Source organism: Mangifera indica, chromosome 10, assembly GCF_011075055.1.
Source record: "Mangifera indica cultivar Alphonso chromosome 10, CATAS_Mindica_2.1, whole genome shotgun sequence".
NCBI lineage: Eukaryota > Viridiplantae > Streptophyta > Magnoliopsida > Sapindales > Anacardiaceae > Mangifera > Mangifera indica.
This window is the reverse complement of record NC_058146.1, coordinates 17,160,405-17,216,485: the sequence shown is the minus strand read 5'-3', so window position 1 is coordinate 17,216,485 and position 56,081 is coordinate 17,160,405. Positions and strand designations below refer to the sequence as shown.

Sequence of the window (56,081 nt, the reverse complement as noted above, 5' to 3'; positions counted from 1 at the left end):
TTTATTTAAATATTTTAATTTATTATTAAGTGGTAAAAATGCGATTTGGTTTGTTAGATTATTAATATGTTTTAAAAGTTTTAGTATGTAATTTTTAGTCTATTTATAAATAAAAAAATTTTATATTGTGTTTTTTTTTAAATAGTAAGTTGGGGTAATTTTGTAAAAAAATAAAAATGATAAAAATACTTTAAAGAATGAAAACAATAGATAATTTTGAGTTAATTTGGGTCAACTTGAATATTTAAGGGTTAAATTATGGTTAAAAAATTTTAACACAATTTAATTTGGATCAGGTTAAAGTTGAAGATTTTTAGCATAAAATTTGAACTAACATAATGACGTGGCATGGAAAACCAAGTTGGAATTCAATTCGGTTTACATGGAAAACGTGGGACTATTATATATCATGACGTACCTCATCACTTATTTTATTCCAAATTTCCCCTCATCACTCATTTAACACTCTCATTTCCCGTCGTGGACGCTCTGCCTCTAAATTCGTTGATAGAGCGGAGAAGAGAAGATCAGATTGACAAAGCCTAGCATGATAGTTTAATCGAGCATGTCAAAGCCTCTGCCATATTCAATGAAAGTGTTCGTTATGATTACGCAAAGTTTCGTCACTGATCTTTCTTCTAGGTCAATAAGCTGATCTTGATCTTCGCTTCCTAATTATTTTTTAAAATTTTTTATATTTGGTTGATGGAATGAATTTTGTGAATTATGTTATTGGAAGCTTAATTTTGATTGTGTTGTGTGATTGCAATTTGTGAATTTTTTTGGTCATTAAATGTTGTGTTCCATCAATTGAAACAATTTGAGGTAATGCAGTTTATAGATTTATTAGATTTCAAGTTTTTATTTTTTTTTTCTCAACTATCAGATTTTTAGATCAATGAATTATCTGTCTAGCTTTCCTTGAATCACTATCACTCCGAAAGTGGTCTTAGTTGAGACTATTTGAGATTCCGGGTGGGATTTGTTAGATTTCTAGTTGAGCCTTGTTGCTTGCTTTTGCCCAACTAGTAATATTATAAAAACTTATAATAAAGGATATTGAATTAAACCAAAAGGATGCATCATAGAGTCCGCTGCTTCAATCAAGCCTCCTATATATGGTGTGTTTCTTTGGACATTGGGAATCTTTATTCTGATCAAGAATGGAATGGCTCTCATATGTTACCTAAGGAAGCAGACACTAGTATAATTTAGTTATGAATTACAGAGGAAGGCTGTCTTTATTTAGCATAGACATCAAATTCTGCTGATTTCTCTAACTGTCATATATTAGTTGTACACTAATAAAAGAAAAAACGCTGATAGAGTTGTGTTGTCATAAAAACGTTGTCAATATTGAATCAGCAGCCATTTTCCTTTATTTTTTGTTTTTCTCTCTACCTCATAAACATGATACTTAAATAGGCTCTTACCACTTTTGTTATATGCAATATTGAATCAGCATCCATTTTCCTTTATTTTTTGTTTTTCTCTCTACTTCATAAACATGATGCTTAAATAGGCTCTTACCACTTTTGGTATCTGCAATATGCTCCCCTCATTTTTCTTGATAGATAAAGTCTTTCCGTAATCTCACTTGAAGTTTTGTTGCCAAATTTAGGACCTTGACAAACCCTGTGGAGCTCATAAAATGCTTGAGATCCATTAAAGAGAATGTTTTTTCTACATCTAGGTATCCTGTTATAATTACTCTTGAAGACCACCTGACACCATATCTTCAGGCTAAAGTAGCTAAGGTAAAATTCATGTCTTTTGTTTGCAAATTTTGACCTAGTGTTATCTAGAGTATTAATTTTGGTGATGTGAAACAGAATCTCAATTTGATCTTTAACCCAGTTTTGGTGGCATATGTATCATTTTTACATGTTGACTTAATTTGTTAGGCTATCATTTTACAGAGTGATAGTGATTCAAGTGAAGATGATGTCGATGACCAAGGGAGCCTTTCAGAAGCATCTGACTAAAGGAGCCTAATTGTCATTCATGTTTAAAACTAAGCGCCTTTGTTCAAGAAGGTGACTTTTAATTCTAATTTTGAACTTCAGTTAAAGCTAAAACATCTCCATTTTAGATTTTAAACAATTCTTATGTAGAATTTATCATTCTTTTAAAATTTTAGACGCATTTCAAGTCATAATCATTAATTGTAGAACAATCTGCTTGTAGTTCATATTCTAATATCTCAATAACCTGAAACAAATTGAAATTGTTTGTAGTTCAATATTCTGAACTTCCTACTTATGAGAACAAAAAAAAAAGGTTTACCAGATGTACTAAAAAATAATATTTTGTAGCAGTTTAAATTGTGGACAGTCATAAGTTCACAATACTTTAACTGTAATTATATTCTTGTAGTTCATATTCTAATATCTCAATAACCTTGATTGATGCCATCCCACAGACTCTCTTCCAAAGCAATTCAACAGCCTTTCTTTTTCTTATCCAAAACACATTTATTTCTCGCATTCAAAACAATATGGAAATACTGGAGATACCACATATCCAGTATAAGATTAATCTTCCAAAGTTATTTATTATGATATTTTATAAGAAAATTTGTAGTCTAAGAGTTACATATTTATTCATCTATTTGGTGTGATATTATAGCTCCTCTGAATGTCTTTCATGTTTTCAGTTTGTGGCTCTGTATATAATGTTATCATGAATGTTTTCTCTTGGCTTTATACAAAATCTTCTTTTAGTTTTGCTATGTCAGGTTCCTCGTTGCTGCAGCTGGCTTGCAGAGTTTGTTGAGCCTTTCTCTGGTCATTGTACACATTTATGCCCTTCTGATGATGCAATCCTTGCAGAATAATCGAATTGTTACTTTGTTTGCTATTGGTGATGAGGTAAGATAATGTGCTTAACAGTAACATAACTTAGTTGTTGCAGCACATATCAACAACATCCTTTGATTTGATGTCTCTTTGGTTTGGTTAAATGCTGGGAATTCTTTTACATGTACTTTTGGTTGTCTGAACATATGTTTTTTGATATAGATGACTGCAATTAGCCTATTGCATGGGTTTTTTTTTTATCGTGTGACACTGAATAACTGGGAATATTTTAAATTGCTTTGTTTTGCATATGATGCTTTCTAGAGAATTTGTTGAAATTTTATTTTTCTTTTTAAATGAAAGTGCAAGTCAGCAATAATTTAATCAAATTTCTTTTTAATTTAGAAAATGTTGGTCATAATAGCTCTGGTCATTGTTGCTTTATAATCACATGTAGCATCAGATTTTCGTAGAAGTACTGGAAAACTTAAGCTATTCACTGATAGTTCAATTCTGGATGGAGCCAATTCTAAATTGAGTTTTGATGTGAAGGATGTTTTTCTGGTAATTTTTCCCAGCAAAATGCATATAAAGAAGTTGTGAACGTCAAAAATTCTAGGAATATTACATTTTGAATAGAAAACTTTTGGAGTTCAGTTGTGGAAACCATTCATCACTTTTATTCCCAACTATTTTGTAGCAAAGGAGCTTGAAAAGTATTTTATCTAAAAATGTTGCAATAGTGCATATTAATGTTCAGAAGAGTGTCAACGTATGCATAAAGGTTGGAAGGCCTTGCAAATATTCACGATCAGAATTTATTTTCCCCGCAGTTCTTGTCTGTGTCATATTGCTATTCCGTTACATATTCTAAATTTGTGATTGCTTATTTGCAAGTTTATTCATCGAATTAAAAATACTATTGTTTGTCTAAATCAGATTGCTTCCAATTATTTGCAGATAACATCTACTCTTACATTTGCTGCAGCATGCGTGCATCTACGGGTACCACCCTACTTGCATTTTGTGTTTCTATTGTTTATTCTAATAAACCATAAAATGGCTTCTATAGATTGACGTTATGACATAGTGAACTTAGAAGGATTTTGTCAAATACTATCGAGCTTAAGGACTTGTGACATTTTACAAAAATATTTGGTTGTTTGGTAGGATTTTTTTTTCTGATTATTAATTTGGTAGGATTGACATTATGGCTAATTCGATTTATTTTGATTTCCTTTACTTTGTTTGATGATTAGTTTGTAAGAAAAAAAAAGTACAACTTATAATAAATTTATGAGTCGGAGTCATTAACACATGACTTTGAATAAGCATATAATAAATTTATGAGTAATGTTATGTGCACAACATATACAAATATTTTAGAGATTTGTAATCAGAATGTCTTGTGATCAACACAAACAATAGACCCATTGGGAAACAAGAAAAGACTTTTTATAAAAACCTAGGCAAATGTAGACATTTCGACTATTAGATTGAACTAAATTAAAAATCTCGTGTCGTCTTGTTGCATTCATTTTCTCCCATTTATACTATAATTTCATTTTCTCCCCAACTGTGACTGCATGGCTGTGACTCCTCGGAGATACTCCTTCAAACTGTGCGACCTGGGTATGCCATGAAGCTCATTTCTTAATTTCAATGGTGCCGACTTCCGTCTCCTGATTCTTAGTTTCGTGCCCACCTTTTTGTAGGAAATAGGGAGAAGAGGAAGCTTAGTAATCATGTCCATTTTTTTTTCCACACGCAGGAGATGAAGATTGGTGAGAGCATTGAACACTTTCCTGAATCCTTTGTTTCCAACCTTGGGGCTGGCAAAGACGAAGGCTGTGACCATGCATGCTTTGTCCGAACCTGTGCGCTTGTTGTATTGATTAGCGACTATATCAGTTGCGCTCAATGTTGCAAGAGCTGCACCCAGACTGTGACCTGCTACAGTTATACTAATTTCCTCTGTCCTGTACTTGGGCTTGTTCACCAGTTTCTTAATAGCGTTCAACACCTACATAAAAATGGTCATAATAGAAATTCATAGGAAGAAAGTTTACGGATGGCTTAATATGATTGAGTAGACGTAGACTAGTTTTAAGGTTTATTGCATATTTGATATAGAGTCATAACCAACCGTATATTCCTATTTCCGAAGCCCAGACAATAATTTTATCCATGGGGAGGTTTTGTGAGAGAAAATACGTTCACAACAATTCAGGGTAATTTTAGGAAATCTGTTGATTCCAAAAACATGATACGCATACATTCTTGTAACCTTAAACTAATTTAATTGAATATGTTTAAACTAATTCTACCCAACTTGTGAGTCAAACTGAGTCAAACTCTCTCTAGTTCGAGTTTAGTTCAATTTAAAAAATGAGTTGAACTTTTTGACTTGAATTCAGTTTGAATTCAAGTTAAATAAATTTGAATCCAGCTAACCAGAATTTTGAGCCAGAGCTAGTGCAGATCAGGTCCAATCCTATGAATATACTATGGATTGGATTGATTATATTTTGTCCAACCCTATGAATGCACAATGGATTGGATTGATTTTTTAACTCTTTTGTCAATAGAGGTGGATTCCAGGAAATTTGTGGATTCATAAAGCATAACATTCAAGTATTCTTGTAACCTTAAACTATTTTAATTCAATGTTTTTATAACCTATCTGAATATTATGTGTGTTGGTTTGATTTTATTTTGTCAATACATGTTAATTTCAAGAAATATATGGATTCAGAGAACATGACTCTTTATTTTTGTAACCCTAAACTAATCTAATGCAACATTTTTATAATCTATATGAATGTCTTGTGGATTAGATTGATTATATTTTGTCAATATGGTGAATTTCAAGAAATCTATGGATTTAGAAAGCATGACACATATGTATTTCTATAATCTTAATGATTTTGAATTAAAAATAAGGTAATACTTAATCACATGATGACATATATAAGTGTGTACTTATTTATGTATTTAAAGTGATTACTAATAGTATTGCTAATTTTTATAACCTATGCGAATATCATGCGGATTGAAATGATTTTATGTTGTCAAAACAGGTCAATCTCAAGAAATCCATGTAATAAGAAAACACAATATATAAGGTGTTCCTATAACCTTAAGCTGATTAAGTTAAGAATTTTATACCCAATGCGAATATCTTATGGGTTGGATTGATTTACGTTGTTAATGTAAAGTTATCGTTAGTGTGCTAACCTGGTCTCTGGCACTCAATTTACTGGAGGCGGGTTCAGTGTTTGGCGATGTGTAGATTGAGAGAAAGCCTCTGTGCGCTCGTGGATCATGGCTTTTCCCAAAAATCTCAGAAGCTGACGCTTGATTGAATTGAGCATTCTTGCGCCACTCAGCCCGAAAAAGAGTTCCTCTCCAGCAAACCAAAATGTCTCTTCTTCCTAACAATTTCTTTCCTTCATCTGTGGCGACAGCAACATACCCAAACCACGCAGATTGGTCCTCCTCCATCCAGTCGATCAAGGAAGCAACGTCTGAGTTTGCAAAGATATAGTCAGTCACAGTGTATAATTTCCCAAATCTGTCTGTTTCCATGGCAGCTTCAGAAAATAAATCTTCTTTTGCATAAGCTGGACGTGTTTTATCTTCTAAGTTAACCGAGTCATAAATAACTTGAACTCTTTCACCATAGAGTTTTACATAGTTTCCCAGATGGCTGTTCAGAGGTTCCAACAGACCCTCCCAGTTTTTCTCGCCACTGAGCATCTTCCAGTTGGCCATCACTCCTCTTCGTCTTGCTTTATCCTGCTTTCAGATGACACTCCATTTATATAACAAATGGGGCCTGGAAGAGAATTAGGCAACCATTTTGTCTCAGGAAAACGTTAGTGGGGAAATAAGACTTAGGAAATTTACTACTCTTTTCTTTTTCACGCGTATAATTAGAAAAATCAATTTTTTTTATTATTATAAAATTATTTTATAAAAAAATAATAACAGTTGAAAGTATTAAACTATTATTATTATATCACATCTAGACAATTGAAAGATTCAGATTTTTTTTTTTTTTATTCGATGAGGCTAAACTTTTTAAATTTTTTATTTAATGAACCAAATTTTTAAATTTTTATATTGAGGGGACTATAGTTTTACTATTTCATATTGATAGTATCAAATTAATTATCTTATTTTTAAAATAAAACAAACAATATTATTTGTATTTGATCAGTATATTTAATAGGAAAATCTAAGAGTTTTGTCTTCTTCAATGAAAAAATTTGAGAACTCAATTTTTCTTAATAGAGAAAAAATTTCCACAGTTAAAAGTTTACTGTAGACTTGAGCTTAATTTTTTGGATTCAACCTGAGGTTACCTATTATAAAATTCAATATCGAAACTTCCATATAAAAAGAGTCATCGAAATTTTCTAGGAACATTCAAATTGGAAGATGGAGAAGACTTAGGCATGCAAACTAAATGCTACTAAATTGGGTAGAAGGTGTGGGGAAGATTAAGAGAAAACAACACTTAGGCATGCAAAGTCAATGCTACTAGATTCGGTAGAAGACTTGTGCAAATTAAATGTTAGAAAATAAAAAAAATAAAAATTATAATAAAAAAAGATCTAAGGCTTGGTATAAAAAATATGTTCACTTATGAATTTTAGTAGTAAATTGTAGATTTATACCAAACAATATGACTTTGTTGAAATTGTTATAAAAGATGGATTTTTCCACAATGTGAAATAGACTTTCGCTAAAAGATAATGTGAAAACATCAAATAGCCTTGAAAATTTGCTTTGAAAAATGGCCATCTCTTTGGCTGGAGGGTCGGAAAAGAGTGTCTCTAAATACACACTTAATAAAATTTTTATCCAAGCCTCTCAAGTTCTGCTTTCATTCTTCAGCTTTCTGCTTTTTAAGTATAGCATCCTTTACTTATAATTTTTTTTATCATATTTATAACAAAAATATGTGAATTCGAATAAATGACCATCCCAGTGTGACACTTTCTGTATAATTAATACAGTTAAAATTGCTATTTTAAGGGAAGAGACTTTCTGTCACACTTAGACACTAACATATAGCCCAGTTCTTAACCGATGTGTAACTCATGAATTTGAATAAACAACCATCAAAGCTTGTTGCTCTTCTATTGAATCAATACCTGACTATTTTAGGGGGTGAGATTTTCCCTCACAATTAGAGGCTTGCATCTAGTCCCCTTTCCAACTAAAATGGGACAACTCAATACTTGCCATTGTTAAGATTCAAACCAAATTCATTTGGTAAGGAAAATACACCACATATTATTAGGTCTTGGTATTTTTTTGTTGCCTAATTGTTTTAATATTTATTTAATCTATTATTGGTCGAATTAATCAAGAATTAGATTGACCTCTTGATTGCGTCAATGTCTAATAGAGTTGTAATACCAAACAACTGAATACTGTTAAAACTTTGTTAATTTGAATAAGCAACCACTTGGGCTTGACACCTTTTAGTGTAATCAATACAACTAGAATTGTCTAGATTATTTAAAGGGATAAGACTTTTCATCACACTTACACACTAACATATAGCCCTTTTCCCGCTTATATGAGACCTGTGAATTTTAATAAGCAACCATTGGAGCTCATACCTCTTTTATAGAATCAATACCAAACTATTTTAAAGGGTGAGATTTTTCCTCACAGTTAAATATTTTTGCATCTAGTCCTATTTTCCAAGGGATATGGTACAACTCAATACTTGCTATTGTTATAACTCGAACCAAATTCATTAGTAAGAGAAATGCACCATAGATCACAATTCTTTTTTTTGTTGACTATTATTCTAATATTTATTTAATCTATCATTGGTCGAACCAATTAGGACTCAGACTAACTTCTTGATTGGGTAAATGTTTGATCCGAGTCTGAATACATCATTTTTGCATTTAACTTACAAATTACAAACATATATAAAACTCCAAGTTTAAAAATGAAAACATTGTAATGAAAAATCTAAGGCTTGATATAAAAGATGCCTTTAGTTATGACTGATAACTTTAATTCTATTAGATTGTAATATGGAACAAAAGAACAAAATATAAAAACAAGTACATTAGACATGGAGTAATTAACATGTGACTTTGCATAAGCAATATAATAAATTTATATATAGCAAAATAAATATAATTTATGGGAGACCAAATCGAAGAAAATAAATGGACTAAAAGTTCTTCCTTCATTCAATTTCTTCTAGAGGACCTTGGAAAACAAATACATATATTTTAGAGATTTGTAATTAGAGTGTCCTTGTAATCACCACAAACATTAAACAAATCGGAGAAGAAGAAAGAGTTCTTTGAAATTAGGGTGACGTAAATATTTTGATTATTAAATCAAATCATATTTAAAATCTCATGTCTCGTTATATTCATTTTCTCTTATCTACATGTAAGCACACCTTAATAGAAACACTATAATCTTTTTAGATGTTAATTGTTGTTACCTTAGTCTATATATTTATAAAACTTGTAATTGCGAAATATCATATTTTTTTGGTTAAGATGTCTTATTGATCTTTTACAGGAAATAGAAAAAATAGTACGACTTGCATGTGTACAAACATTTATATATCATATGTGATTAAGTGATTTTGAATAAGATACAAAATAACATGTAATAACATGATAATACATCAACATTTGTATCTATGTTTGTACTTCGGTTGGTTAATACATATAATATTATTCATTGTTAGCAAACTACAATAGACTTAATGGATTTTGTTAGCAAACTATGAAGACAGGAAATTTGGAAGAAATTTTGAAATCTATAGAAGGTTAAGAATACTATTCTAAACTTGTGGGATTCAATGAAAAATAGAAATCTCAACAGAGACGAGGGTAATATGTCATCTATCTTCATGAAGGCAAAAATGGATTTTTTTACATTTTTGTTGAGACAATACTGTTAGGAAAATGAAAGAGTCAACTTAAAATGAGTATTAAATTGAATATCATGATGATATATTATTATGTGATTAAATGATTTTAAATTAAGAATAAAATAATATCAAATCATATAATTATATATCATCATTAGTACCTAATTTAGTATTTATTTTAGGTACATATAATATTGCTATTGATTCAAATGTGATGGGAGGCTATCTAGTTTTCGATGCCACAATGGTGTAAGTGAATTTATGGAAACTTCAGCAGAGGTAAGCAGGGTGAATTTGGGTCTAGCCTAGCTAAATCCAAACAAGACTTAATTTGAGTTTAGCTCAAATCTAAAACAATCAACTTGAGATTGAACTCAGATCACTTGATTTGTGAACAATATTACTGAAAAAGAAGAAGAATTGTCATTGAAGAAGATTGAATTCATGAAATAAGAAAAAAAATACAAGGTTTGGTTTCTTGAATTAAAAAAAAAGCAATGGTTCGATACCTTCAGGTGTTGTTATCTCTAACTTAAACATGAAGTGTTACACTTACCTCAAAGGGCAGATCTACTCTGAGTTGCCCAAGCTTAAGCTTGAATCATTGCCATGCTGACAATGTAAAAGGGTTCCAACTGAGCCAACAACAATTTGAGCTTGAGCTTGGCAACTCAGATTGAATTTGCTCTTTGAGGTATGTGCAACACTCCATGTTTAAATTAGAGATAACATCTTAAGGTATTGAACTATTACTTTTTTATTTATTGAAGAAACTGAACTTTGTAATTTTTCCTATTTAAGGAATCAAATTTTCAAATTGTTCATTAAAAAGGACCAAAATTTCACTATTTCCATTAAAGGGACTTAACTTTCACTATTTTCTATTGATAATATCAAACTAGCAATTTTGCTTCTAAAACTAAGGGATGGACACAAACTGAGTGGAGTTTGAACATTTCTTGGCTTGAATTCGACTTGAATAAAAAATAGTTTAATTCAAATTTGTTGAGCCAACATTAAAGGTAGTTTAAGTTTGACTTAAATAAAAATGATTCAATTTAAATTCGGTTCAGGTTTGACTTGAATTTATAGTTCAAATCTATAACTCATATCTATGGTTTGAATTCGTGACTCACTAACAAAATAATATCGTATAACAATTACTTAACATAATTCTAATTGAGTCATGAACCAAGTCTGAACCAAATCGAACCATCTACTAGCTTATGGGCAAACTAAGTCGAACTCTCTCTAACTCAAGTTCAGCTTAATTTCAAAACAATTTAAACTTTTTAACTCAACCTTAGTTCAAATTCGAATTGAGTTAAACTAGCTTTCAAGCTTGAGTCAACTTGATTCGGGTTCAACACTAATTGTGATTATGATATGGTAATAATAAGAGAAACGACGGGGGAAGGAAAGGGAATAGGTGTTGTTGTCATGTACATCTCATGTGTACAACTTGCCATGTTAGAAAGCAAGTGGATCCACATTATCAAGTGAAGAAAATTATTTGCCATCCTTAGATTTTGTTACATTTTCCTTGTAAGGTTAAGAAAAGAACATTTCTGTTCCCTTAGTTTAGAGGTAAATTCAAGCCAAATCGAGCTGAATTGAATCTAAATAAGAACCAAATAGTGCTCAACTTGAATCAATAACAACTAGCTTGTGGTTGAGTTTAACTAACTCAAATCATCATATAAAAAAGAATTTTCAAAGAAGAAGAATTGTCAAAGATTAAAAAGAAGAATCGTTGGAGAATAGAAGAGGAATCGTCTGCAAGACAAGTTCTAATGCGGTGAGAGGTCCAAATTGAACTAAATGTCAATCTAAACTTGAACGACTTAGATTGAATCCACCCATCAGACTTAATGCTTGCCATATAGCATATTAAATGGGTCCCACAATAAACAAACATTTTGATACCTAAAGTTTTCATTAAGTGAAGTACCTTTAGTCTTGTAACATTTCAACCAAGGCAGCAAGTCAACGTAACATAACATATATCTTGTTGAAAAAAGGGCCAACTAACTATTGCCGCCAAGGTTTGTTAAAAGGAAAGATTTCCACCCTTTAAACTTAAAAAAGACAATTTCTCACTCATATGTTAAATTTTGTTATAATAATATTGAAAAGACAAAAAATACCCTTTAGGTAAATAACATTACAACCCCAAAAGTTTATCAACTAATTTTTATACCCCAAATTTACATTAATTTCAATTAAAATAAATAAATTGCTAGTACAAATATAGATAGGGGTGTTAATAACATATAATTGTGTGTTTGAGGTAATTTATAATTTTTTTTTAAATTTTAAGAGTGATAACGGAAATTTCTGTTTTTTAAGAAATCTTATAAAAGTTTAACATTTTTTTTTTTGAAAATTTTAAATTTTAATGTTTAAGCTGTTAATAGAGTCAAAAATTATAATTACAACTCCAAAGAAATTAATAGATCATGTGATGACTATTAGGACTATAAATATATTTTTAAAATATGTGTACTAAATATAATAATTTTTTAAACAAGATAGGAGAAATGTTTATTTATCTCTAGTAAATTTTGAAAAATGACACTTACACCCCTACTCACACTCAATATTATGATATTTAGACAAAATAACATAAATACTCTTTTATAATTAAATTAACATTTAACCTTAATAATCGAACCTTGAGTGGGAAATAGTCATTTTGCCTTGGAAAATAAGAATAACTTTGTCCTTGAAGTTAGTGGGTTCATATATATGATATTAAGTTGGCTAGAATGGATCAAGAAAAGAATAAACATAATTTGCTTTGCAAAAAAGTCTTAGCCAAAATTTTGGTGGAAAGGGATTTACTGATCCTACTTTAGTCAAAGTTAGCATAAGAATCCTAAGTGAGTTTCAGGAAGACTTGTTTGTCAAGTCTCTTAAAGTTTCCATGACCTCAAGTTAGTATGGATTTTATAGTTTTCAGTGGTGGAATAATAAATTAAAAATTCAATTTAATAATCCAAACAATTCACAAAGACTCATTTTTGGATTATTTCCGTAGTAGGATTAATTTACAAACATGGAAACTACACGCATAAGGTGTATTTGATAAACTTGTGTTGGTGGCTCTTTTGTCTTTCTTTGATGGTGAGACATTGAGAAGTCGTGCTTTCAAAACTAAGTGCAGGCATGCTCCTTGGTATCCACACAAAGTAGCAACTCGAAAGGAGGCTTGACTTTACTTGAAACTTGTTAAAGCTTGAGAACAATTTGTAGGATTTTGACAAGAAAATTAAAATTTTTAATTTATGTTCACATCATATGTAACAATAGTAATATAAAATTTACATGTTGTTTCAAGAAATAAAATATAGAAATATGTAAACTACCTTCAAGGTTCATAGTGATATAGCCGTGGGCCTTATATCGGATGATACATTTTATTATATCACTGTATAACCCAAAACTGTCATTAACCGATATACTTCATTTTCTGTTACAAAACGAAGCTCCCACTGATCATGTGGTGTCATCTAGCAATGTCACATGACCCCTACATCACAATGAAGTACAAGCTTCACATAATGTCAAATGAATATTTCTTACTCACACTTACCATGTAGTCCAATCCCTCCATCGTTACATCCCAATTAAACTTGGATTCATAGAATATCAAGATCTAATATTTAATCTTTTCGAATATTAAGTAGTACATCATAACGTGCCACATTGAAACTCTCTTCATGTGGTCTTTTATCTACATTAGCCAGTGTCTTAGATTTTCATATTTCTCAATATTCGTAATGGGAACTCGGGAGTAGTCAAGCTGACAGATCCCTGTATGATCATCACTTGTCCTCTCGCTTAAGCAATATATGATCAAAGCGGCTTCTGAACGAGACATGATCAGTCTCGTGGTATACACCATATAAACCATATATTCCGGAACGAAGCACAACCGTGATATTTCAAGTCAAAAGATCTATACACTAGTATGATTTACGATGTATCATTGACTACATATTAATGCCCATGTGATCATTGTTTAGTGGTTATGTTTGATAAACAATATAATATAATAACCTTTGATCAGTTTTCTAACCATCAAACGGTTTTATTGTTTACCCATATGTATATCCACCATGTCTAATATCATCCACTGATATACTGTAGTGATATAGCACACACCCACTATGTAATACTATTGCCCAAACAGATTGTCTATACAGGGAACGATTTGATGATGTTTATTAAAACTCATCGGGACCTTTCACATGTCATATGTATGTAGCTAATATGGATATAATATAGAACTACAATATAGATATAAAAGTGACGTGAAAACATGTGAAGTATAACAAAACTCTTCTTTTATTAATAATATATATGCAAAATATACAATCCTTGAAACGAACAAAGCGATTAGTTTTTAGGGCATATTCTAACAAGAACTCCCACTTGCACTAAAGCCAATCGCTGTAGTACCTAATGCCCATCTTCTCTAGATGCTGATCCAACAATCTTTGTGTCAATGCTTTAGTTAGTGGGTCTATAAGATTGTCCGCTAAAACAATCTTCTGAATGACAATATCTCCAGCTCCAATGAATTCTCTCAAGATGTGATATTTTCGTTGAATATGCTTTGACCTTTGATGCGCTCTTGGTTCATTTGCTTGTGCAATGACACCAGTATTGTCACAAAATATAATTATTGGTTGACTCATATGAGAAACCATGCCCAACTCTTTGGTAAATTACACATCCAAACGACCTCTTTCGTAACTTCTGAAGTGGTAATATACTTAGCTTCTATAGTAGAGTCTGCAGTAATTGACTATTTGACACTTTTTCAACTGACTACGCCTCCATTACCAACAAAAAAAATACAGATGTAGACTTTCTATCGTTTATGTCTGACTAAAAATCAGAATCTGAGTATCCTTTGAGCATTAATTCTGAACCTCCATAACCCAATATCAACTCTTTGGTCCTCTTTAAATATTTCAGGATAGCTTTTACTGTTGTCCAGTATCTTTCTCCAGGATTTGATTGATATTTGTTTACTACACTAACTGCAAAAGCAATGTCTGGTCATATACATAACATGACATACATGAGACTACCTACTGCTGAAGCATATGACACCTCACACATTCGTTGTCTCTCCTCATCAGTTTTGGACACATATCTTTTAATAAATGTGTTCCATGAGGAAACGATAGAAGAACTTTCTTAGAGTCTTGCATGTGAAAACGTTTCAACACTTTCTCTATGTACAATTTTTGAGATAAATCTATTAATCCTTTCGCTCTATCTCTATGGATGCGAATACTTAAAATATAGGTAACTTCTCCTAGATCTTTCATGGAGAAAGATTTTGCTAGCCATAATTTAACCTCAGTCATAGTGCCAATTTTGTTTCCAATTAATAATATGTCATCTACATATAAGACTAGGAAAACAACAATTTTATCTCTATCTAATTTATAGATACATGACTCATCCGAATTTTAATAAAATCGAATACTCAGATTGTTTCATCAAACGAGATATTCTAGCTTCTTGAAGCTTGTTTCAATCCATATATAGATCGATGTAGTTTGCACACTTTATGCCTCTTGGTAGTGGATACAAAACCAATTGGTTGCTCTATATAGATATTTTCCTTAATTTACCAATTGAGAAAAGCAGTTTTAACATCTATTTCCCCTATCTCATAATTATAGTGTGCTGCGATGGCTAGCAAGAATTTGATAGAATTAAGCATTACGACTTGTAAAAAAGTCTCCTCATAATCTAACCCTTGTTTTTAAGTATAACCTTTAGTTACTAATAGAGCTTTATAAGTTTCAACTTTTCCATCCATGCCAATTTTCCTCTTAAAGATCTATTTACATCCGATTGAAACTATTCCATCAAGTGGATTAACGAATGTCCATACTTGATTAACATTCGTAGATTCAATTTCTGAATTCATTATCTCTAGCCATCTGCTAGAGTCAATATCCAATATTGCCTTTTAGTAAGTTTTTGGATAATATAGTGCATAGTTTCTCCTATTAGAAGCGATTCAAAATCTCTTTTTGTCAGAAATCCATATCTCTCAGGAGGTTGAGACACTCTAGCAGACTTTCTTACTTGAGCCATTATAGTTGGTACAGGTAATTGTATACTGGGAGGATTTACTTGAATAGGCTCGATTACTGGCTCTCCAGACTCTTTTTCGAGCACAATTTTTCTTCTTGCACCACCTTCCTCTAAGAACTCTTTCTCGAGAAAATATGCATTTCTACAAACCATAATCCTTTGATTAGAGTGAAAGTAGAAATAATATCCTAAACTTTCTTTTGGATACCTGATGAATCGACCATTTTCTGCTCGAGACTCCAATTTATCAATTTTAACCACTTTGATAAATGTTGGACATCTCTAGAGTTTCAGGTAGATACACTTGGAAGTCTACCATACCATAATTCGTATGATGTTTTTCAAATGGACTTTGATGGTGCTTTATTCAACACATGTAGTAATGTTTGAAGAGCATATCCCCATAAATAAACTGGCACGTCAGTAAAACTCATCATAGATTGTACCATATCTAATAAAATATGATTTCTCCATTCAAACACACCATTATGTTGTGATGTAAATGACGGAGTTAACTAAGATAATATTCCTTTGTCTTTTAAAAACTCTTGGTATTTTGTACTTAAGTATTCACCTCCACGATATGAATGCAAAACTTTAATACTCTTTCCAGTCTGGTTTTCTACTTCCTTTTAAAACTTTCTAAATTTTTCAAAAGCTTTATATTTGTATTTCATCAAATACAAATACTCGTATCGAGAATAATCATTAATAAAGGTAATGAAGTATGAAAAACCTCATCGGGTCATTTCATTAAAGAGGCCACACACATCAGTGTGTATCGATTCTAATATATTTTTGGCTCGTTCCCCTTTATTCTTAAACGAAAGCTTGATCATTTTTCCTCAAAGACAAGATTCACAAGTATGATAGGGTTCTGAACCCAATGAACCTAAAAGTTTACTTTCTTTTAATTGTCGAATCTGATCCTCTCCAATATGATCGAATCTATGATGCCATAGAATTATTGGATTTATGTATTCTTTAGTTTTTTTAGATGATTTGGAATACATGACGCTATGTAAATCAAGTTCTACCACATACAAACCATTTGTATTGATAGCATTTCCTACTAATCTATTCCCAAAATAAATTAGACATTCATTTCCATTAAATGTAAACTGATAACTATTTTTACACAAAACTGGAATAAAGATGATATTCCTGATGACATTAGCAAAATACAAAGTTTTATACAAAGTTATTACATATCTAGTAGGTAACTGTACACTACATACACCTACAACCTCTACAGAAACTCGTGTCCCATCAGTCAGTCTCAGTGTGATCTCATCACGTCTCAAGGTAGAACTATTTTATAGATACTGTAAACAAGCACAAATATGTGAAGCTGCAGCAGAATCCAATATCTAGGAATCAACGTTTGAATTAACATTTAATTCAAATTCAGTTACATAACACTGATATGTATCTATTTTGCTTTTTCTCAGATCATCAAGGTGTAGAAGATAGTTCTTTTTCCAATACCCATTTTGGTTGCAATAAAAACAATTGCTCTTCCCTTGCTTTTTTTCTTTCTATAGAACAGATGGTCGTGGAGACTGAGAACGTGATGCCCTGATGCCAGAACCCTTTATCCTAGAAGGTCTGGTACTAGTTTTCTTAAAACCTTTTCTTTGTACTTTTAGTCCACCAGATCCCATCTGTGAACCTCTTCTCTAAGGCTTTTGAGTTTGTCTTTTTTTGTCTCTCGTGGCAAAGATAGCTAGCAACTTAGCTGGTGTTTTCCCTTTCTTCTTATTATTGTAAAATTCTTGAATTTCATTGAAAAGCTCAGGGAGAGTGCGCTCAATCCTATTGAGATTATAATTTGTAATAAACGGTTTAAAAGTTGGAGGGAGTGAATAAAGAATCAAATTCACCCGAACATTATGCGACAAATCTGTGCCCATAATTTGTAACTCCCTAGTCTTGTTAATCATTTTAATAACATGATCATCTGGGAAAACACCCTCCTTAAGCCACATGCTGAATAGTGAAGTCATCAAATTATATTCCTTCACTGGAGCATTTTCATTATATAACTGTCTTAAAGTAGTGATAATTTCATACGCACTCTGCACGTTCTCAAACCGAGTTTGAAGTTCAGAGTTAATTGATGTTAGCATATAACTCTGAACTCATAAGTTAGCATCTACCCATTCAGCATAAGCTCTTTGCTCTTTCTCAGGGGTGTCAGGGTCCACTGCTGCTAGTATAGGTGCCTCCAAGACATAAGCTGACTTTTCAAGATTAAGAATGATTGTCAGATTTCTTAGCCAATCTTTAAAATTGGGACCAACAAGCACATAAGAGTCCATCAATTTCAAGAGTATATTGTTTGTTGCTGACATTTTGAGATTCTATATCACAAGAGAGAATACTGCAAGAAATAATAAATTCATTAGTAATACCAATAAACCTAATCTTATTAGCTCCCACTGTTTTATTCAAATCTTATACTTTTCCAGCTGAAGATTTAGAAAGTTCATTGGATCACTTTTTAGTGAGGAATCAAGTTCTTATCAAACTTGACAAACCGCACATAATAGATCTAAGTCCGTCAAGCTTAATAAGTAGGAAACGATTTCTTTTTGCATTCCAAATGCAATCTATGATTCATATGAGCCTCTAGCTTTGAGCACCGCACATAATAGATCTAAGCACTCTAAACTAATCAAATTCAACCCATTGTGCTTTCCAAACATAATACCTCATCACTCTCATACATAATAGAATCTAGGGAATGACAAAAATAGTACTTTAGACATCAATCGACTAATTTTATGTCATATGGCATAGTATCCATCACATAATAGAAATCTAGGATTTCTAGCCTTATGATGTAACCCTAATCGACCCACAATGGAAGACTCGAATTTGATATTGAAAATTTGGAAAGGTTTTATTATTATTAATTAGGTTCAGTTTATATCTTGAATAGTCTAGTATGTATCTTTGGATACGTATTTGTCACCCAAGACATATTAATAAACCATATTCTTACAATTTATGCCATTGAAAACTTTTCTAATATCCTAAATGGTATTGTAAGAATATTTCATGCCTAAAAATTTTAGTTCTCTAAAACATAAAACTATGTATTATATGCCATAAATAAATTACATGATAATATAAAACATAAAACTTAGACATGCTATTGAACACATATAAACTATATTATTCAACAATCAAAAGAAGCCATATTTTCATACAACTTAACATATCACATATCTAAAATATACATTTGGTTGATCTTGCATATAAGAGATCCAATATCTTATAACTTAATCCTAGACTAGCAAACTTGAGTTCTTATTTATGTATCTAAGACAATAAACATATCCAATATGTTAAGTCCATTTCAATCTAGCATACATAATGTTAAGCATTTAGATGCATGATGTTTAGCATGTCATAATGTCTCATATATAGCATACATATGTCACACATTAATACTATCACATATACATATAATAACATGACATTGTGGGCACCATATTAATATTTAAAACATCATGGTCAAACATTCAAACTTAGAAATTAAATTTGTAATTTGGTAAACTTAACAAATGATTTACCATACTTTATGTTCTTTGTTCAAGTTTGAAACCAACCATAAAACCCTAACTCTAGATGTTTCCAAAACAAAAACCAAGTTCACCAAAATCTCATTAAACATGTTTCAATTCATACTTAAACATGAATAGGTTTTAGAATAACAAGTTGTAAATTAAAATCATAACATATGCCTAATGTGAGCCAAATTCACAAGTGTCATGCATTTCACCAAATCATGACATATATGAATCATTCATCACTCAAACATAGTCCGTCAAACCATGTAATGATTATTCAAGCATGAATATGGTTACACATAATGTAATTTATCCAATCCAAGCTATCAAGAATCCAATTATCAATCAAACCAAGTCAAACACTAGTTTAATGAATTAATAACAATTCAATCAACATTGAATGTTATTTCCATCAACCAAACACATGGAAATCGTGCCAACTTGTTCATGCCCTTCACCAAGTCACACAAACTAAGTTTCTTAAAACATATTCCAATGTAAAGTCAAGATTAAAATTTATGTGTAAATCATGATTAAACCATTAATTTCAAAAACACCCAAATTTCTAAAATTAGGTTTTTTATGTCAAAAGTTATTCAACACAATTTCAACAATTTACAGTTTCTTAAATGCTATTAAGACATTCCCAATAACATATGTACACTTGGTTTGAACCAATCACACATAACAAAACTTATATCTTAGGTTTTGATCACTAACACTTCCAAACACCTAAAAATATGGCATGTTCTTATCATTCAAGGATCAAACTCTTGGCTCTGATACCATTTATAGGATTTTAGCAAAAAAATTAAAATTTTTAATTTATGTTCACATCATATGTAATAATGGTAATATAAAATTTACATGTTGTTTCAAAAAATAAAATATAGAAATATGTAAACTACCTTTAAGGTTTATAGTGAAGTAGTCGTGGGCACTATATCGAACGATACATTTCATTATATCATTGTATAACTCAAAACTGTCATTAACCGATATACTTCATTTTTCGCTACAAAACGAAGCTCCTACTAATTATGTGGTGTCATCTAGCAATGTCTCATGACCCTTACATCACAATGAAGTACAAACTTCACATAATGCCAAATGAACATTTCTTACTCACACTTACCATGTAGTCCAATCCCTCCGTCGTTATATCCCGATTAAACTTAGATTCATGGAGTGTCAAAATCCAATATTTAATCTTTTCGAATATCAAGTAATACATCATAACATGCCACATCGAAACTCTCTTCATGTAGTCTTTAATTTACACTGGTCAGTATCTTAGATTTTTATATTTTTCGATATTCATATGGAAACTCAGTAGCAATCGAGCTGACGGATCCCTGTATGATTATCACTTGTCCTCTCGTTCAAGCAACTTATGATCAAAGCGGCTTCTGAGTGAGACATGATTAGTCTCGTGGTATACACCATATGAACCATACGTTTCAAAATGAAGCACAACTGTGATATCTCAAGTCAAAGGATCTATACACTAGTATGATTTACGATGTATCATTGACTACATATTAATGCCCATGTGATCATTATTCAGCGGTCACGTTCGATAAACAATATAATGTAATAACCTTTGATTAGTTCTCTAACCATCAAACGGTTTTATTGTTTACCCATGTGTATATCCACCATGTCTAATATCATCCACTGATATACTATGGTGATATAGCACACACCCACTATGCAATACTATTGCTCAAACATATTACCTATGCAGGGAACAATTTGATGATGTTTATTAAAACTCATCGGGACCTTTCACATGTCATATACATGTAGCTAATATGGATGTAATATAGAACTACAATATAGATATAAAAGTGACGCAGAAAACATGTGAAGTATGACAAAACTCTTCTTTTATTAATAATGTATATGCAAGATATACAACCCTTGAAACCAATAAAGCGATTAGTTTTTAGGGCATATTCTAACACAATCTTGTGGTGAAAGGGACAGAAATTATTAATTTCACTCGACGGTTAAGGTTATGTGTAAAATAAAATACTATATATTTAAAATGAGAGAACACTCATATATACACAAATACATGTGCCTCTTGGGACTTGAATATGTCCTGGGTGGCTTTTCTATGCGTGTCTGTGACCAATGAGTTTCCTAGTGTGCATAGCTTGGGTGGGAATTGTCCACCTGTGCACATAAACATACAACTCACGAGAGTTGTACACTCAGTCAATGCATTTAATGTGCATATCATTCACAATTAATTTCACAGTTAATTTCCATGATTTTTGTGCTCATATCAGGATGGAGTATAATATGTAAATATTTCAATCTCATGATTTTAATAATCAACTGAAATCATGAGTGCATAATACCTAGACAGGATAAAATTATAACTTGCCTTAGTTTGAATTATCTAACTAGGACATTAATTATCCAACTAGATAAACTTAATCCTACCAATTATTGCAAACATCTCTAGTCTTTAGGATTATTATACTAGGATCTCGAAAAAACAATAAAATATATTTTGGGTCCATAGACATTTTCAAGACTCTAAATTCTCTATTTGAAATCTAAATCGAATCCAACTTGGATAATCCTTACACCTTTAGAGTTCATCAAATCTTTTTGTGTGTGAACCATATGCTCTCCACTAAGTCAATAGTGTTTAAACTCGTATCAGATTTTTAACCTAACATTTGAAGGATCGAATAGCCTAAGAGGGGGGTGAATTAGACAATCTAAAACAATCTTTACTAAATTAAAGAATTAAACTAAATTATTCAAATTAATGAATATTGCTTATTTTTAATGCAATTTATAAGAATGAGAAAAATATTTCAAATAATCAACACAATCAATATACATAACACAAAATATAAGTTTAAGAGATGAGAAAATCAAACACATGATATATAATAGTTGAGCGCAACCCGACCTATGTCCACTCTTCTAAGCTATCGCCATTGGAGTATTTCACTAATCCTTGGTTGACAAAATCCCAATCCAGCTTTTCTTGACAACAAAAATAGCTTTCAAGGTGCTATTAACCTTTACAAGTACTAGAACTCAATTTCTGTCACTAAAAATTTTCTAATCTTTGCAAATGTAATCTCTCTTAAAGAGTGTATATGAAAATTTAAGCTTGTTACAACCCAATACAAATGAAATCTAAAAGTATGTAAGCAAGAGTTTTGAATAGAGAAAAAAATTTGCAAGTGTATAGCTTAAAATTGATTTGCTCTCAAATATATGAAAGTTCTTGGTGGCAAAAGTCTCTTTCAAATGAATTTGATTGGGTTTATATAGGAGAAAATGAGAAAAGTTATCGTTATATACAAAAACTGGTCGTTTTAATTTTTTAGAAAACACAAAATTTGATCGATCGGATGTAATTCGATCAATTGGATGTGATATGACATTTCCGTGGTGTCTACATGGCACTAGCCATTAGAAAATTCAAAGAAAAATTCAATCGATCAGATTGAATCAGAGGTTAGCAAAATTGGTAGAGTATTAGAATTTATAGGGAGAAAGTTTGAGTTCAAATCTCTATCACGTATATGAAACCTTGAAATAAATAAACCACAAATACTTTTTTACAAGTTTGTGTGTTTGGTGATGCAATGCCGATTTATTCATTGATTCAAATTAGAGAATATAGATTTTGTGAATTGAAACATTTTTGTTCAAATGAAGAAAATTAAGGATATTGGGCATTTGTTTACTGTTATGATGTTATACAATGTTTTATTTAAAATTTTCAGGTTAATTTGAGTCAATGCAAGTTGGTTTTGTGTTAACTCTAACTTGACCCCTTTTTTTAGGATCAACCCTAACTCGATCTGAAATACTTTTTATGTTAAAAATTATAACTTTAACCTAATTTTTTTCGTATCGTATCGTATCGTATCATATCAGGTTAACGAATTATGTCAAATTTTGTCAGGTATTAATGGGTCTACATTAAACGTTTTATGATGTAATAATTACTAATTAGTGTCTTATTTGTAAAGTGCACAAGTGTATATAAGAGACTGGTGCTATTATATGTTTATATTTTTAACAACCATAACCTAAAAGGTGGCAATAAATCGAGCTGACTCTTGCTCAACCCACAAGGCCTTTGGGCTAGTCCGAGCCTATGGCCTACATAGTAATGGGCCTTATAGGCAAGCTGACCCATGAAAAGTATGAGGTCCACAACCCTGGCCTGAACCTATATATATAAGGTTGAGTCGATCTTTACAATAATGGGCCAAGTCAGGCCCAACAGTAATAGACCAACCTATTAATTTTAATAAAAAATATTTTTTTATAATTATTATTTAATTATTTAATTTTTAAAATTTTCTAATAATTATGAAAACAATAACAAGCTGGCCTAAGGCACTTATGTTTAGGCCTAAGGCTCGGCTGCTACAATAGCCAGTCGAACCATTTTCTCGTGCTTTAGGTTGGGCTGCCTCTACACAAACCTATTGAAAAATTCCTCAAAAACGTATTATCAGAGAAAAAAATGCAATCGTTTATATAGAGTTTGAAACTTGATAGATTTACAGCAGTTGGATTGCGCTTGAATAACTACTAATATATTGATTAAACACCGTCCGATTTACAGATCTCACCATCAATTGTGGAGAGAGAGTTTCTTCATAGAGAAAAAAATATCTCAAAAATGAGTCTAATATATTTTGACCCCAAGCCATGTGAAGAGTAATGAAAAATCAAATGAAACATAAATGTCACCGTTTCCTTCACTTGTCTTCTTTTGCAAAGAATCTTGGAAAGGACTTAGAAGTGGGGCAAAACGATTTGGAAGTGTTAGTAGAAATTCACTAAGAGACTTGTGACAAGTGATATTAAGACAAGCTGAAGTTGGGTTCTGGAAATAGTCATGTCAATGGTTTCTTTTTAAGTATCATTTTTATGTAATTACACGTGTCACCAAGCCCACACTTGACAAATCCAAGTTGTTCCCTAAGTCATCTTTAAAGTCTAGCAACCAAACCCCAACCTTATTCATTTATAATTATTTTTTCAAACATTATTCTTGTTCAATTACTATTTAATTGGCTCAAACTCAAACTAAAATTGTTCCTTTTATATTTGAGTTAAGTTCAGATAAATTGAATCAACCCTACATATATTTTAATCCATATATAGCCTTTTCTTTTCTACTCAATCACACTGGCTTGTCACTTTTTGTTTAGTTCAGTTTAATTATAATAAAATTTGACATTCTTAATACTATTAAATTCACTTATTAGATTTGAAATGATACTTTATATATAAGGATCTATGACTAATTAAGATATTCAGTACTATTATTACTAAAATGTTTCATTAATGGTTGAAAATATCTGGGCAACAGGCTACCTTGATCCTTTGCCATGTCTATTACTATAAAAGCAAATTTGTAGAGTTTGTTAAGGTTAATTTTATAAATCACATCAGTTCATTCAAAATTTTCTTTTTTAAGCTGTTTTACTCGTAAACAGAAATTTGTAATTTCGATTATAAATATCTTTATTGATAATAATGGATTACAAAATACATCGAACTTGTAGATCGGGCTAGAATCAACGTGGGCTGAATCTGAACAAGACTTATACAATCTAGTTGACTCAAATTCAAATATAAAGAATGACTCATAGTTAACTTATTTTATCTAAACTCAAATCGAGCTCTACCAATATTTAACAGCAAGTCCATATACAAAGCAACAACTAAACTGCAAGGGAAAATAGCCCTAATGGATGAATCCAGCCCCATTCATTTTTTACAGTTTACTCTGAAGCTTCTCCAACTGTGATGGCCTGGCTGTGACTCCTTGGAGATACTCCTTCAAACTGTGCGACTTAGGTATTATGTCATGAAGCTGAAGCCCGTCTGTAAAATTCAATAATGCCGACTTGTGACTCTTGATTCTTAACTTCATGCCCACCTTTTTGTAGGAAATAGAAGAAGGAGGAAGATCAGTAACGATGTCGAATCTGTTTTCAATGCGAAGGAGATGAAGATTGCTGAGTGCATTGAACACTTTCCTGAATCCTTCGTTTCCAACCTTGGGGCTGGCGAAGACAAAGGCCGTGACCACGCATGCTTCCTCCGAACCTGTGCGCTTATTGTATTGATTGGTAACTATATCAGTTGCGTTTAATGTTGCAAGAGCTGCACCGAGACTGTGACCTGCTACTGTTATACTGACTTCCTCTTCCCTGTACTCGGGCTTGTTCACCAGATTCTTAACAGCATTCAGCACCTACGTAAATATACCATAATAGAAATACATATCAAGAAAAAAGAAAATGAAGAAATCAGTAAATTATTTTGATTTAATTAAAACTTACATAACTTAATGTGATACCAATATAGTTCATGGGTTATGATTCAGGTAGACAAATGTTTAATTGACCTTAAGGCTTGATTTCCTTTTGAAAACCCAGGTACAATAGTTTTATACATTAAAAGTTGTTATTCAGAAAGTTCCAGCAGAGGAATTTATGTTAGTGTGAATTTTAAAAAATCTATGGTTTTCGAAAGCATGATACATCAGAAATGTTTCATGAGAGAACGACAGGTCATTGTAATTTTATGATGTTTATGAATTCAGAAAGCATGAGACATCCGGAATTCCTGTAATCTTAAACTGCTTAAATTCAGCGTTTCTATAAGGTATATGTATATCCTGCGCACTGAAATGATTTTATTTTATTCATGCAAATTCATTTTACGTTCTTACCTGGTCTCTAGCACTCAATTTACTGGAGGAGGGTTCAGTATTAGGCGATGTGTAGATTGAGAGAAACCCTTTGTGCACTTGTGGATCATGGCTCTTCCCAAAAATCTCAGAAGCTGACACTTGATCGAATCGAGCATTCTTGAACCACTCAGACAGAGAAAGAGTTCCTCTCCAGCAAATCAAAATGTCTCTTCTTCCCATCACTTTCTTTCCTTCATCTGTGGCCACAGCAACATACCCAAACCACGCAGACTGGTCCTCCACCATCCAGTCGATCCAGGAAGCAACGTCTGAGTTTGCAAAAATATAGTCAGTCACAGTGTATAAAATTCCCAAATGTATCTGTTTCAATGGCAGCTTCAGAAAATAAGTCTTCCTTTGCATAAGCTGGACGTGTTTCATCTTCTGAGTTAACCGAGTCATAAATAACTTGAACTCTTTCACCATAGAGTTTTATATAGTTTCTCAGATTGGTGTTCAGAGGTTTCAACAGGCCCTCCCAATTCTTCTCGCCACTAAGCTTCTTCCAGTTCGCCATCACTCTTCTCTTCGTTTTGCTTTATCTTGCTGTGGGAAGACACTCATACTTCTGCATGCCATTTATAGAACAAATGGAGCCTGGAAGAGAATTAGGCAGCCTTTTGGTCTCATGATTATATTATTTAGGAAATAAGCAATCTTTCGCAATTAAGAAAATTTGTAGTTTTTTTTATTTCCCTATCACATTTACTATCCAAATTATGTTTATTTGAGATTCAACTTTCAAATTTTTTGATTAAAGAAACTAAATTTCATATCTTTATATTGAAGAGAGCAATTTTTTCAACATTTTTATTTAAACATATCAAACTAATTATCCTATTTTTAAAAGAAACAATCTTAATTGCCTTTTTTATTTTTCCGTACTTTCAATCAAAATTATTGAAAATTTAATTCTTTAAATATATATATATATATATATATATATATTCTTGTCACTACCTTAATCCAACGTGGAAAATAAGTCATCGAAATTTTCTAGGAATAAAGTCATTGAAGTTGGAATAGGGGCGGCTGATGAAGGTGTGGAGGAAAATATTCCAACTCTTCTCCTTCCATATCACAACCTTAATCCAATATGGAAAATTCCAAATAAAAAAAGCCATCGAAATTTTCTAGGAAAAATCTCATTGCAGTTGGAATAGGGCCGGCTGATGCATTCCTGTGGAAGAGTTTTTTTGTGGTTCCTATTGAATACTGAGCTTTCTTGTAGTTTTGTTCTCATGGCTGTTGCTTTCCCATGTTGAGGTGTATTGTTGCCTGGCTAGGATCTTGCTTAACTTGGCCTTGTGAATTTGAGATTGAGAGTGTTGTTTTGGAACTGTTTAATATTAGAAATTTCTAAATGTGGGCTAATATTAATTATGTTTTGGTTTAATAAAATCAGATAATTGAATAATTTAATGTCAGTTTACAGATAAATTTAAGTGATCAATAAAGACAAGTTTAATATACTTAAAAGTTATGATCTGGGTGGACAGTATAAGTGTGGATCTTGAGATTTATTGGACTTTGATGGAAAGTTAATTAACCTACTATAAATTGGTTAGGTTCTTGCTAAAAAATCTGGTACAATATAGTTGCAATATAATTTACCCATACAAAGCTATCATTCAGAAAGGTTTTTAGAGTAGAAAATCAAGTCACATCGAAAAGTGATTTTGACAGATAATTCTAGTGATTTGCAAAGGCTTTTCAGTTTCAAATTAAATAGAAATCCGGATATTTCTAAAACTTTAATATTTAATTCAATATTTTATAATCTATGCATTGATTCTGTGAGTTATAATTACATGATTTTATGTTTGTTCGTGCATAATAAATCTTACATTTAAAGCTGGGACATGTCATTGAGTTGCAATTTTGTATTTTAGAGTTCCGCGGTCCTCTTGTGGGGGATGAGCTTAGACTGTTTGCCTTTTGACTTGGTTTGTCAAATGCACATGCTTACTTACCCAAAATTTAATTTAAAAAAAAAAAAAAACCTCTTCTCCTTCCATAAATGGCTGAATTAAAACTTGTTCATCAAGTTTGGGAGAAAACAAAACTTAGGCATGTAAATCAATGATATTAAATTAGGAAGAATAGACTTCTACAAATTAAATGTTAGAAATTAAAAAAAAAAAAAGAGAGACTTGCAATCAAGAATCTAAGGTTGGTATATAAAAAAAGGAAAATTAATTAATTTACCCATTTTTCCTGAGTAATAAGAATTTACCCCTAATTTTGGGGTTTAAACTAAAATATCCATACTTTAAAGGATTTAAACGAAAATGTCTTAAATATATAATAAAATATCAAAACTATTATTCTTTTATTCTATATAAACTATATCTCTTCTGTTATCTATTAACATATACAATTTTAATTATTATCCAAAAGAGATTTTTAGAGAGAGAAAAGAAGTTTGTGATATCGAGGCATTTATACGTATTATAACTTCAATGGTTATTATTTTATTAATAATGCAATTATATGTGTTGTTTTCTATAATAAATTTAGAGTTGTGAATAAAAATTAAATTGATAAAAATTATAGGGGTATTTTGTAATTATTATAATAGTAAAGGGTGAAATGATATTTTACAATAAAGGGTGTTAGAGATATTAGATAATATTTAGAGGTAAAATGATATTTTACAATGAAAGATGTTAGAGATATTAAATAATATTTGAGGGTAAAATGATATTTTACAATATAAGGTAAAATAATATTTTTAAAAATTAGTATCAATATGTAATAAAATTATGAAATAAGTGTAATTGTGTAATAGAAATAAAATCATAAATTCAAAATTGTGGAATAGGTATGATTTGGAAAATTTGTCGTTTTCTTTGATTTTGACATGAAGGGTAGTTTTGTTTATACATTAAAAATAAGACATTTTTGTTTAAAATTGAAAAAATTGGGTAATTTTATTTTCCACCCCTAATTTTTGGGTTTAATTAATTTCCCATAAAAAAATGCATTTACTTATAAATTGTAATAGTAATTTGAAGACTTAATATCAACCAATAGGATATTGTTGAGATTTGTGAATTTAAATAAGTAACCATATGAGACTTTTCCTCGCACGTAGACACTAACATATAGCCAATTTCTCAAGAACTTGTGAATTTGAATAAGCAACCATTAGAGTTTGTTGTTCTTCCATGGAATCAATACCCAACTATTTTAAGGGGTGAGATTTTCCCTCACAATTAGAGGCTTGTGGAAAATGCACCACATAACATTAGGTCATAGTTATTTTTTTGTTGCTTATTGTTTTAATATTTATTTAATTTATTATTTGTCGAATCAATCACAATTCAGATCGAGCTCTTGACTGAGTCAATGTTTAATAAATTTGTAACACTAAATAATAGGACACTATTGAAACTTTATTAATTTGAATAAACAACCATCTAAGCTCTAGTTTAATCAATACCAGACTATTTTAAAGGTTGAGATTTTCCAATACAATTAGATACTTGCATCTACTCCCTTTTTCAAGGGATATGAGACAACTCAATACATGTCACTATTAAGACTCAAACCAAATTCATTTGGTAAGGAAAATATAACACATTCAGCTAGATTACAAATCTTTTTTTATTGACTGTTGTTTAATGTTTATTTATTCTATTATCGGTTAAATGAATCAAGATTCAAACTAACTTTTGGACTAGGTCAATGCCTAATTCGAGTTTGAATTCATCATTTTCACATTTAACTTATGAATGACAAGCATGTATAAACCTCCAAGTTTGAAGATGAAAATATTGTAATGAAAAATCTAAGGCTTGATATGAAAATGCATTCACTTATGACTGGTAACATTAATTCTAATAGTTTGTAATATGGAACAAAAGGTCAAAACAAGTATAGTAGACTTGGAGATGGGGTAATTAACACGTGACTTTGAATAAGCAATATAATAAATTTATGCATAGCAAATTAAATATAATCTATGGGAGACCAAATCAAAGAAAATGAATGGCCTAAAATTTTTTCTTAACTATGAATTAACTATGTGCAAATAGGCAAACAAGTACGACCACATATTTTCAACTGCTGAATAGACTTTGAAAGCACATTCATCCTAAAAAAATACTTATAATCAAGAATCCAAGGCTTGTTATAAAAAATGCATTTACTTATTACTTGTGATAGTAATTTTAATAGACTTGTAATATCAAACAATAGGACATTGTTGAAACTTGTGAATTCGAATAAGCAGCCATCCAAGCCCGATGCTCTCTTGTGGAATCAATACAACCAAAATCTGTTCAATCCCATAAGCTATCTCAAGGGGTGGGAGTTTTTCTTGTTAGAAAATTTTTTGATATGTAGTAACATTAATTATAATTTTGGTTTAATAAAATCGGATAATTCAATAATTCAATAACAATTTAAGTAATCAATAAAAATAAATTCAATATAATTAAAGTTTATGTTCTGGATGGATAACATTAGTGTAAATCTTAAGGTTTATTAGACTTTATATTTTCAGTAGTGAAAGACTCAATACTTGTAATTGTTAAGACTCAAACCAAAGTTTAGTTGGTTAGGAATATGTACCACATATCACCAAGTCATAATTCTTTTTTTCTGACTATTATTCCAATATTTATTTAATCTATTATTTGTTTGACAATTGATGAGACCAATCAAGACTTAGACCGACACTTAGACTATGTTTACATTTGATCTAAATTTGAATACATTGTTCTCACATTGAACTTATGAATTAAAAATATATGTACAATACTAGGTTAAAAAAATTGTAATGAAAAATCTAAGGTTTGGCATAAACAATGCATTTACTTGTGACTTGTAACATTAATTCTAATAGATTAATTGTGACATGGAACAAAAGAAAAAACAAGCGTATTAGACATGAAGATGGAGTCATTAACACGTGACTTTGAATAAGCATATAATAAATTTATACATAGCAAATTAAGAATAATTTATGGGAGACCTAATCGAAGAAAATAAATAGAGTAATAGTTTTCTACCTTCATTCAATTTTTTCTAGAGAACCTTGAAAGTAAAATACAAATATACTAATATTTTAGAGATTTGTAATTAGAGCTTTTGTGTAATCAATACAAACAATGAAAACTAATTGGAGAAGAAGAAAGAGTTCTTTGAAATTAGACAAATGTAAATATTCTAATTATCAAATCAAATCACATTATGGATCTCGTATCTTGTCTTGTTACATCCATTTTCTCTTATCTACATTAAGCACAATGTATAAGAAATACTATAATCTCTTTAAATTTTAATTGTTATTACTTAATCTATATATCTACATTTGTAATGGTAAAATATCATATCTCTGTGATTATGATGTTTTATTGATTTTTTACCGGAAATAGATAAAATGGTACAACCCTTATGTGTACAAACGTTTACATATCATATGTGAGGAAGAAGAAACAAGAAGAAAGAGAATATTAAACTAAATTAAGCCAAGAAACTAAAGTGATCAAAGTAATTATAAGGATCAATACTATATGCAGAGAGTAATTATCTATGGTGATAATTATCAAAGTAATTATAGTAATAATCAAGATAAATCAAAACCTTGTAAAGATATTAAAAAAATATTTGAAATAGGAAAAGATTACTTTTGGGATAATTTTAAAAGGTGTAAATAATGAGAAAACAAGGAAAGAAAATATTTGATCAAAGTATTCTCCAATTCCATCAGCGATGAAGGTGTGGATTTACTAATTGAATAATTTTACATGCACTCATTTGTAGTATCAAATTAATTTTATGCCATTGTATAATTAGTTATAATTTTATCTTTAATTAAAAATTATTAATAGTATGATTACATATTATTTGAATATCCAATTTAATGTCGACATAATTTTGTTATTTATTTTCAGTGCTGGTCTTGTTTTCTTAAGAAGTCTTATTGCATAATAATAAAAAGGTCTACTAACTTTCTTGTTTACATAATAATAAAAGGCCAATATATAATTATTGCTTATTTCCTAATATAATTTTCCTAACTAATATAATCGTTGAATCAAGCTAAGGTGGCCTAATCCTCTTTATAGGCTTGAATCAGTCTGACTTGAATTTTCACCCTTCAAGATTCATACCATCAAAATGAGCAACTTTCAACCGAAACGACTTGGAAAAAGGCCCCATCAAATTCGCACGTTGAGAGCCTGGACTTGTTGAAGAACCACTGCCACCTCCTGTGACAAGCTCACTACTATCGCCAGAAAGCGCTCCCCTGGACTAGGACTATTGTCATATCATTTATTTCGTATCTAATTTCAATTTTAATTCTTTAAAAAATGTTCTAAGGAGAATCTATTTTCATACAACTTTTTAGCAGAAATACACATGATCCATTTTCACACAGAGATATAAATTCATCTTCAGCTTTTGGTAGCATACATGAATGAAAACCTGCTAAAACCACAACCATTTAATACCAATAAGACAACAGAGCCTTAACTAGCAATGAAATAAATGAACGGAAGGGCAAAGGCATGCGTTTTCGGTGTAATGAGAAATATGCCTTTGGGCATAAGTGTAAGAAAAAGCAATTGTACACTTTACAATTCAAGTAAATATAGGGGTTGGTGGAGATCCAATGATGGATGATGATAGAGAGGTAGTGGAGGAAGAGCCGAACCTTCTGCACCTGTCCCTAAATGCCTTCAATGGTTCAACATGTCCCAGAATCATGAGACTGCAAGGGATACATGGAGGGAAGCCCATCTTTATACTGATTGATTCTGGGAGTACTCACAATATTGAGTGCAAAAAGAACCTCTAAACCAGGATGTAGACTTGAATCTATTGAAGGAACAAAGGTGAGAGTAGACAATGGGCAAGAATTAAAGTGCAACTTGATGTGTGAGGCCTTCAGTTGGAAATGCAAGGACAATAATCTTTATTAGTGATTTTTTAAATCTTTAATTTAACAATTTGGTTCAAACTCTAAAATTTATCAGTGATTTTTTACCATATCTCTTAAAATGTATTTAGTTTAGATAATATTTTATTATCAAAATTGAAATATTATCTTAAAAATAGATTACTTAGAAGATTATTAAGTATAAATAATTATTATATTCGATACAACTTGATAAAATTTTGTAGTTATAAATAATTTTTATGTTTTGTTAGAAGTAATACTTAAGTGTCCTCAAATATAATTATTCTAAAATATTTTTTATATTATTTGTAATACTAGTTAAAAATAAAATTATTTTTGTTTTAAAAAAATAATAAATAAGAATATAATTATAATAAAATTAAGATTACGTTGGTAATATTTTAGTATTAAAAATGGATATGATAATAAGATGACGTTACCATTGACAATAGAAAGTTGTTATAATATTTTATTACTTATAAATTAAATAAAATAATGTAAATAATAAAAAATAGGTTATTAAAGTAATCTCTAAAGTTTAGTAATCAAATACCATCTTATTCTTTTATAATTCTTTTCTTTAACATTATTCTTGTTCAATTATTATTTAACTCCTCAAACTCAAACTAAAATTAATCCTTTTAGATTTGAGTTAAGTTCAGATAAGTTAAATCAACCCCTACATATACTAAAATTGATCATATATAGTCTTTTTTTTTTCTACTCAATCATACTCTCTTGTTACTTTTTATCTAATTCAGTTTAATTATAATAAAATTTGACATTCTTAATAATATTAAATTGGCTTATTAGATTTGAAATGATACTTTGTATATAAGGATATATGACTAATTAAGATATTGAGTACTATTATCACTAAAATGTCTCATTAATGGTAGAAAATATTTGTGAGTATTTCTCAGACTATTTTTAAGTCAATTTATTATAGTATGGCAACGTCTTCATAATGGCATGGTGTCGCACAAACTTTAAAGTTTTCAACAGCCAACAAAAATATTTAGGAGGCCCAGAGACTATTTCACAGCCAAGGTTGGATGAAATGGTAAATTTTTATTTATAAAGTTTTACAAAATCAAATTCTCATCCAATATCTACTTTTGTTAGTAAATTTTATTTGATTTTTTTGGCAATTATTCTACTTATCTGGTTACTTCTTTTTTCTCTAATGATAATTCATTTTTCTTTTACGACTATTTTTTCTTCTTTGACATGTTTAAACAATTAATTCAAATAAATTGAATTCAAGCTCAAGCTAGTCATTATATATTCAAGTTGAGCTTAAGTTGACCATTATTCAGACTCAACATAAATCCACCCTTCATGGCTTCCAGATCATTTCTGTGATAGTTTGACCCTGAAGGCTAAGGTGTAATCAACTATATAGACATGACAGTGAGTTGTGTCAGCCACTCCAACATAGTGTATCGTGCCTAGAGACAGGTCGGCCTACTAACTTGTCAAGGCTTGCAACAAGACCTAGAGCTCCTTAGAACATGCCTTTGTGAGCCCTTATTGAGTTGACCTACAAAATTATATAATATTTTTTTTTGAAAATTTTTAATTATTTATTATTTTTTAACTAATCATATTGGATTAGCCAGTAGACTTTGCCTTAAATCCCCCAGCACAATGTCGATGGCCTACAAATCATATCCCATGAGGCCAAACCAAAAAAGAAGGACCTAATCTAGGCAATGGGTTGCCTTGAGCCCTTGCCATGTCTATTGCTATAGAAGCAAAAGTTATTGTAGAGTTTGTTAAGTTTAATTTTACAAATCACATTGGTTTAGTCAAAATTTTCTTTTTCTATTGTGTCACTCATAAATATAAATTTTTAATTTCAATGGTAAACATCTTTATTGATAATAATGGATATTAAAATACATCAAACTCGTAGATTGGGCTAGAATCAAAGTGGGTTAACTCTGAACAAAACCTACACAATCTAACTGACTCAAATCCAATTATAAAGATCAACCCATACTTAATTTATTCCATCTTAACTCGATTCAAGCTCTACCAACAGATAATAACAAATCAATACACAAAGTAACAACTAAACAGCAAGGGAAAATAGCCCTAATGGATGAATCCAGCCCCTTTCATTTTTTAAAGTTTACTCTGAAGCTTTCCCTACTGTGATTGCCTGGCTGTGACTCCTTGGAGATACTCCTTCAAACTGTGCGACTCAGGTATTATGTCATGAAGCTGAAGCCCGTCTATAAAATTCAATAATGCCGACTTGTGACTCTTGATTCTTAACTTCATGCCCACTTTTTTGTAGGAAATAAAGGAGGGAGGAAGATCAGTAACGATGTCCAATCTGTTTTCAATGCGCAGGAGATGAAGATTACTGAGTGCATTAAACACTTTCCTGAATCCTTTGTTTCCAACCTTGGGGCTAGGGCTGGATTCGAGCCGAGCCAGAAACGAGCCGGGCTCAGCTCGGCTCGATCGAGCTCGAGCCGAGCCCGAGCTGGCTCGGATTGACTCGGAATATTTTTTAAAAAATTTTTTTATACAAAACGGCGTCATTTTGATCCATATATATATACAAAACGGTGTCGTTTTGATATAATAAACGAGCCGTTACCGAACCGAGCTGAAAACGAGCCGAACTCGAGCCGACCCTTAAAAAGCCGAGCCGAGCCCGAGCTGGCTGCGAGCCGAGCTCGGCTCGGCTCGAATCCAGCCCTACTTGGGGCTGGCGAAGACAAAGGCCGTGACCACGCATGCTTCCTTCGAACCTGTGCGCTTATTGTATTGATTGGTAACTATATCAGTTGCGTTCAATGTTGCAAGAGCTGCACCGAGACTGTGACCTGCTACTGTTATACTGATTTCCTCTTCCCTGTACTCGGGCTTGTTCACCAGATTCTTAACAGCATTCATCACCTACGTAAATGTACCATAATAGAAATACATATCAAGAAAAAAGAAAATGAAGAAATCAGTAAATTATTTTGATTTAATTAAAACTTATATAACTTAATGTGATACCAATATAGTTCATGGGTTATGATTTAGGTAGACAAATGTTTATTTGAACTGAGGCTTGGTTTCCTTTTGAAAACCCAGATACAATAGTTTAATGCATTAAAAGTTGTTATTCAGAAAGTTCCAGCAGAGGAATTCATGTTACTGTGAATTTTAAAAAATCTATGGTTTTCGAAAGCATGACACATCAGAAATGTTTCATGAGAGGACGACAGGTCATTGTAATTTTATGATGTTTATGAATTCAGAAAGCATGACACATCCGGAATTCCTGTAATCTTAAACTGCTTAAATTCAGCGTTTCTATAAGGTATATGTATATCCTGCGCAGTGAAATGATTTTATTTTATTCATGCAAATTCATCTTACGTTCTTACCTGGTCTCTAGCACTCAAATTACTGGAGGAGGGTTCAGTACTAGGCGATGTGTAGATTGAGAGAAACCCTTTGTGCACTTGTGGATCTTGGCTCTTCTCAAAAATCTCAGAAGCTGACACTTGATCGAATTGAGCATTCTTGAACCACTCAGCCGGAGAAACAGTTCCTCTCCAGCAAATCAAAATGTCTCTTCTTCCCATCACTCTCTTTCCTTCATCTGTAGCCACAGCAACATACCCAAACCACGCATACTGGTCCTTCACCATCCAGTCGAACCAGGGAGCAACGTCTGAGTTTGCAAAAATATAGTCAGTCACAGTGTATAAATTCTCAAATGTACCTGTTTCAATGGCAGCTTCAGAAAATAAGTCTTCCTTTGCGTAAGCTGGACGTGTTTTATCTTCTGAGTTAACCGAGTCATAAATAACTTGAACTCTTTTACCATAGAGTTTTATATAGTCTCGCAGATTGGTGTTCAGAGGTTTCAACAGGCTCTCCCAATTCTTCTCGCCACTAAGCTCCTTCCAGTTCGCCATCACTCTTCTCTTCGTTTTGCTTTATCTTGCTGTGGGGAGACACTCATACTACTGCATGCCATTTATAGAACAAAGGGAGCCTGGAACAGAATTAGGCAATCTTTTGGTCTCATGATTATATTATTTAGGAAATAAGCAATCTTTCGCAATTAAGAAAATTTGCGTTTTCTTGTTTTTGCCGTGCTTTTAATTAGAAATATTAAAAGTTCAGTTCGCTTAATAGAGATATATGTACTTATATATATTTTGTTATCCCATCATATAAAAAATTTGAATTAGAATTAATAAGAGGTATTGAATAAAACTATGATAAAATTTCCTCTACAGTATTGTGTCTTCTAAGAGGTCTTACTCTCTCATCTAGAGTAGTTTGCTCCGAACAATTGGTGCTCTTAAGTCAGTCCAAAGAATACTAGCCCATGAACAATAATTAACCTCCAATTCACAACATAAAATTTCTATTATAAATCAAATAAAACTCATTTAATCAAACTAATTATAAAGTTGTTGACATATCTATCATTAGATTTCTTTTCTTCTTCATCTATCACGACCTTAATCTAATGAAAAATTCCGAAAAAAAAGAAATCGTCGAAATTGTCTAGGGAAAAAGTTATGAAAGTCGGAATAGGGCCGACTGATGAAGGTGTGGAGAAGAATATTTCAACTCTTCTCCTTCCATAATTGGCTGAATTAAAACTTATTCATCAAGGTTCGGAGAAAACAAAACTTAGACATGTAAAATTAATGATATTAAATTCGGATGAAAGACTTCTACAAATTAATTGTTTGAAAATTAAAAAAAAAACCACTTGTAATCAAGAATCTAAGGCTTGGTATAAAAAAATGCATTTAGTGATGCATTGTAATAGTAGTTTTAACATACATATTATCAAACAGTAGGATATTATTGAAATGTAAATTTGAATAAGTAACCAACAAGACACCTTTCCATGTATTTAATATAGTTGAAACTACTATTTTATACGGAGAAACTTTTTCTCACACCTAGACACTAACATATAACTTATTTCTCCACCAATGTGAAACTTGCGAATTTGAATAAGCAACCACTAGAGCTTGCAGTTCTTCCATGGAATCAACACCCCGACTATTTTAAGGGGTGAGATTTTCCCTCACAATTAGAGGCTCGCAGAAAATGCACCAAATAACATTAGGTCACAATTCTTTTTTGTTGCTTATTGTTTTAATATTTATTTAATTTATCATTGGTCAAATCAATCAAAATTCAGATCGACCTCTTGACTGAGTCAATGTATAATAAATTTGTAACACTAAACAATAAGACATTGTTGAAACTTTATTAATTTGAATAAGCAGCCATCTAAGCTTGAGTATAATCAATATCAAACTATTTTAAAGGCTAAGACAACTCAGTACATGTCACTGTTAAGACTCGAACCAAATTCACTTGGTAAGGAAAATACAACACATACAACTAGATCACAAATCTTTTTTGTTGACTATTGTTTAATGTTTATTTATTCTATTATTGGTCAAACGAATCAAGACTCAGACTAACTTCTGGACTGGGTCAATACCTAATTCGAGTTTGAATTCATCATTTTTACATTTAACTTATGAATGACAAACATGTATAAAATTCCAAGCTTAAAAATGAAAAAATGTAATGCAAAATCTAAGGCTTGATATGAAAAATGCATTCACGTATGACTGGTAACATCAATTCTAATAGTTTGTAATATGGAACAAAAGGTCAAAACAAGTATAGTAGACATGGAGTCGGGTAATTAACATGTGACTTTGAATAAGCAATATAATAAATTTATACATAGTAAATTAAGTATAATTTAGACCTAATTGAAGAAAATAAATAGAGTAATAGTTCTTCTACCTTCATTCAATTTTTTCTAGAGCACCTTGAAAATAAAATACGAATATTAAAATATTTTAGAGATTTGTAATTAGAGTGTTTGTGTAATCAATACAAACAATAAAAACTAATAGGCCTGGCCATGGTTCATGAACCGATGGTTTCGATTCGAAATCATTGGTTCACGGTTTGAAAAAATAAAAACCCTGAACCGGAACCGTTACAGAACGGTTCGTAATCGGTTTGAACCGACGGTTCCGATTCATGGCTCCGGTTTGAAACCGACATTAAACCATCAATTCTAATTTATAACGTCAATTTATTTTTTAATTAATAATTATAATAATTAAGAATAAAAAATAAAAAATGCTTAGATTTAATTTTTCAATTAAATTTTCTATGTATCCATTTGAGATTTAGAAGAATCAAAGTTTACGTGGTTCTATTTACTTTTTTTTTAGAATGAATAAAATAAATTATATAATTAATAATAAAAGATAATGAAAAAATAATAAATAATAAATAAAATTAATTATAGAGATAAATTCTATAATTAATTATGAAATTGTATAATAAAAAATAATAATAATTAAATTATATAAATTAAAATTATAATTGATAAAAATAAAAGGGAAATTTAATTAAATTTGAGATAATTTGATTGAGAGAGTATTAAGAATTAAGAGAATGAGAAATGAGAAATGAGAGATTTGAAAGATTGAATAATATTTATAAATAAAATTTTATATTAAAATTTAAAAAAAAAAAAGCCAAACTGCCATATTTTATACATTTGCAGGGGACCGGTCCCTGCAAATGTTTTAGAAGCAGCCATATTTTAGATTTTGCAGGGGACCCGGTTCCTGTAAATGTTTAAAATATGGCGGTCCTTTGCAAGCATTTGCCGATTCATGTAAAAAAATACTGGTCTATGAATTTTTGAGCCGTTGGTTCATGAAACCGAACATGAATAGATGGTTCCACAATTTGAAAATATTAAAATTGGAATCGAACCGTCAAAATCTGGTTTCGATTTTGATTCATACCGGTACTAATTTTAAAAGGGTCGGTTTCAATCCAGTTCACTGGTCAAACCAGCCCGTGTCCAAGACTACTAATAGGAGAAGAAGAAAGAGTTCTTTGAAATTAGACAAATGTAAATATTCTGATTATCAAATCAAATCACATTATGGATCTCGTATCTTGTCTTGTTATATCCATTTTCTCTTATCTACATTAAACACAATATATAAGAAACACTATAATCTCTTTAAATTTTAATTGTTATTACTTAATCTATACATCTATATTTGTAATGGTAAAATATCAAATTGCTGTGGTTATGATGTTTTATTGATTTTTTACCGGAAATAGAGAAAATGGTACAACCCTTAGGGGTACATATGCTTACATATCATATGTGATTGTTTCTTCTTCATCCATGGGAGGAAGAAGAAACAAGAAGAAAGAGAATATTAAACTAAATTAAGCCAAGAAACTAAAGTGATCAAAGTAATTACAAGGATCAATACTATATGCACAGAGTAATTATCTATGGTGATAATTATCAAAGTAATTATAGTAAAAATCAAGATAAATCAAAACCTTGAAAAGATATTAAAAGAATATTTGAAATAGGAAAAGATTACTTTTGGGATAATTTTAAAAGGTGTAAATAATAAGAAAACAAGAAAAGAAAATATTTGATTAAAGTATTCTCCAATTCCATCAGCAGACAAAGGTGTGGATTTACTAATTGAATAATTTTACATGCACTCATTTGCAATATCAAATTAATTTTATGTTATCGTATTACTAATTATAATTTTATCTTTAATTAAAAATCATTAATAGTATGATTACATATTATACTTTTTATTTGATTTGAGTTTTAATTGTTTAAATCAAATAAAATCCTATACAAATTCTTTTATATAATTGTTATAGATTCAACTGATTTAATGATTTTATATTATGAAAATAATAATATCAATTTAGTTTGTTCAAACATTAAGATATATTTATAAAAAGTAATAATAATAATTTATTATTACATGATTTTATATTATTTAATTTTTAATTTAAAATAATTTAATTATATAATAATACATTATTATCTATATATAAATAGGTGATGAGTACATATAAAATAAAATCTATACTGAAAATAAAAATAAAAATATAATATATACTGAATAAAAAATATGATTTTAAGCCACGTTGTTGAAATATTATTAAAAGTTAAAAATAAAATATTTTTTTTTGAAAACAATAAAATATAAATAGGCAAAGAAATGAGGACTTGACAACCTCACGTGGGTGCATTTTCCGTAACTTTGTCTGATATGCCATGACAGTACGGAGGAGGCAGTACGGAAAATAAGCCAAGAACGGTTCTCCATTATTCATTTTTCTGTCTTAAAAGCATAAGCTGTAAACCACACCTGAAAACAATATGACACAGTTGGCACCACAATCAAACAGCGGAAACTTCATTTTTATGTCTATGGCTTGACTAAAATATTCTTTGTCTGGAGAAAGTTAATCCGTGACAGTACGGGAGAAGGGTAAATAGTAAATTAATTAATTATTAAAATAAAAAATATAAATATATTAGTCATTAAGGAATGTGTATAGGAAATACATGAGACATCCCAATCCAAAGAATTTTTTAAAAATTATATCAACACACAAAAAAGTACAATTTCAAACCACGACATTGAAATATAATTAAAATTAAAAATAAAATATTTTTAATTTATATTAAAAATTAATATTAATTATAAATTTATTAAAAATAATAAATTATTAAATTTTATTCATCAGTCAAATCAATAATTGAAATAAAAATATTTACTGGCTGTTCACTTCAATAATTGACGTTTTCAAGGAGCAGCAGAATAATGGACAGGCGACCAGGAGCTACTGCAGTGGGCGCAGGATCATGACGCTCCTCCCAATGTTGTCGTCGGTGAGGCCTTAAAAACTTCGATAGAGAGAACAAAAGAACATCTCTCTCTCCCGTCATGAAATATTTTTTATTTATAATGAAATTTTTCTCCATCATCTACTTAGTGATTTTTTTTTTCTATTTATTTTAACGTGTGTTTTCTTTTCTATAATAAAAATAATATTATGTATATTTATTTTAAATATATAAATAAATATATATTTATATATATTATCATATAATTAAATATTATTTTATTATTAATTCAAAATTATTTAATTATATAAAGATAAATTTTAAATATATATTTATTTATATATTTAAAATAAATACATATAATTTAATTATTATAATAATTCCTCTTAAATTAAAAAACAGGTTTAAAATTTTAAGATATATATATTTATTTATTTATTAAAAAAATTAATTATAATTTAAAGTTTAGACTTAATTAAAAATTAATTTAAGTTAAATTAAATTTAGATATTTAAATTAAACTTAAATTTAAATATTTAAATTTATCTGATAAAAATAAATTCAACCCTTTTGACTCATTTGATCTGAGTCCAAGCAGTTTTGCATCGAATCCAGCGTCTTGTACGATTTAACTTCATATTATTAACTGAGCATTTGTGGGGTTGTACTTTTGAGACATTGGATTTTAAAAAGACTTGGATTTCGTACCGCGAGTGGTTTTATGTATGACCAAATCCTTATTAAACAACGGAAAAATAATTAAGTCAATATCAGCCAGGTTATGGCCTGGCGATAATTCTCTGATTAATATAAAAAATTAATTTTATTATTAATTTAATTAAATTTAATTAAATTTTATTAAAAATTAGATTTAATCAAATAAATTAATTAAAAAATAGATTTTACAAAGTTGGATTTTTAATTTTTTTTAATTTTAATTATTTTTAAATAATTTAATTATTATTTATTATTTTTTAATTAAATCAATTAAATTATAAATTAATAAAATAATTAATTTGATTATTAATTTGATTTTAAAAACATTACAGCAAGTCCTTGATCGTTTCTCTCAAGTGGTTTATATATAATTGTCCTTTTTCTTATCGATTCCGACAGCATACGGTTGCTCTTGCCCCCATTAGGGAAGCTTTTTAAATTAACAAATGAGATCACGTTTTTCTCGCCTTTCTTCGCTAATTGCACTGCAGGTGACCTCGTACAGCATCTGATCATGGCGCGTTGATGAGATATAACATAATCTTATTTTACTTTTTGTGAATGACAATAATGAAAACGTCTAACCCAACCACTTTTCAGAATATGAAATAGAAAAAAACAACTCAAACTCTGCCCCTTAGTAATTGGGGCATAAAAAGACTTTCATGTTTCTTCACCAAATTATTTCCAAATGTTTTTCACACCCAAACTATAATCAAAGATATTATGCATGGTGGATTTTTACATCACATGATTTTGACTTTGACCATTATATAATGTGAATACATTAATGGCCTTGGAAATTTTTATTTGAAAATGGTCATTTGCTTGTCTGGAGGGGCGGCCAAGGCGGCCAAGATTTGTATAAATAGCCCCCCTCCTCACTTTATTTGATACATATATTTTTCTTCTCTTCTCCGGAAATTATATTTTGTTTTGGCTCTCTTCCTCTCATTTCTTCTCACTTCTTCTTCAATCTATTTATCATTTTATATTTGTGTATTATATTTATAACACATTATCAGCACAACCAGCTCAGGTATATTATATCTTTTTATTATGTCGTTATACTTCTTATATATTATAAATATGAATATCTCAGTTGTGATATCTCAATTATCTTTTAATTTATGTTATGCTTCTATTTAATTTTTCATTATAATTATACTCTATTTGCAACCCAAAGTTTACAAAATTATAAATCTAGACCTAAAATCTTAAAACTCTTGAATCTAGACCTGAAGTCTAGAATATCATAAATCTGGATCTGAACTCCTGAATATTATTTGTAACCTGAAGTTTACAAAATTATGAATCTAGACCTGAAGTCTAAAATATCATAAATTTGAACTCGAAGTTCTGAACATTATTTATAACTAGAAGTTTACAAAATTATGAATCTGAGCCTGTAGTCTTGAATATTATGAATTCAGATATAAAATCTTGAACATCATTCGTAACCCGAAGTTTACGAAATCATAAATTTAGATCTGAAGTCATAAATATTATTTGTAACCTGAAGTTTACAAAAACCAAGAATCTGGACCAGAAGTCCTGATATTATTTAAATATTTATTTTTATTGTATTCCATTTATTTGAATATTTATTTATTTGTAACCTTATTTATTTGAATCTTTATGTTTATTTATATCTGATTTACAATCTGAAGCTTATAAAATCGTGAGAATATATATATGGGCTCGAAGTCCAAAGTTTTATGATTTACAACTTGAAATTTGTAAAATCATGAAAAATCATATATATATGGGCTGGAAGTCTCAAGTTTCATCAAAGTCTTAATTTTAGAATAATGATATCACCTTTGCAACTTGAAGTTTGCATGAAGTGTGAAAAATATGGACTTAAAGTCCAAAATATAATCAGAATATGTATTATAATATTCTGAATACTAATTACAAAACCAGAAGTTTTGTAAACATAGGATAACATATGAACCTGAAGTTTCTAAAAATTAGTCCCAATATTTCTCCTACAAAATCAACTATTTTGTAAATATGAGATAATATTTGAACCTGAAATTTCAAAGATTAACTCATATATATTGTCTACAAAACCAGAAGTTTTGTAAATATGACATTGATTGAACCTGAAGTTCCTAAAATTAGATGGATAATATTAAATGGGTTTTTTGCATGAGTCTCCACTTAGAATTTATGAGCTTTGAAAATTAACTAAATAAAATGGCCCAGAAGGACAAATACAAGGCTATTATTTTTCGGTGTCATATCCCTGAAGGATTGCAAACTGAAATATGGATATAATAATAAATCCATTAAATTTGTAGAGAAATTTGAAAGATAGATTTGAATATCAGATTCAATAATACTCTCAATGACTCTATAATTTAGTATAACTTTGCAATATTCAGAATCTTTTCCTGAATGTGGAAGATAAAATATTTCCCACATTTTATTTTATGCTCCTATAGTAGCAATATTGGAAAAGAAAATTCTGAATTAATATTTTCTCATTATACATCGTTCCCTAAAATGAACGCAACTACCAGAAGTAGTTATCATGAGTATGAGTAACTTGCCCCATATGTATTACATCGTTCCTTGAAGTGAATGCAACTACCAGAAGTAGTTATCATGGATGTGAGAAATAATAGAAAATCTCAGTCACACCACCAGAAGTGGACCAAGACTGAGACAAAATAAATTATAATGTAGAGTAAACCACAAAATAATAAGTGTGGTTATAAATGTCATTTGTGGTGTACCTGTAGTACACACAAACATTGAGTGGATCTATATTAAACACCCATAAGAATTAAATTTTTAATAAGTTAGATCCTATCGATCTAATGATTCTTGATGTTTTAAATCCTCTTTCAAAGAATAACAATATGGGTCACTTAAATAGTGATAAAAATGCCCAAGATTTTTATAAGTCCATCATATATATTTATTTTGGAGTCATAAATATTATTTTATTTTTCAGTATCATGTTCTCTTCCTTTTAATATTTTATATACATTACAACTAACGTAATTTTTAAATGAATAGAAATGGACTCCAAAATTGAAGCGTTGACTTCAAAAACTGATGTGGGAGATATATGTTTGGTGGATAGTGCAACAACGCACACAATTCTCAAGGAAAAGAAATTTTTCTTAACTTTAGCATTAATTGAAGCTAAAGTAAATATCATATCAGAATCAATTAATCTGATAGAAGGTTCCGAAAGAGCCACAATTATATTAAACAATGAGACCAAATTAAGCATCAATGATGCATTATATTCAAGTAGATTTAGAAGAAATCTACTGAGTTTTAAAGATATAAGAAAAAATAGTTATCATCTTGAAACCATGAGTGAAAATGGTGCAGAATTCATCTATATAACTAGTAATACCTCTGAAAGAATGCTTATATTAGAAAAATTGCCTACTTTATTATCTAGATTATATTATACAATCATAAAGGCAATTGAAACCTACGCAGTATCCAACCAGAAGTTCGTTGATCTAAAAGTATTTATGCTTTGGCATGATCGTTTAGGCTACCCAGGATCTACAATGATACGTAGGATTATTAAAAATTCACATGGACATATATTACAAAATCATAAAATTTTATCGTCCAGTGAATAATTTTGCACTGTCTGTTCTCAAGGCAAATTAGTAATAAGACTATCTCCTTCCAAAATTGGAGATGAATCCCCATCATTTTTGCAAAAGATTTAAAGGGATATATGTGGATCCATTCATCCACTAAGTGGGCAATTTCGTTATTTTATGGTCTTAATTGATGCATCTGCACGATGGTCTCATGTTTGTTTATTGCTTACCCGAAATGTTGCATTTGCTAAACTATTAGCACAAATTATCAAATTAAAGGCACATTTCACAGATTATTCGATTAAGTCAATACGACTAAATAATGCTGGTGAATTTACATCCAAAACATTTGATGATTATTACATGTCTATGGGGATTGCGATTAAACATTCAGTCTCGCATGTCCACACACAAAATGGATTGGCTAAGTCTTTTATCAAACGACTCTAGGTAATTGCACGTACTTTATTATTAAAAAGTCAATTACCTACTTCTATGTGGGGACATGCTATATTACATGTTGTAGCGTTAATTCATTTGCAACCTTCTTTTTATCATCAATATTCTCCCCTATAATTAGTCTTTGGTTACCAACCTGATGTATCTCACTTAAGAATATTTGGTTGTGCTGTATATATTCCTATTGCGTCTTCTCAATGCACAAAAATGGGACCCCAATGTCGTTTGGGAATATATATTGGATATAATTCACCATCCATTATCAGGTATCTGGAACCATTAACAAGTGATCTTTTTACTGCACGATTTGTAGATTGTTACTTTGATGAGACAATTTTCCCATCTTTAAAGGAAAAGAAAATGCTTCATGAAGTTAGACATGAACTTACTTGGTATGTACCAACCATATCTTATTTAGATCCTCGCACATCCCAAAGTGAAACTGAAGTGTAGAGGACAGTGCGATTACAAATTATTACCAACCAAATGCCTGATGCATTTATAGATACGACAAAAGTGACAAGATCACATGTTCCAGCTACTAATACACCATCAAGAATCAATGTGACTACTGAACAGTCCATTAGAGCCATAACTGATCAATCTATCTCACGCCAAAAACATGGTAGACCTGTTGGATCGAAAGATACTATTCCTAAAAAATGAAAGGTAAATAATCAAACAAATATTAATTATGATGATCCTAAGAAAAATGAAAAATCCATACTCTCTAATACTCCTTCAGAAGAGGTTATGATTCCTGAAGAGACTTAAGCCCCTGAAGTGGCACAAACCCGTGAAGTGATACAAAATCCTGAAGAACAGGAAAATGAGAATATTGAAATATCTTTAAATTATGCTCATACACAAGAGATGTGAAAATCGTGAAACAATTATAATCGATGATATATTCTCATTTGCAGTAGCTACTGAAATTTTGAATGATAATGATTTTGAACCACGTATATGACTGAATGCAAACAAAGACATGATTGGCCTAAATGGGAAGAAGTAATTCAAGCAGAATTAGTTTCTCTAGCAAAACGTCAAGTGTTTGGGCCTGTAGTTCCAACACCTTAAGACGTACAACCCGTTGGATATAAATGAGTATTTGTGAGAAAAAAGAAATAAGAAAAATGAAATTGCTAGATATAAAGCCAGACTTGTAGCCCAAGACTTTTCCCAAAGGCCCGATATAGACTTTGATGAAACATATGCACCTATGATGGATATAATCACATTCAGATATTTAATCAGTTTAATAGTCTCTGAAGGATTAGATATTCGTCTAATAAACGTAGTTACTGCTTATTTGTATGAAAATTTGAATACTGAAATTTATATGAAACTCTCTGAAATGGGTATTTATGAGAAAAAGAAATAAGAAAAATGAAATTGCTAGATATAAAGCCAAACTTGTAGCCCAAGGCTTTTCCCAAAGGCCCGGTATAGACTTTGATGAAACATATGCACCTATGATGGATATAATCACATTCAGATATTTAATCAGTTTAACAGTCTCTGAAGGATTAGATATTCGTCTAATAGATGTAGTTACTGTTTATTTGTATGAAAATTTGAATACTGAAATTTATATGAAACTCCCTGAAGGATACAAATTGCCTAAACCAAAAAGGGTCAATTCAAGAGGTTTGTACTCAATTAAATTACAATGATTATTGTACGGATTAAAACAATCCGAATGTATATGGTACAATCGCCTCAGTGAATATTTAAAAAAAGAAGGCTATATGAATGACCCTATATGCCAATATGTCTTTATCAAAATATCAGAATTGAGATTTGTTATTGTAATCGTTTATGTTGATTATATGAATTAATTGAGACTCTTGAAGAGCTCTAAAAAATTGCTGAATATCTGAAAAAAGAATTTTAAATGAAGGATTTAGGGAAAACAAAATATTGTCCGGCCTGTAGATTGAGCACAATTCAAATGGAATACTTATCCATCAATCAGCGTATATTGATAAATTATTAAAACGCTTTAATATGGATAAAACTTATCCTTTGGCACCCCAATGGTTGTTTAGTCTTTTGATCTAAAAAAGGACTAATTTCTTCCTAAAGAATAAGATGAAAAGATACTTAGTCTTGAAGTACCATATCTTAATGTCATTGGAGCCTTATTATATTTGGCCTAATGCACGAGACCGGATATATCCTTCGTAATTAATTTATTGGTCCGATTTAGCTCTACACCAACCCGTCGCCACTAGAATGGAATCAAACATATACTTCGTTATCTATGTGGAACTAGAGATTTGAGATTATTCTATTCTGTCAAATCCCCTAAAATCCTAGGTTGGTTAGGTATGTAGATGTTGGCTATCTTTCTGACCCCTATAAGGCCCATTCACAGACGGGATATGTTTTCACTTATAATGACACAACTATATCATGACGCTCCACCAAACAAACTTTGGTTGCAATCTTCAAATCATTCAAAAATTTTAGCTCTTCATAAAGCCAACCGAGAATACATATGGTTGCAGTCTATTATCCATCATATCCGGAATGCATGCAGTTTTCCTTCTACAACAAACATTTTTCCCATATTATATGAAAACAATGCAGTATGTATTGCCCAAATTAAAGGTGGATACATTAAAGGAGATAAAACCAAATATATCTCACCAAAGTTCTTTTACACTCATGAGCTCTAGCAGAGCAAAAAGATTGATGTCAAGCAAATAAAATCTAGTGATAATCTTGCAAATTTGTTCACTAAGACACTACCGACATCAATATTTGAGAAGTTAGTGTATAATATCGGTATGAGGCAGCTCAACAAGCAACCAAGTTAATCCTACTACAAAGAGGGGGAGCGTTCATCAGGGGGAACATTCATCAGACAAAATTTTAAAGTTCATCAAATATTGGAAAAAATGTGTACTGTACTCTTTTTCCCTTCACTAGGTTTTGTCCCATTGGGTTTTCCTAATAAGGTTTTTAATGAGATAGCTTAAGCACGTCCAATGTCAATTTACAAGACATTTAATAATTATGTTCCTTTGCTTTGGTTTTTATCCCACTGGGTTTTTCTTTAGCAAAGTTAATATAATTATCTGTAAATGGTGAAAATCCAAGGAGGAGTATTATACATGGTGGATTTTTCCACCACGTGATTTTCACTTTGGCCATTATATAATGTGAATGCATTAATGGCCTTGGAAATTTTTGTTTGAAAATGGCCATTTGCTTGTCTGGATGGGCGGCCAAGATTTGTATAAATAGCCCCCCCTCCTCACTTCATTTGATACATACATTTTTCTTCTCTTCTCCGGAAATTATATTTTGCTTTGGCTTTCTTCCTCTTCTTTCTTCTCACTTCTTCTTCAATCTATTTATCATTTTATATTTGTGTATTATATTCATAACAAAAGATAATTTTTCATGTTTTTAAATATGACAAGTTTAATTTCTCATTAGTTAATTTCATTTATTTATTTTTCTTGACTGCAACTTTCATAAACACATTCTCATATTTGTCTACCATCCGTCATTGGATCGATGTCACCATAATCTTAGTCATTTGCCCATGGCTTTTAAAATTGAATTGGACTAATTAATTTGATTTATTCAACAAGGTAGAAACTCGGATTTAACCTGATCAGTGGAAAAAAATAATGTTTTTCTAAACTTTATTATTAGGATTTTAACTCAAGACCTAATCTTTTATTTTTGAGTATGTATAACATCAAATTAAATTTATTTATATATTTAAACGATCATATTATATATTTAATGATTAGTTATATAAAAATATTTTGAATATTATTTTTAAACAGTTAACTGAGTCGAGTATCGATCAAATGGTCTAATTATTGATTAATTAGATTGTCCTTTTCATAAGGTTGACATCTGATCTAGTTCTAAAAACACTAATTTGGTCTATTTTTGTATAAACTATTAATCTTAAAGAAAATATAATGAAAATTATAGTGAAACTAGAGTTTAAGGTAATCCATCTTCTTAAATCATTCAGTTAATTGTTGTTATATTTCTTTTCTCAATCGCCCCATCCCTAGTTTTACTTTCCCAAAATACCTATTTAATCTCTTCAATTTTTCCATCATTAATTCATGGATGTCTTTTCAAAAGGTTATCAAAGAAATGTTTGAATCTATGAGGAATTAAGAATAAATTGTTGTAACTTCACCCCTGTCCGTTGAAGCCCTCGTTGTGGTTGATAGAAAACTCATTTTCAAGGCCGCCTAATGGATTATCTCCTACCATCCCTTCATCATTGTCACAAACCCACTGTTGAACAACCAATTTTCCTCCTAACCAAAACCCATCCATTTCTTCACTAAACACACAACCACTAAGAATGGATATGAATCGGACCAATCTTAAAAACCCTTTAATTATAATTTGATTTGAATTTATTGAGTCAAAATTAAGTTCAATTGGAATGAATAATGGTTCAATTCGATTCGGTTTGAATCTGACTCAAATTTGTAACTTGATTCGAATTCGTAACTCGAATTTAATATTCAAATTTGTGGTTTGGTTTAGTTTTTGCCGGAAATATTTCACACCATCAATTCAGATCTCTATACAGGTTTTGAATAAAAATAATACTGTTGGGAGATATATTTCACGCCATAACTTCAGAACTCCATACATGTTTGAATAAAAATAATATTGCTAAAGATGAAATTAACCAAATATATATAACAAACAAAGACATAAGAATACTACTAAAGGTGAAATATGGTGCACCGATAACAACAACACAAGGGTGTGTAATCGGAGTTGAACTCTTTCCCAGTGAATTAGAGATAGTTAGAAGGAAGATCCAAAGGAAATAGATGGTAATTGATTTAAGCTTCAGGATTGTTTTCGGTCTCATAATGGATGCTCAGAAAGAAGATAACTGCAAAGGAGACTGGAGAGAGAGCTAATGCCATGTGAAAATGGCTCTGTGATTTATTTGATGGTTTTGTGATTTGTTTGGGTGAAAGAAAGAGACAGAGAATACAAGAGAAAATGCCTTAAGGGGAAGGAGAAAGATGGAGAGTGTGTGACCAAACAAAGAAGACAGAAGAGCTGAGTTATTAAATGGGCACAACTTTTAGCCATTCAAGCCAGCTAACACAAAGCCATTACTCAGATAGGTGATAAACTCATGAGTCAAATCAAACTGAATTTAACTTGATTAGAATTTGACCTGTTGTTCAAGTTCTTTTTTAACAAACTCAAACCAAGCTGCAACTAGCCATGCAACATTTGCTGAACTGACAGTACGACTCACTTCATCTAATAGAAACACTGCCTGATTTTACTTCACTTCCGCCTAAATGATTTTCATCAGAACATATTACATAAGCAGTGACAGTACTATTTCCTTTTATCCATAAAATATTTAATGAGGACAACATTGAAAGACTATGAGAGATCAGAGCATGGATTGTTTCATGATGGTAAGCAATATATAATTTCTGGGAGAAGAACTATTTCCCACTCAAATTTTAATTTAATTTCAAAGTCATATCTACGGAAAATGAAAAACTCAAACTTTCATTTATAGTCAAACTCTTGTTAATTTTTTCTGTTAATAAGAAGGGTAAAATAATTATTTTATTGTTTATATTAAAAGTTATAAAGTTTTTTACTTTCCACCCCTAGGTTTTGGAAACTAACATTTCACTTTTACCGAAAGTTTTTAAACTTTACAAAGTAAAATTTTCACCCCCACACCTAGGGTTTTCATATTTTTTAAAACGTAGCCGCCCCCCATAACTTCAAAAACAACAGTTTCACCCCTACTCTTCAACTTCATCTTCTGACGTCATCTCCGACCTCCTTCTTCTCCCGGTGGACAGCGGCGTGCAATGAGGAGATGGAGATCTCTTCGTCGCACCACCGTGAGACGAAGAGATTTGTCGCACGACCCAGATAATGAAGGACGATGTTGCATCATCTTTTATAACTGGAGAAGGGAGATCGATCAAAAGAGTCGGTCGTCAGTGGTGGCCGAAGAAGAAAACAAACCCTAGAGGTAAAATATAAGCTTTTCAAACTTTGAGGATTAGTTGAAATATTAGTTTTAAACCTAGAGGGGGAAAATGATAAAAATTTTGAAGTTCAGTGTTTATAGATAAAATAACGATTTTACCCCTGTCTTTAATTGAAAATTTGAATAGTCGTTTGACCATAAATAAGAGTTTGGGTTTTTCATCTCTTGTGAGTATGACTTTGAGGTTGAGCTAAAATTTGGGTGGGAAATAGTCATTTTCCCATAATTTTAATAAATTCTATATAATTTTAATAAATTTAGTATTCCAAGTTGGATTTTTATGGAGATTATTGCACAAATTAAGAAGAAATTGAAAGACACTGACACTATCCTAGTTGCGCAAAATATTGATGCATGCATTAATTAATGGTTACCAATTTTCCATGATTCAATAATACAAACTAAAAACCAAAGGGGAGAAGCAACATTAGCATCCAAATTTCTGAGCTTAACAATAGTGAGGGAGACTTTCAAAATAGACGTTTTAATTTTTTTTTTTGGTCCTAAGTAACGTTTAAACTGGGATTGTGAATTGTCCTGTAAGACCTACCAACAAAACGATGTTATATTTATCAAATAAAATAATTAATTGAAATGCAAAATAATTTTATAGGATGTTAACTTTTTTAATTCTTAAAGGATAAATAAAAAAAATAAAATTATAATGTTCATTAATCGGAATCACAATTGGATTTTAATTATATTCTTTATATATAATATAAATTTGATTAAAACATAATTTTTTGTTATCCATGATATTCAAATCACTTATCATATTGTGTATTAAAAATTTAATTTTGCATATCATGTATTGAATATCAGTTTGTATCGAATAATATAACTTTAAAAATAAATAGAATATTAATAAAATAATAAAAAATCTAATTGACATATTATCATTTTGGAAAATATTACAAATACTCTTGAAAATTTAAATTCTCTCATATAAATCTCTATAACATCATCATTTTCTCTAAAAAGTATATTGATATGTGTTGATAATATGTATTGTATCATATGATATCGTATTAATTCAATACATTTCATAATACATATTGTTTTACTCTTACATCATATCGTATTGTATAATACTGATAACTATGTTATTAACACTTTGGGGGCATTTGGTTTAGGTAATGTTTTATTACCAAAATAGGAAAATTATCTTGAAGATATATTACCGAGAAGATTACTGGGTATAAATGATTATTACGTTTGATAAAATTTGGTAAAAATGAACGGTATAAAAAATTAATGTGTTTGATTAACGATAATAAAAGAATAGTAGTAAATTATTTTACTTAAATGCCCTTGAATATAATTATTTTTAAATATTTTTATATAATTTGTTATATTAATTAAAAATAAATTTATTTTAGTATCAAAAAATTAATAAATAATAATATAATTATAATAAAATCAAGATTACTTTGATAATATTTTAATACCACATATATTACCTACCATGTCAGTATTGATAATAGAAGATTATTGTAACATTTTATTACTGATAAACTAAACAAAATAATGTAAATAATAAAAGATAGATTATCAGGGTAATATTTAAAAGCCCCCGACCAAATGACCCCTTTGAGTAGCTCTCGGACTACATTGTCAACCTTTAAATAAATGTCCTACTCTACAACTATGAGATAAACTAATTTGCCAATTAGAGCTGCAGAAAATTAGTTGTTCAAATGATCAACAGGCAAGTTGCAAAAAATTTATGTTAGAAAACCACATGGGCAACAAAATTTACACAGTCCACTTCAATATGACATAGGGGTTTGTATAATTAGTTTGGTATGGTTAAATAGTTTTTGTTTTTAAATTAAATTAAAAAAGTTTAAAAAATTTTCAAACCAAACAAAATTATTTTAGATTTCAAATCGAAGTAAAGTAAATTAAAAAAATACAGTTTAATCTAGTTTAAATTACGGTTAGAACCATAGTTATCAGTATCTTATAATATATAATATGTATCTTATAAAATGACATAATACAAATAAAAAATGATACATATTATGAGATATACTAAATTAATACGATATAATAAATAGATTATATGATACATATTATCAATACAAATTAATGCATTTGTTTAGTGAGAATGATGGTAAAGGTGTATATAAATATTTTTAAAATGTTGGGAATTTTTTAATATTTTTTATTTAATGATATGTTAATTATAATTTTTTAATTTTTTTAAATATTTTTTAAATATTTTTAAATAAAAAATAAAATAACGATATCTAAACGACAAAGTGGACAAAAGCAGTTGAATATGACTTGGAATTCCACCAGTTATAAAAGTTGAATTATTGAAAAAGTGAATGCATCATGTGGTATAGAAGGCAAGAATAATGAGAAATATGAAATTAGGGCATATAGCCCTTCAATTGTAGGGTTGTCTAATTAGGGTATACCTTATTATTTAGGTTGATTTCATAATTTCCATGTGACGGCACAATATTCGTTGGAGTGCCCCTTATCATGACTAGCTTGAAGACATTGCTTCGACATGATAGCTTTCAAAATAATCAAGGATCTCACTAAGTGTGCAAACAAGCCAAGTTTTTTGCAGCTCCACTCATCTATAGTAATTTGAGCTCAATTTTTGAATTGAACATAAGTTTGATGTTGATTAATTCAATGATCATACGATTTGGTTTAAATAAAATATAAATAAATTCTTAAAAATTCAAAATCTTATAAATATAACCATAAAATCTTATTTTTTAACTTTAAATATATAAAATAATTTATAAATATATAAGTTGTAAATAATAGGAATCATACTAAGTGGATTTTTGTTATTTTTTAAAATATTAAATATTTTTTGTTGTTATATTTAACTTAAGGGTTACAGACTTCAACCTGCATATTTTAAAGAATTAATATCACAATTCTACCATAATTGATATCAAAAAGAAAAAAAAACAAAAGAAAAACATTATTTTAAAACTCTCATTGATGAAATGGTTCGATCTGAGTTAAATTAGAACTCTTATTGATCAAGAATCACGCCAAATTTGATTTGAGTCATGTTACACGATTTAATCATTAAATTTAATTAATGTAAGATTAAAATGAAACAAATAATGTTAAATCTTAGTTTAACCAGTATAATGATGATGTCATATTGACCAAAATTTATTTTAAAATTACAATTATGTCATATTAAAAGTATTATTATAAAGCCACCAATACATCGGATTGGAAACCAATGTTAAATCTAATTTAGTTCATGGTTAAAATCTGTTTTAATTATTTTACTAAATTAACTCGATATTGAATTGGATAAATTGTATTTACTGAAGCTGAATTACTGAATTAGACTGATTTGATCATTATATTAATATTACATTGTTCATGTTGAGAAACAAAATCAGAAAGTAACATAGTGACCAATTACAGTAACACAATGACTAAACAGTAATATTATCTGAAAATTATTGA

At 30.2% G+C, this 56,081-nt stretch overlaps 4 protein-coding genes across 12 annotated transcripts; 1 reads left to right on the top strand and 3 right to left on the bottom strand.

Annotated features, from left to right (window-relative positions):
• The first annotated feature begins 401 nt into the window (after nucleotides 1-401).
• On the top strand, nucleotides 402-6,420 carry LOC123226665 (CASP-like protein 5A2). 9 transcript variants are annotated; one of them, XM_044651180.1, is made up of 6 exons: nucleotides 410-642; nucleotides 1,694-1,757; nucleotides 1,920-2,036; nucleotides 2,738-2,870; nucleotides 3,759-3,803; nucleotides 4,570-5,480. In XM_044651180.1, exons 3-6 carry the CDS (start codon nucleotides 2,005-2,007, stop codon nucleotides 4,852-4,854), a joined length of 495 nt encoding a protein of 164 aa, XP_044507115.1. In that variant the 5' UTR covers nucleotides 410-642; nucleotides 1,694-1,757; nucleotides 1,920-2,004; the 3' UTR covers nucleotides 4,855-5,480. The 9 variants fall into 9 exon arrangements, 7 of the variants coding, with proteins under 7 accessions (XP_044507118.1, XP_044507117.1, XP_044507115.1 ...); XM_044651179.1 differs by having other exon boundaries at nucleotides 411-642; nucleotides 1,622-1,757; nucleotides 1,905-2,036; XR_006504379.1 differs by having other exon boundaries at nucleotides 411-642; nucleotides 1,622-1,757; nucleotides 2,724-2,870; nucleotides 3,759-4,463.
• LOC123226822 (phospholipase A1-IIgamma-like) lies at nucleotides 6,006-6,572 on the bottom strand. Its single transcript, XM_044651336.1, has one exon. It carries the CDS (start codon nucleotides 6,570-6,572, stop codon nucleotides 6,006-6,008), a length of 567 nt encoding a protein of 188 aa, XP_044507271.1.
• Nucleotides 6,573-25,087: 18,515 nt separating this feature from the next.
• LOC123227904 (phospholipase A1-IIgamma-like) lies at nucleotides 25,088-26,760 on the bottom strand. Its single transcript, XM_044653037.1, has 2 exons — nucleotides 26,173-26,760; nucleotides 25,088-25,692 (listed from the first exon to the last, which is right to left on the bottom strand). Exons 1-2 carry the CDS (start codon nucleotides 26,617-26,619, stop codon nucleotides 25,210-25,212), a joined length of 930 nt encoding a protein of 309 aa, XP_044508972.1. The 5' UTR covers nucleotides 26,620-26,760; the 3' UTR covers nucleotides 25,088-25,209.
• An 8,500-nt stretch (nucleotides 26,761-35,260) lies between these two features.
• LOC123226820 (phospholipase A1-IIgamma-like) lies at nucleotides 35,261-37,066 on the bottom strand. Its single transcript, XM_044651335.1, has 3 exons — nucleotides 36,502-37,066; nucleotides 35,826-36,022; nucleotides 35,261-35,450 (listed from the first exon to the last, which is right to left on the bottom strand). Exons 1-3 carry the CDS (start codon nucleotides 37,036-37,038, stop codon nucleotides 35,261-35,263), a joined length of 924 nt encoding a protein of 307 aa, XP_044507270.1. The 5' UTR covers nucleotides 37,039-37,066.
• Between the last annotated feature and the right edge of the window lie 19,015 nt (nucleotides 37,067-56,081).

What these genes read in the sequence shown, in the direction of transcription:
- LOC123227904 (XM_044653037.1), bottom strand. Translation starts at nt 26,619, where the DNA reads ATGGTGAAAGAGTTCAAGTTATTTATGACTCGGTTAACTCAGAAGATG. An exon ending in AATTGAGTGCTAGAGACCAG is followed by an intron (nt 25,693 to 26,172) that starts GTAAGAACGTAA and finishes ATATTTACGTAG; the next exon opens with GTGCTGAATGCTGTTAAGAA.
- LOC123226665 (XM_044651177.1), top strand. Translation starts at nt 566, where the DNA reads ATGTCAAAGCCTCTGCCATATTCAATGAAAGTGTTCGTTATGATTACG. An exon ending in GTCACTGATCTTTCTTCTAG is followed by an intron (nt 643 to 2,737) that starts GTCAATAAGCTG and finishes TTGCTATGTCAG; the next exon opens with GTTCCTCGTTGCTGCAGCTG. An exon ending in CAGCATGCGTGCATCTACGG is followed by an intron (nt 3,804 to 4,569) that starts GTACCACCCTAC and finishes TTCCACACGCAG; the next exon opens with GAGATGAAGATTGGTGAGAG.
- LOC123226820 (XM_044651335.1), bottom strand. Translation starts at nt 37,038, where the DNA reads ATGGCGAACTGGAAGGAGCTTAGTGGCGAGAAGAATTGGGAGAGCCTG. An exon ending in ATTTGAGTGCTAGAGACCAG is followed by an intron (nt 36,023 to 36,501) that starts GTAAGAACGTAA and finishes ACATTTACGTAG; the next exon opens with GTGATGAATGCTGTTAAGAA. An exon ending in TTTGTCTTCGCCAGCCCCAA is followed by an intron (nt 35,451 to 35,825) that starts GTAGGGCTGGAT and finishes CATTGAAAACAG; the next exon opens with ATTGGACATCGTTACTGATC.
- LOC123226822 (XM_044651336.1), bottom strand. Translation starts at nt 6,572, where the DNA reads ATGGCCAACTGGAAGATGCTCAGTGGCGAGAAAAACTGGGAGGGTCTG.